The sequence below is a fragment of the Cupressus sempervirens genome, chromosome 3, assembly GCF_028749045.1.
Source record: "Cupressus sempervirens isolate cs-2001-9-10 chromosome 3, ASM2874904v1, whole genome shotgun sequence".
Lineage (NCBI taxonomy): Eukaryota > Viridiplantae > Streptophyta > Pinopsida > Cupressales > Cupressaceae > Cupressus > Cupressus sempervirens.
Window position 1 is genome coordinate 678,300,168 of NC_143120.1, and position 72,089 is coordinate 678,372,256.

The 72,089-nt window shown below is 34.5% G+C and overlaps 1 protein-coding gene and 1 pseudogene across 1 annotated transcript; both read left to right on the forward strand.

The window, feature by feature from the left end:
• Window positions 1-14,427: 14,427 nt before the first annotated feature.
• On the forward strand, window positions 14,428-44,580 carry LOC149568544 (dynamin-related protein 5A-like). Its single transcript, XM_089821446.1, has 16 exons — window positions 14,428-14,809; window positions 15,313-15,376; window positions 15,527-15,634; window positions 22,893-22,994; window positions 23,811-23,861; window positions 23,990-24,051; window positions 28,973-29,063; window positions 35,010-35,074; window positions 36,899-37,093; window positions 37,226-37,345; window positions 39,550-39,620; window positions 39,960-40,185; window positions 41,251-41,301; window positions 41,459-41,687; window positions 41,797-41,936; window positions 44,187-44,580. Exons 1-16 carry the CDS (start codon window positions 14,681-14,683, stop codon window positions 44,307-44,309), a joined length of 1,827 nt encoding a protein of 608 aa, XP_089677572.1. The 5' UTR covers window positions 14,428-14,680; the 3' UTR covers window positions 44,310-44,580.
• Window positions 44,581-68,247: 23,667 nt separating this feature from the next.
• Window positions 68,248-71,014, forward strand: LOC149568545 (GDSL esterase/lipase At2g36325-like; annotated as a pseudogene).
• The last annotated feature ends 1,075 nt before the right edge of the window (window positions 71,015-72,089 follow it).

A 72,089-nucleotide genomic window follows, 5' to 3' on the forward strand; every position in this document is an offset into this window, starting at 1 on the left:
TTCTCTATCCTCTACATGAGGTTGCATTGCTTATGTAATAGCATGACCTTTCACATTCCCAAAGAGCTCATCCAAGATGGTTGACCTTCCATCTTCTAAAAACTGTCATGTTGCAAAATGTTGTCAACAACATAGCAACATTTTACACTTTTTTGGCATTTTATGCTACTACATACCTACTTGGCACCTTAAATAGGTCCAAAGGCATATAATGAACATTTTAACACTACATTTTACTCCATATATGGCCTTGCATGGATTTTTCCACTTGTAGGATCTTCAACTTACTTTAACCAACATTGACTAAAACATAACCTTGGTCTACATGACCCTAATTGAACACATACTTACATAAAATTGAAATAACTAATTCACTAACCTAACTTGACTCAAAATGTACTAACTATGATCCAAAATTCAATGGAGATGGTCAGGGTTCTCCTACACCATAATAAGTTTGTGGAATACTAATTCACCCCCCCACCACCCCACCACCCCCCTCCCCCCCCCCCCCCCAAGTATTTCCTATTTCTAATAATTGGTATCAGATCACAATTACTTAGAAGAGGCCTAACAAGTCAAGTAAGATCTATATGGATATGGATCAATTATAGAAGAACCTAGAAGAAACTCTTAAATAGTTTGATGTACTTACAAAAGAAATAGATACTCTGAAGGATATGTATGAAGATGTTAAAGACTACATTGAGAAACTAAAGGACAAGTTAGAACATATCAGATATAAGAAAGACTCTAAAGATCAAATCAAGGACTGCAATGAAGTTTCAAGGCTTAAGAAAGAAAATGAGATTATGAAGCATGATCTAAAGATTATAAATCTAAATTTGAGTTTGAAGGATGATGTGAAGGAAATTGAATCAGATCCAAGATTAGAGAATGCAAATTTGAAATCAAAACTTGCAAAGATGACATCTAAACTTGAATTGTCAAACTTGTAATATGCACAACTTGAGAAGAACAATGTGACTGTAAAAGGAGAACTTACCTAGTCTAAGCTACATCTTAAGAAGTAGTATTCTAGAAGTAAAAAATTGATGAACATATCTATATGCATATACCTTCTTATGACAAAACTAGTCTTGGATACTTTGAAGAAGAATCATCTAAGAAATATGAGGTTATAAAGGATTCATTTATTGTGACCCAACAAGAAAAAGAAGATCCTAAAAAGGTTGACTCAAAGCAATCTGAAGATGTATCTAAGCAACCTAATCAAGTTGAATCACCTAAAGAAGCAAGGAACCAATTTAGAGGAAGATTTTATGCATGTAATGAATTTGGTCACATGAAGAAGGATTGTACATGTAAGTATTTTAAACCTATCTCAGGTTATTATTATAATTATCATGGTTTTGATCATAAAGCTATTGAATGTAAGAAACCTAAATTTAATAGTGAAAATAATAGAATGTTTAGAGGTACTAACCCTATAGCTAGTAGACCTATTGGAGGAACCAATGTCGTAAGGAATGGTATCATGTGTTATAAGTGCAACAAATTTGGACATATTTGAAGGATTTGAGCAATACAAATCCACAAAGCCCGAAGAATACCTTCATGCAAGAACTTGTCACATAGAAGAAAAAACAAAGAACAGGAAAGGGTTTTGCTCTAAGAATATGGAAATTGTATTATCAATCTGAAATATTAAGAGATATTTACAAAAGATCAATCCTTATAGAAGGAGATCAAAAAACTTAAAAAGGAAACCCTAAGAGGTAAATGCCATTTAATAAATACTAATTAATTATTAAATGGAAATGCAAGGTGCATAAAGGAAAATCTTAAGAAGGGAGTAAAGGTAATTTAATAAATTAAATTAAATTAACACTTTACTCTAACACCCCACTTAAGATGAGCAACAATGTAGCTACAAACAATGCAGAAAAAGCAAGGGAACTACAATGCAATGCTGAAATCAAACTTGGGTCTTGACAACAAGGCCTGATGAGGTACCCAATCACAACCAAATCTCTATGAAATAGAGAAATAGGGAAAACCATATGGGAAAAAACCTACTCCAAAAAGAGGTAGCAAGAAAAGAAGGAAGGAAGGACTCATCACTGAGACCCCCCAAGGACAACTTCCTTCACCCCAAGCATAGAATGTAGTTGAAGATAAAGTAGGGATGCAAAAGGTTTAGTGAAGATGTTTGCAACCTGCTCAGTAGTGGAAATGTACTCCAAGCTCAAAATGCCATCCTAAATTAGATGCCTAATGAAGTGCATACGAAGCTCAATGTGCTTGGTTTGTTGATGCTCAATTGGGTTGTGGGAAATGTGTAGAGAACTCGGATTGTCACACCACATAAAGATGGGACTATCAGGAGCAAATCCAAAATTTGTCATCAACTGTCAAAGCCACAAAATCTCCTAACTACCTAGCATAGCTACCCTATACTATGCTTTTGTAGATGATAATGCATGAGCATGCTACTTCTTGCAAGACCATGTGATAGGACCAAAACCAATACATAAAAAAAATCTAGAAGTAGACTTGCGATCATCAATATCACTAGCCCAATTTAAGTCTGTGTAACCAATGATGTGAGGATCCCTTGAGGTGTAGTGAATTCCATAACATGCAGTACCCCGAATGTACCTCAAGATACATTTGGAAGCTTGTCAATGCCTCTCATGTGGATCATGTGAGATTGAGAGACATGCACAACTACAAAGGAAATATTAGGACATGTGTGTGTGTGTCAGGTACAAAAAACTACCCACAAGTTGTCTGTATAAAGTAGAATCCACTGTAGGAGTACTGCAAGTGGTAGATAAAACAACACTTGACTGAAAAGGTGTGGGAGAAGGCTTGCAATCAAGAATGTTGAATCTTTGAAGCATATTAAGAGCATACTTCTATTGGAGTATGGCTATCCCATCCGAAGATTGAACAACCCGTAGGACCAAAAATTAGTGCAGAAGTCCAAGGTTTGTCATGTCAAACTACTCTCTTGAGACTTTTTGAACACTTTGTATCATGGAGGGTGAGCTACCTGTAATGATGAGATCATCTACATAAAGAAAAAGTATCAATAAATCAGCCCCATAATGCTAAATGTAAAATGTAGAATCAGAATGACACCAAGTGAATTGTAAAGCAAGCAAGAAGGAATCCATCTTCTCATACCAAGCTTGAGGGCCTTGTTTGAGACCATATAAAGACCTATGAAGCATGCATACCAATGAAGAGTCCTACACAAAACCATGAGGCTGCTCCATATAGATCTCCTCATGAAGGTCTCCATGCAAAAAGACACTCTTTACATCCATCTAAAAATCTGTCCATCCCTGTGAAGCTGCAAGAGAGAGTACAAGGTGAATAGAATTAATCTTGGTAATAGGAGAAAAGGTCTCAAAGTAATCAATACCCTCAACCTACGAAAAGCCCTTTGCAACAAGACATGCCTTGTATCTGTCAATAGAACCATTTACAACATACTTGGTACGGTACACCCACCAGTATTGAACCAACTCTCTTCCTTTCAAAAGAGGACAAAGATCCCATGTGTGGTTCTTCATCAAAGAAGAGTACTCCTCATCTATAGCCCTATCCCACTCTAACTGTCTTGTCGCTTGTGAAAAAAATCTATGGATCATTTGAAATGACATGACTCAAGAGTCCAGTACTAGAAGTCTGAGCACGAGTACGATGAAAATTTGTAGGATCACCTGCCATAGGTCCTGCTACATCAAAAGTAGCATGAGCCCACTTGGGCCCTCTATGTTAAGTATAGGTCATTCCTCTAAACATTGTGTCTTATCCAACTCCTAAGCAAGATCAAGTTATTTCCTCCACCATTTCAAACGTGCCTATTGAAAACCAAGAGAAAATTAACCTCTCTACCTCCATCTACATATACTCTCTTACCATTTCCATCTCCATTCCCACCCCATCTAATAATATTCTTCTATATAAAGATCAAGGTATTCCATTATACTTTTGCCATGATCCTTCAAGTATGCCTAAAGCAATAATCTTCCCCCCGAATCCTTATCATGAGAATATATCCTCTCAAGCCTTAGTTTCTCCTATCAAAATTTCTCTATCAAAGTTACTAATGAGTCTATTGAGATAAAGATAAATTTTGACGATAAGTGCCTTGACAATAAAAATCACTCCAAAGATGTTGATACCCCTTGTATACCTTATTTCCCTCCATTCAAACTTAAGCATACACCTTCACCATCTTCAAAATCCATCCTCGGTCCCTATATACAAAAGTTGAAACTTTTAGATCTTCCATCTATATTTGGTCCTTATATCCTCCATTCATAATGCCTACCACTCTTATCTTACTCTACACTTATCTTATCTCCTATCAAGATCAACAAATACATGCATCCTTGGACCATACGTATCAACCCATCCATATGAACCCACCATATGAACCTCTTCATCCATAATTCCTAAGTATTTTGGAAGCAATTTGGATGTGCAATACAAGAATCAATTTTTATATGAAAATCATTATGTCCAATCTAAGAAACATGTGAATACAAAGGAAAAAGAGATATCAAAGAGACCATAAAGGTCTTCCAAGCAAAGAGTAAAATCAAACAAAATATGGGTTCTTGAATCACTCATGAAGGAAGCACATTCTAAAACATAAAAAAGAAAAAAAGTATCAAAAGAGGTGTAGATTCCTAAGTCATTCTTAAAAGACTTGAATACAAAAGAAAAATTAGAGTTAACATCCAAAATTCCAAAATATTATTCTTCCATCTCATTTTAAAGGCCTTCTACCAAATCCTATTTCAAGGTTTCCAACTATTCCATCAATTTTTCTTCCATCATTATTCCACCCTTCAAGATAAGTGTTAATTTTGATCTCGCTAATTCTTCTTATCCTTCTATTCATTACCCTTACATCTCCCTTATTCATTACACCTCTCATCCTCATATTCCTTATATGTCCATTTCCCTTATCCAATGCATCACATAAATCCTTATCTACCATCTACTGTATCCACCATATCACCATTACCATTACCCTATTGATATCTTTAGGCACAACTTCTAATAATCTTGGCCCATTATAGAATATCCTTCTAAAGAGTATTATTCAAAGAGAAAGAGGCTTGAGTTCCTCAAAATGTCAAAAATAAAAATAAAAATAAATTGATAAAGAGAAAAGGGCCTTGGTGAAAACCTAGTGAATAGGTGCCTTGGTAACAAAAAAAAGAGAAAAAAATTGAAAAAATAAAAGGAAAGTAAAGAAAAATAATTCATCCTTTGGTGAAACTACTTCTTGTGGCACCTTGGGCAAGTACCATGATGAAAACTTGGCAAACATGCATTGTGTGTAGGTCACCCTCTTGCATCAACACCTTGGAGAAAGTTCCATCCATGCTATATTGTCTACTATAACTTCCATCTTCTATCATGTCCTATATATTTCATATCCTACCATTTATCCCTTTTGTATCCATATTTCCTCTGTCATCTTTGGTCTTGATGAGGTTTAGCTATCCATGACCATTATGTATCCTAAGATCCAATATCCTTTCTAGCATCTTATTCAATTCCTTCCATCCATATTGCCCTCTCCTGATCTTGCCTATCCCAAATAGACCTTCCTTATCCCTAATGAGCCAAAACCATCCATGCCTAATCTCCATCATCCTCATCATGTTTGTGATATCTTATCCATATCCTCTCTGAATTGACCCCTCGATCTTGATCACAATAAAATTTTGTTTTTGTTGTCAAGAGTCTCTTGAAATGCCCATTATTTTGGACTACATATACCTTTTATGACATTAGGTCATTATCCTTTATGTTATTTGACACCTCACCATGAGCCTACATTGTTACATCACTTTTCAAACACTTTAAGAAGAGTGTGAGCGAGACACTTTTGATCCTAAGACCAAAAATATTTGACTTATTTTGTAGGATAAAAAATTCAAACAAAGTTCAAAAGGATGAAATCTTGTTACATTGTAGATTAATAAGCACAAGTAATAAAGTGTTACTTGATTTTTGAGTCGTGTCTTTTTAGCACATTGATGATGTCTTTGACTAGAAGAGCAAGGATGAGAGCATGCCATTTTCTTTATTTATGCCTAAAGTGGTTTATACGATGATCCTAAGATTTCATATGAAATGGGTGTCCATCGTATGTTCCTCCATCACGATCTAATGACCACATATACCTCAACCTGATTTATATGGAATCGACAGTGAGGTTGATACATATGAATTCTGTAGAAGTGTCTAAGGATATGATCATAAATAATCAACAAACACTTATATATACATGAAATAATAATAATTATTTTTTATGAAAAAATGATACATTGGCCATTTATATCTTCAACATCTTAATGCCAAAATCTAGTTACAATATTGAATCCGACAGAAGCAGTTTTTAGACCACCATGGTTATGCAAATATGACCAGTAAGGGTTGTACCAAATTTTCAAATGGTAAATATGAAGGAAAATGTATTTATATCACAATGGTTGAACCAATGGTGATTGTACTAATTCCATATTTCAATGTCTCAATGATGAAAATAAGCACAAATAATTTGAAAAGTGACAATTAGTTCACATTCATGTAGATTAATGTTGCATATCATTTTATTATTCATAGATTTATCTTAATCAAGGGGTGGAGTTGGAATCAAGGTTAATAATATTCACATCTCCCTTTGATGGAATATATTATACTTTTAACAAAAGTTATGTGTCATGTCCCCTTTTCAAATAATTAAAAATAATAATCTTTGCTAAGGCAGGCAGGCCCAAAAAGGTGAAGTTTCAGAAAAAGGGGATAATCTTTGGAAGCTAATGGAATAATAAATGAAAATTATTATTAAAATATGTTTTATTAACCCCTCTTGGATGTGAGTTAGGGTTATGCCCTCTTTTAAGGGGTTTGGAGGCATTTTGGGCAGATTCCAGAACTTGATTTTGCTCATTTCTTTGTTGTTCTTCAGAGGCTGCCAAACCTGTGGAGAAGGAGATCCAAGAACGGGAGTTTGCAGGTTTCCAGGAAGGTTAAGGATGGGAGTTTGAAGCCATTCCATGTGCATGCTCATACAGAGTTTGCCTTTGTGCTGAACAGTGTAGATTTGTGGGTTTTCGGGTGTGTTTTTTGTAAGAGTTTGGTGTTTCCAGTTGAGTATTTCATATCAGTTTGGGTTGCTGCTGTATTTCAGACTTTTAGATGTTAAAATAGAGCTGGATATATGTATTTGGTCGTGATTATACTTCTGTGATAGATTATTAGTGTTTTTGTGGTGTTTCCGGGCTATTCTATGTTGTTTTCGGGAGCCCAATGAGCATTGTTTTTATCCTCCGTTTGGGAGCTGTTGTGTAAATGTTATACAGATCTGAAAATGTCATTTTATAGACTGTTATGCTGCTGAAATTTCTATAAAAATTTCCACTTTCAGATTTACTAATAATATGTGAAGCTGTGAAGTTTTTGGCACTATTTTCGGCATACCCGATTTGGGGTTTATTGAGAAATTTGGTGGATCTTTGTAATATTGGTTGTTTGATTTTGAAAATATGATTAGAGGCTTGAAATATGATGTAAAATCAGAGAAAGGGACATTTCAGTGGTATCAGAGCTATGATCTTGCCAGCCTGAGGGTTTGTAGAAGTTTGCATGTCAGTTTTGACAACTACCCAAATCTTGCATGTCAAAATTTGCTACTTCTAATAATTTGCATGTTAGTTCTTGGTGAATTTGGTGGTTGCATGTTGCTTCTAATCAGCTGCAAGTCAAAATCTATGGTTGCATGCTACTTCTAATCATTTGCATGTTAGTTCTTGGTGAATTTGGTGGTTGCATGTTGCTTCTAATCAATTGCATGTCAAAATCTATGGTTGCATGCTACTTCTAATCATTTGCATGTTAGTTCTTGGTGTTTGAAGAATTTATAGCCTATTAGGGTTACACTCTACTTTATCTAGAATGGACAGGTATAGCACGGAGTCTCAGAGGACATGATCTTGGACAATTGATATCCAGAGTCAGAACAGTAAGAAGGATGGTTATTTAGACATTCGAGATAAACTTAGGAAAATAAGCCATGACATATCTGAACAGTTGGTTGAGCACCACCATATGATGAATGACATGTGGTCTGACCCAGCTAAGGTGGATAAGTTGACTGGATTTCTATTTGGCAAATTTTCTCACAGTGCAGATGACACAATTACCAAGAACTTGCATGAGGAGTTTGAGAAACTAGCTTATAGCCAAGTAGAGGTCTCAGATTCTACTCTGCCACAGGAGGTAGTGAGAAAGGATATTATGCAGATTGATAGTAATGGTCAACTTGATACTCAAATTGAGACAATTGTATACAGGTCGTTAAAGGGTGATATCACAGGTATTCAGGATTGTATAGTTACAACAAGTAGTGACTACAGCGTAGTGGGTTCAGATGATGATTATGAGGATGTTGTTGTGCATGATGGTAAGATACATGGTAGAGATGAGAAAATATTGAGCATTCATGACTTTGCTGAGAAAGAGTACCAGGCACAGTTAGATGCTTCGTCACATAAGGTTGAGGTTGGTAGTACTTCACACAATTTGTCCAGCCAGCTGAAAGTGAACAAAGACAGTATTGTGACTTCATTATCTCATCATCACAGGTATGTGGAGTTAGTTGGTATTGGTCATATTACTCAAGTGAGGATTTTTCTTGAGTTACCAGCTGATTCTAGTTTACAGATATGGACTCGAGATTGTTATATTGGCATTTGGGATTTAGTTGACTGGAGATCTTTAACACTTTTTGGTAGCAGTGTTTGTTTGGGTGCTATCATGGATTTGATTAGCAGATTGCACGATGTTGTCTTTTCTTGTGCTAGCAGCTTGTCCGATGTTGGTATTAGTTTTTATACACTGGTGTTGGGCTTTGTTCATATATCTAGTCAACCATACTTGCTGGAAAATGTTGATGATCTTTCATATTTGGCAGTGTGTACAGATGAGTCCTAGAATCATATTGGCATTAATGACATCCAGGAGGATGCAGTGGGTAGTTTTGAAGACTTAGTTTCCTTGGTAGTTTCTTTTGGTATAGAGGAGTTAGACATCAGTGCTACATTTTTTGATACTCCATATGTTGATATGAGCTTTGGAGTTGATTCACAGGATATGGATGGTAATACTCTAGAGACTAGTAACTTTGAGGATACTCCTTTAGACAGTGCATCTGAGGAGGTTTGTAGGAGACAGTCTAGCCAGTGCCATCATGTGTCTAATCAGTTGAGAGTTAGTGAGCGAGACATTGTTATCGCTTGCCAACATTTTGATGCTACTCATCAGTTGTTAGCCATTTATGGATGGAGTTCTCCTACTAGTGATGAGCAGGGAGGTAGTTATCTTTCCTTGACAGAGTTCCACTCTTTATGGGAGGCTATCCAGATTATGAGACAAGATTATATGCAGTTGGTAGCTGATAGAGATTATCTTATGGAGTGGGGCAGTACAACGTACGATGCATTGTTGGCCAAGGAAGATGAGGCGAGTGAGCTTACTCAGCAGCTTGAGGTGACTTCTGAGATTCTTGAGAGTACACAGTTGGCTTTCAAGGAGTCACAATTTCATTTGGCTAAGGTGACCATGGAGTTAGAGCAACTACAGTCTTTACTAGATTCTATACAGTCACAAGCTATGGTGTCTGGTGATCCAAGGATGTCCATGGTCGAGATTGTCAAAGACAGTGGAGATGGGGATGCATCCATCCTTGATACTAACATTGGCATATCGGGTTTGTCCCCACTAGAGTTAGGTTTAGTTGAGTTGGGTGGTGCAACAGATTGTTGTGGTATGCCTGACATGGTGGTGACCTCTAGTACTAATGACACGAAGACTAGAGATGATGTATCAAAGACCATGTGTGATGTTGGTGAGCCAATAGTTGGCATGGTTCCTGCTAGTAATACTACTCCCTTGGCGATGTCTTCAGAGGTAGTAGTCAGTTCCAACTTGGTTAGTGATCAATTGCAGTTAGTTACATCTGGATTGCAGTCTGAGCCATTGACTGAGATTGGCGCATTCTATCGACATTACATTGTGAGGTATGCTCATCAATTCACCTTTGATGACTATGTTGATGAGATGATGATACAGAGATGTACTTTGGTTCCTAGTGCTTATCATCAGTTATGGGATAGTTTGATGCCTTGGGATGAGAGTTGTGATGGGCACGACATGGCGATAGGTCCTGCAGTTGACAACTTGATAATACATGACTTAGGGCAGGAGTTTTGGAGTGATGCTTCAGCGGGTGTTGTTATTGATTCTACTCCTTTAGCTATGACATCTCCTGACTTAGCTGGTGATTAGTCACACTGGGTTGTATCACTTGTTCATGGTGAGCTGTTGACTGAGGTTGGTTTTTTTTATCAACATTATATTGCAGGGTATGTACATTAGTTAGCATTTGATCCTTGTGCTGAGGAGTTGATGGCAGACAAACTTGGTTTGGGTTCCATTTCTTGTTGTTTATCTTGTGATGGCTTTTCACCATCAGGGGTGCATGGGAGTTATGGTTATGAGACAGTGGTTGGTGATCTGCAGAGTTGTGTTGACTACAGGAGTTGTATAGTGTGTGGATTCTCCATACTTGGTACAGTTTCATTCGGGAGCATTCACCATTGTTGCAGAGTTGGATTGTACATTCCATATAGGGCAGTGGGATGCGTTGATGGTATTTACTATGTTGACAATTTGATTTGTCCACTTTACTTGAGTTTTGATGTTCTAAGAGTTTGTGTCTCGTGGGTTTCTAATTGTGGAAGTTGTGACTTTGGAGTTTGGTTAGCAGTAATTGTCAGTTTGATTATGGATTCCTCTTGGTTATATTGCAGAGGATATTGCAGGAGCCTATGTTAATTGACAATAGTATAGTTCATGACTACATTTGGGATCCAGGTGGATTGATTGGTCTATTGTTTAGCCATTGCTTGAGGACAAGCAATATTTGGAAGGGGAGGACTTTTCATGTCCCCTTTTCAAATAATTAAAAATAATAATCTTTTCTAGGGTAGGTAGGCCCAAAAAGGTGAAGTTTCGGAAAAAGGGGATAATCTTTGGAAGCTAATGGACTAATAAATAAAAATTATTATTAAAATATGTTTTATTAACCCCTCTTGGACGTGAGTTAGGGTTATGCCCTCTTTTAAGGGGTTTGGAGGCATTTTGGGCAGATTCCAGAACTTGATTTTGCTCATTTCTTTGTTGTTCTTCAGAGGCTGCCAAACCTGTGGAGAAGGAGACCCAAGAATGGGAGTTTGCAGGTTTCCAAGAAGGCTAAGGATGGGAGTTTGAAGCCATTCCATGTGCATGCTCATACAAAGTTTGCCTTTGTGTTGAACAGTGCAAATTTGTGGGTTTTTGGGTGTGTTTTTTGTAAGAGTTTGGTGTTTCCAATTGAGTATTTCATATCAGTTTGGGTTGCTGTTGTATTTCAGACTTTTAGATGTTAAAATAGAGCTAGATATATGTATTTGGTCATGATTATACTTCTATGATAGATTATTAGTATTTTTGTGGTGTTTCCGGGCTATTCTATGTTATTTTCGGGAGCCCGATGAGCATTGTTTTTATCCTCCGTTTGGGAGTTGTTGTGTAAATGTTATACAGATCTGAAAATGTCATTTTGTAGGCTGTTATGCTGCTGAAATTTCTATAAAAATGTCCACTTTCAGATTTACTAATAATATGTGAAGCTGTGAAGTTTTTGGCACTATTTCTGGCATACTCGATTTGGGGTTATTGAGAAATTTGGTGGATCTTTGTGATATTGGTTGTTTGATTTTGAAAATCTGATTAGAGGCTTGAAATATGATGTAAAATCAGAGAAAGGGACATTTCATTATGCGTATCATTTTATCTAGGGGCATATTATTTACATATCAAGACCATTTCATTATTCATTAGATCAATTTCATATCTTCACACATCACATTTGTTGCATACTAGGGGCATTCTATCAAGACATGACATTATAACATCATTGTATCATTGCATCATAACATGCACATAAACATTGTGTGAACACTAATCATACATCTATGCATCCTTACATAAACATCAAAGTCACACAAGTGCATCTATACATACTACCATCACAATGCAAAATCATGGAATCAATTCACTTAGAGCAGTTTTTCAAAATATGGACATCATACATAAATTTTTTGGAATCATCGCCAAGGCACTTTTATCATTCTAATCAGTCAATTAGGTATTACATCAACACTAGATCATCAAATCATAAAAAATCAGTGAATCAATCATCAAAATTTCAATTAGAAATCAAGAGATCGTACATCTAAATATTCTTTGAACTAATGTGCTTCACACATCAATTCAAATAGGGGCATTCATAAACAACACAAAACTAGCAGAAGAATAAAATCATGGCAATATCAAATAACAAATGATTAAATCAAACCAAGGTAAATTAAATCAAAGTGATTGAATCAATTAAATATTAAATCATTATGAGCAAAAGTAAATTTATTAACCATTAAGGCAAAATGAATTAAACCAAATCAAATTAATTAAGTAATCATGTAATTGATTTTAACTAATTACATAGTTCACTTAACTAGTTAAACATTAGGTCCAAACCATTCCATGTGTACACTTGTCTAAAATAAATCAATTATATAATTTAATTAATATTAATTTATCTCATTCGCCACATGAGACAAAATTGGATCAACCAATGGTAATTGAGGACATGACTCACATAGATCATTTAAATCTTTACAATCTTGACCACTCAAATCGACTTTGCAATCTTATCACTCATTCTAAATGGTTTTCCCCTCATTTGAAACCATTTAAATGAAAGTTACTCAACCATGATCAATTGATTTAACCTTGACTCTACCCCTAAGCCTTGAGAAAATCTAGAAATAGTAAGCCATTTTGCAAAAAATCATCCATTATCTTTGCATCATCACTATAGTCAAATTTGCTCATATTCAAGCTTTCAACTATTCATTTCATAGCTTAAATAGATCATCTCAACTCATTCTTGCATCATGAATCATGATAGTCCTTAATTTTCCATTCTAGAAGTTGTCACTATTGTACTTAATCGAGAGCATTTTTAGTCATTCTAGTTATGAAGACATGATATGCTTTTGATAGCTTAATTTGATAGTTGTTGATATTGTGTTCTTTATTTTTGTCATTAAATTGAGTTTCAAATTGACGTTTCATAAATATAAATTTAAGTGTATACAATATTCTTTGTAAATTTTGCTTTGTGAAATATAAAAATGTTGTCATATGATTATAATGCGATAATGTGCCATTTGTAGACTTGTTTTTGTATAATGGACAATCTAATGGAAGAGACCCAAAACATACAGAACACAAGCATGCCAATGTACTTTTTACCATTAATATTATAGTACATGATTATCACAAACGAGTCATTCATTTTGGCTTTCACATCCATTATTTTTAGAGTCATTAATGTCAATAAAAATTCACAAAATTTAAATTAGTTTTTGAATGGTTTAATGATAAAATAAAATGAAACACCAATTAAAATATTTCTCTTATACAAGCCATGTGAATTTCCTTCAATCTTAATGATAGTAGATTTTCACAATTCAGATTTTAGATCATTATTATAAATTGGATATAAAAAGCTTTCACACAATTTAAACTATAAACAACAATGGCGTATCTCTCGACTTTTCAATTATAAAATTGAAGTTTTATAATTTTGATGAAACAAATACTCCAGAGCATTTCCACAAAATTCAAAACACGATAATATCTAACAAAAACAAACACCCATAATTGAGCATATTGTAATAGCTGATACAACAATTGCTTATTCATGTCAATGATTTTAACAATATTTGCATCAATAACATTAACTTGAAAGTTAGTGTCTATATCTCAACAAATCATAGTTAGTGTTTAAAGCACTAAAACATGACTTAATGGACAATTATAAATATCTTTTTAGACTATTTTTGAATGTATTGACATAAAATATATACCTAAATGTGGCATCATATTTCATGATCCAAACACTTAACTTTAATTAAGAAAAAAAAATAAAATTAGAATAATTTGAAATTTCTATATAACATTTTGTAAAACGCGAAGTAAGAATTTGACAAAATAAAATTATATATATATAGATTTTTTTAATAAAAAAAAGTCTGCTTCCTAATAATCTAACGTGTAATCATGTACCGGAACCACTTAAAATGACGCGTAGACTCGGACCAAACGAAGAAAAATTAACGATAGAGAAAGAAGCTTAAAAAAAAACCGTCAACTCTAGGTGTAGAGAGGAGGACAGCTTAACTCCTACTCGGAGCAAAATAATCTCGAACGGTTGGACCCAGCAAACTTTACATTAGTGAAATCTGCCATTTATTTGACATACAACCAAATTTGGCTCTTCCTCTCGGATCTCGTCTCTGTAAAAATAATAATTTCAGAGTGGGAGAGAGGCGGTTGCCGGCCTATATCACAGAGTTCGATCAATCGTGTTTAAGACTTGCAATTAGGGCTTGTGTTACAGGTTTGGTGTTCCATGATCAGGAGATCGGCGTAGGCGACAATTGCAGACCGGTTATTCTCAAGTTTTTTCTATAGCTAAAACTAAGGAAGGGCGAGCTCGGCTGCGGCTCACATGGATAACTTAATCACGCTGGTGAATAAGATCCAGAGAGCCTGCACGGCGCTGGGCGATTATGGAGAGGATAGCGCTCTGCCCACTCTCTGGGATGCCCTCCCATCCATTGCTGTTGTTGGTGGACAGGTAATCACAATCGTTCTTCTTATTTGCATTTCTTATTGCTGCGAGCTTCTTTTCATGTCCACACATGGCAAAAATACGGAAATGTAGGCAGAGTTCCTTAAATTATAAGGTTAGCGCTTTTCGGGTTTTCAATTGCCTGTAAATCTGGAGACTTCTTCTGAATTGTAATGCTTATGCATTTATTAGTGCGTTATTTGTATCGATCTAAATAGATCTGATGAATGTTGGGATAATTTCTGGAGTTTGTTCTTTTTCCGTTTTTATTAGCGGATATTTGAATTTTCCTTTCAGGATTGTTTTTAAATTTTAGTTTTTATGAAATTCAGATTAAGGTCTTTGTATTTGTAAAATTTGAGCCACGTCTTAAGCTTTAGGAAGTGTTTTCATAAAATGTCTGTTGACAAGGAATTATTTCTGGAAAATTCTGTAAACGTTTGTTGAATTCGCGATGGTTAAGCTGCGTCTTGGAATTTTATTTTTATTTACATTTTTCTTATTCACAGAGCTCTGGCAAATCTTCGGTTCTGGAGAGCATCGTGGGAAGAGATTTTTTGCCTCGTGGATCAGGTTAATTTTGGCTTTGGATTGTTTAGTCTAATTGTTGCCCGTAGATTTAGCTTCCTGGCTCTGTTTTTTGTTTTTGAGTATCTTTGACTGTGGTAGCACTTGGTTAATTAAACCACATAAACCGACTTTACTTGTGTGTGCAATGAACAGGTATTGTGACAAGGCGTCCACTCGTTCTGCAGTTGCACAAGATTGATGAAGGCAGCAGGGATTATGCTGAGTTCATGCACCTTCCTAGGAAGAAATTCACTGATTTTGGTAAAAGTCTTGTTTCACTAAATCAATTAGACAGTGAGAATTTCTTTGAACAAATGTTATCATATACGTCTGCCCATCTGCGCTCTTCGTTCAAGGCTTTTTTTATTAGATGCTGGGCTTGTTTAATCACAAGCTCGATATGCCTGCTCTGAATAATGTTTAGAATATCATGCAATTTTTGTTTGTTTACAAAACTTGAAGAAAATAATTTGATTTAATTTCGTGTTCAAGGCACCAGTATTATGCTCCATCACATACAAGAGTTTGACTAGTCACTCTGCCATTTTTGAATCAGTTTCTGATGGATGTATTGTTTGAATTTTAGTGAGCTTAAATACCGAAGTATGCTGCATTAAGTGATTTGTAGTAATTTAAGCCAATTCCATTTAAATGATATGGCGAGCCCAAGGTTTGAAAGCTTATTAGCATGCAGAATAGTATGAGAGCTACCTTCTGTAGAGAGAACTTGAAGAGATATTTTCCTATTGCAATACGTGCAACATATTCAGGGACAGGAGCTAGGAGCTTTTTTGGCCCTGCAGGTGAAATTTATTAACAGTTGCAAATGCATGGAAGCATGAAAATCCTCAAAGGTCATCTCTGAAAGCTGCAAAGAAATAGAAATTTTTGGGAATTCACTCGTAAGCAGAGGAGATATTCTTCATGAAAAGCTCAATTACCTCGGTGGAATTTGCATCTTTTAAGAATCTCTGCTGATGCAAATTTATTCCAGTTTTAAAAAATTGACCATCTGAAAGAAAATCAATAAATGTGCTTGCAGGAAATTATTAGTGGGGTGAGAAGGTTATTTGGGTATTTATCCTGAGCATTTGCCAATAAATGGTTTTATTTTAATTATTAGGCCTTGTCCAAGCCAACTTGTCTGGCAATAAACAAGTTTTTTAGTTTTGATATAATGATATCAACCTTCTCATAACAGCTTCTTTCTTGAAAAATGCCTCTATGCGATGTTAAGGTCAAGAATCTTTGTATAGTAAAATTCCTACTTCAGCTTTTATGCCTTTTGCATGGGGACTATTAGGTACTAGAAGTACATGCGGCTGACATGAGCCGAAAGTATAAATGATCATCAACAAGTTACAGTTCAAACACACAGACCATCTTAAAATTTTTGCATTTTGGAATAGATTGACCCCTTTTTTGTGGTAAGACATCATTTTTAGTAATTCCATATTTCACGCTTCTACGGTGGATCTTCTCATATGATTGGTCTAGCATGCTTTTATTATGAAGATTCAATACCTTACAAAAGGCTTCTGCGTATGTAAGAAGTGGCTATAGCTTGGTCTCCCTGTCCTTTGATAATGGTGAAAACCTTTTTCAGTAATTTTGTTATTTCTCTTGGCATCTATCTTTGTAGGTACACCATTCAATTAAGGTTGTTAAGTATCTTTGTCCAGTTCTCCTGTATTAAATTTTAAATAAGTCGACCATCCTGCTGTCATCCTGCAGTCATCCTGCAGTGAATAATTTTTTTTTATAGATATGTTTTGAAGATCTCTCCGCTGGTTGAGACACACATCTAAGTTTTGCCCATGGATCCAAAGCTTTCAGAGTCTAGACTGACCAGTACTCTCTAGTAGTTTTCCACAGCTGAAAAACTTGCCCATTTACTCATTGGCCTGGCAAGTTTTATAGAGCCATTTGCAGTGAGCACTTGGCAATTCTGTGGGAGAAACTTGCATGCCAATTTTTCACAGAGTTTTTTTTCTAGTTTTTGCTTCATTTTTCCTGAAATTTAAGTATTCATATGTTCCTGTGTTTGCTAAGTGGGCAAGTCCGAAGCAAAGGGTTTGCCATGTTTTTGCTGAGAATTGGTTTTTGAACTATGGTTCTGCCTTCCAATCATCCTGACCTGCCTCTGCATAGCACGAAGGTATCACAATCAACAACTCTTATGCTCCAACTCTTATTCCAATAACTGTGAAAGCTCTTTCCAATAACGCTATTCAATTTTAGGTTGCAAAGTTTCTTTGTCCAGTTCTCCAGCATATAATCTTGAAGCAGTCAATCATCTCATTGTCATCCTGCAGCAGAGAAATTATTTTATATATACATTTTGTAGATCTCTCCACTGGTTGAGACAAATATTAAGTTCTGCTTGTAGATTCAAAACTTTCAGAGTCTAAACCTTCCATTGCTCTCAAGTATTATAACACAGCTGAAAAACTGGAACGTTTACTCATGGGCAAGTTATAGCAAGTTTTATAGAGCCATTTGTAGTGAGTATGGCAATTCTGTGGGAGAAATTGGCGTGCTAATTTTTTGCAGAGTTGTTTTAGATATTGCAGTATTTTTCCTAAGTTTTGAAATCTTACTTTTAAGTAATTATAAGTTCGCGTGTTTTCTAAGTGGCCAAGCCTGAGTCAAATTTGGGTTTGCCAAGTTTTTGTCAATAATTGGTTTTTGAAATTGTGGTTGTCTTCCAATCATTGTGACATGCTTCTGCATAGCAGGAAGGTATTGCAATCAACAACTGTTATGCTCAAAGCTGTTTAACGCACGTAGTGTTTGCAAATATTGGAGTTATGTAAAATCTTCATCACCAGTTCATTTGAAACTTGCCAGTGTACGTTTGTAACATCTTATCACAGTTGAAAGAATCCAATTCTGTTTTGAATATCTTTTTCTCACTATTTGTTTTCTCATTCTCTCACCATGTGGGTTGTGGTATGGGATGTTGGGTATAGGAAATGGATTATGATCTAGTGGTAGTGATTAGAATTCTTATCAGCATAGTTGGAAAACTTGAACTCAGCAACAACTTGCCAAGCCCCCCAAAAGTTTAATCAGGAAACAATTGGCCATTTAAAAAAGAAAACTCGGGAAAACTCGGGAACCTAAAAAACTGCTGAAATTTAATTAAAAATACATTTTTTTTGCAAAATTCAATGAGAAGATGCATCTAATAAGTTAATTAAAGAGAACACAAAGGAAACAAGCAGAGTTTAGATATATATAAATGCATAGTGGGTGCAAAATCGCATTCTCATGCGGAATGCTGATGGCGGGAAGCAAAATAGTAAATAGTTTCAATTTGCCAAACTAGAAGTAAATACTAAATACATCAATAGTATCACATCTTCCTCTTTCCACTTGTACTAGCAGGAAAGAGAGAGGGTCTAGTCCTTGAAGAGGTGCCCTGAACTGGGATTGGGCGTTAGCTGCGTGACTATGAAGTCTATGGCTGTGCCTTCTCACTTGACGTCCCTACTGACTGGCTTGGTGTCTTAGAAGTGGATGTATCTCCTCCTATATGTGGCACTGGTAATGCCTCCTCTGAGCTTGAATCATCAACCTCGTCCTCAATGTCATCCATTGTGACATGAAAATCTGTTCCAGCACCCCCCCATTGCTTGCCTCTCCAAATCAGCTATCTCATCCACTGAAAACAATGGACTTGACTCCTATGCCGTCCAAGAATAAGGATCCATCTCTTCCAGATCAAGTGGGCCAGGTAGTGCTGAACTCTGTGCCGTATTTATGCACAACTTAAGATTGTAGTGCACATAAACAAGTTCATTAAGTCGACTTTGAGTCATTCTATTTCTTTTCTTTGTGTGGATGGACTCAAATAAGCTCCAATTGCGCTCACATGGGATGCGCTACAAGGTTGGCATAGGACTCTGAGAGCAAAATTCTTTAAATTGGGGGTATTGGCACCCCAACTTGCCCACCAACCATCTGCAAAACAAGATATAATAAGGCAATGAAAAAGGATAATCAGAAAACGCAACTTACCAATTTGCAAAAGTTTTAAAGTTTGATGATTTATCTAGGGCTTGAGTAGCTCTTGCTCTCTTTGCTAGCATAAAAGAGAACAAATTACCCCTCGATTCCACATAGACTTGTTGTTCAGTCACAAGAAGGTCTCTCTTTGCTTCATTGGATATCATTCTCTCAATGCATTTAGAGAGACCTCTCATGACCTCTATGTTAGGATCTGAGTAGGAATCATCACCCTTAAAACAAATAGAAAATGAAAGTAAGTCTTACTACACAACCTTAAAAAATAAAGTAAAATGAAGTCTTTATAAAATCTCAAGGAGAATGTTGAGGAAGTAGCCTGCTGCATGAATGGGTTGGTGGAGCATATTGTTACGTCATTATCAATTATTTCCCAAATGGGGTCAAATTTGAGTTTGTCCACATGGTAGTAATCTCTAACAGCCTATTTGGCCTCATCCATGGCCTCATAAAGACCTCTCATTGGGGATTGTTGCGCATCACATATGCGCATGACTCTAACCAGGGGCATAGACATCTACATTTGAAATTTGAAAAATACAAATTAGTTACTAACATAGTAAAATACGAATTAATAATGAAACTTAAATCAACTAAAAGAATGATGTTTTGATTCTTGAAGTTACCTCCACAACCTCCTTAGCCTTTGCAAAAAAATTATCATTCAAGACTACCTGTGCCACAGCCTCTCCTTCGGGCTTCTTTGAGTAAGGTGGAGCAACCCAATCGACACAAACAAACATTTGTTTTAGAGCCAATATTTGCTCAAGAATGCTTTGCAACGTCAAGAACATCTTTGCAAACCTTGTCATAGTGGGTCTCACCAAATCTTTGCCTTTAGTGGTCTTTCTTATCAAACTGAAAACCCACAGGTGATTATAGATATATTTGGTGACTCGTCTAGCATCTTCCACAACTGAACTCACCCAATCAAGTTTTCCTATGTCTTCCAAAAGAAGGTCAAGGACATATGCTGCACAAGGTGACAAAAAATGTGTGGGATGCCTCTCTTGGAGGATTCTACCTAAAATGTTAGTAAAAAAATCAATAATTAGTTACAAACTGTCCATATTTATATCAAATCTAAATTGAATAATACCATAGCATTACATTCATGATTCATATTGAACATAAAAAATTAAATTTACTTGCTGCCACATATGCTGTTGCATTATTTGTGGTGATTTGCACCACATTCTCTACTCTCACCTCCATGACAACATTCTCCAACATTGAGCCAATGTGTGTGCATTTTTCACTTTGTTGGAGGCATCAACAGATTTCCAAAACACCACATCATCTTTGCAAGCAACCAATAAATTAATAATGGTTCTACTTCTTCCATCTCTCCACCCATTCGATAAAATGGTGCAGCCATATTTCTTCCACTCTTTTTTTTGGTCTTCTATCAATACTCTTGCCCTATCAATTGCATTGTCAAGCAACCTACAAAATTTAGGTGTAATAAAGTGTTAGTAAAAAAATAGGAAATAACAATTAATAATTAAAATATAACAATGAATTGAAGTGAATCTCAATTATTTACAGTTACTAAATAGTAAAATACTAACCTTTCACTCAAATCCTTGTGAGAAGGCAGCTTGTACCCTTTGCCCAATATTGGAATTGCGTTCACCAAATTCAACCAATAGGGACTATTAGCCACATTCATTGAGAGATTGTTGAAAAACAAAAAATCAGCTTTTCCAATATCAGTTTGCTTATGCACATCCTTGTGCCATCCAGTGTCCTCTAATGATGGCTGTGATCTAGCTGTGTTCCTGGACACAAAACAACTCCCTATCCCTTATGTGGATGGTGATGAAGAACTAGGAAATGTAGAAGAAGTGGAACTGGCAAAAGAGGCACTTTGTTTGCAGATCCGCGGGCCACGAAGAGATCTTGGTATGTTCTCAAGTGCTTCTTCTTCTTGTATATCAAAAGGAGCTCCTTGAGATTCAGCTATGGCTGCCCTCATAGCTAATTTTGCCCTCTCCCTATTCAATTTTGTCTCTTTAGCAGTTGCAAGTAGGGCATCGATGAATCTTTTTTCTTCTTCGGTTACTTTGAGACAAGGATTTGAATCATGTTTCTTTATGCCTGCAAGGTGGTATTTGAAGCAGTTTATGCCTCCAGAAATAACTTTTTCATATGGAATGCATATAACCTTCCCAACATCATTTGGAGCTTCATAGGCAAACCACCATGCCTTATTCTTGCATTTCTAGGTTGAGTGCCTATATATCCAGATGGGCATGGTGTTTGTGGCCACTCTTCCTGCGGATCTATCATGCTTTTTTAATGCTTAACCGCTGCCCTCCACATAAATTTATAGAAAAATGAATAAACAAAGTTAGAAGTTAGAAGTTAGAAGTTAGGTCTATGAGTATGAACTTTTAGAACCTAGAAGTTAGATCTATGAGTATGAAATAAACAAACTAAACGAACAGCTAGGGTTTGTTTTTAAAAAATCTTACATATTCTTTAATTTTTTTTTGTCAAACATAGAGCTGAATGGCTTTCAAATGATTCAAACATAGAGTTAAAATGCTTTTAAATGATTTGAATTCATTTACAAGCAACAAGAAAACAATAGAACATTTTTTAAAACTATAAAAACAATCTCAGCAAACCTACTTGGGAAAGAGATTTTTCTTTTAAAACCGGTTAGAATCCTTGACAAATCCACTCAAATCCACTTTGAATCGCTTGCAATCACTTAGAATGCCTCCAAGCCTTCTTCTCTCCACACCTCAAGCCTCTAGAATGCACAAATGCAACTGGCGTTGCAAAAAAACAATTCTTTTGCCCTATATTGCTGGGCCAGCATGCGGGCAGCTGTTTTATGCTGTTCTGCGAGTTTTAAAAAAAAACTCACCGTTTACTCGTCAATTACTCGGTGATTTTTTGCCTCCCACCGAGTCAAGGATTCCTGCCTGTTGAGCTCAAAAACTTGGCGAGTGTTGGAAACTTGCCGATTAGACAACGATTGTTCCAACTATGCTTATGAGTTCTCATATTTGGTGTCCACCTAGCACAGGTCTAAAGTTGTTGAATTTAATCTCTTCTACTAAATTATATTTTTTAAGATCTTCTGATTCTGTTGAGCATTGACACACAATTTTTTTTCTATTCCATGCATTCATCTTTGTTCATCATTTTGGTTGTTAATGCCCAAATATCTACCTTCTTGTGCCTGTTTTATCCCTCTATGCCATGGCTTCAGACCTTTTAGATTTTGTGCATATTTTTCTTTATGTATTATTACTTTTTGCTATGGTTAATATCATTTGCATATTTTGATTCAATTGTTTTTCCATAAAAGAATTGAATGATTAGTAATCAGGTTTTGTTTGAAACCTTAAAAAAACACCACATTTCAATTAAACATGTTTTAAATTTTTTTCATGTTGATAGAGCTCCAGGAATTGGCATCTGTTACAATTTGTTTAACTTATTTTTCTCCATTGTACTACTTTTGTTTTAACAGCAATGGTAAGGAAGGAAATTGCCGATGAGACTGACCGAGTCACTGGCCGTACAAAGCAAATATCAACTGTACCGATTCATCTCAGTATTTTCTCGCCTAATGGTATGAAGTTATGAACTATACATTGCATTTGCATTTTCCTTTTTGAAAGTATGATAATGTTGTAGCAGTACTTGAGCAGTATCATTGAACTACATAAACCAAAAAGATGGAAGAATAGAAATCATATAATTGCCTCAGAAAGATGCAGAATAGAACACATATAATTGGTTCAAAAAGATTAACATTTTTTTCATTGAAAATAGGACTGGATTTTAACGTTTGAACTTTATGTGCCTTCGAAATGTTTATTTTCATATTTGTTATAGGAACAAAAAAAATGTTCATTGAATGGGATTTTTTTGCTCGTTCATTTCTCATTCCAAACTTTTGTGACAAAACTCTCATAATGGCTTATATCTCCCTTACAGTTATTAAGTTTGGAAGATTTCAGTAGCATTTTGACTCTGGGATTAGCTCTTAAATTATGATCACGATGTAGTTTTTTGCCTTTGCGTATTAGTCAGTACTTACAGTTAGAATTTTCTATAAGCTTTTTGCACTGCTATTTCTATTGCTTTGAGATTCAGGTAATCTTGTTCTTTTTTGATCTAGAGGAATAAAACTTGTAATAAGTATTATTAGCTTTCTTGTGTGTATTATGCTTTTGTAAGTTTTCTTTAATGACATCAATAATGGTATTGCATCAGAACTCGACATGCATATAATCTTTGTTTTTATTTTTTCTTTGTTACAAGGAAACGCATTCCACTAAAGCCAAATTTCTAGTCTCAATGTAAAACAGATTTTGTCTGAAAGATATTATAACAATTATTTGAACTTGCTAATTCTTTGCTGGTTGGCTTTGGATTCTTTCAGTTGTAAACTTGACTCTGATTGATCTCCCTGGATTAACAAAAGTGGCTGTTGGTGAGCACTAGATTATAAGACTTTTCCTTTAGTTCACTTGTTTTTCTGGATTTAATTTGGAAATCACCTTTTTGATTCTCTTATCCAGTTATTAATATTTTTATATTCATTGAGTTGATAATGTTCAGAAGGGCAACCTGAGAGCATTGTGGCTGACATTGAGAACATGGTTCGGTCTTATATTGAGAAGGTATTGAAATTTACATCGTGCATCTGATTCAATTTTGTGGAATAAGTTGAATTATAAAGGTTGTTTTAACAAATATTGAATTATCATATGCGCCATTAGTTCATTGCAATAATTAATTCTAGAAAGATGAGAATGTTAAAATGCAGAATTAAGTAACAAGGATGCATAAATGTCAGACTGTAATGCATAGCACACTCCATTGAACAACTCCTTGATTCTCTGAGTTTGATGAATGGAATTTATGCAGAACACCTTGATGATAAACCTACTCGAAAGTTTAGGGACCTAATATTGTTGAATGTTGTTGCTTCTATACCCACCGATTTATAATTAAACATGAAGACAAAGATTTTGAAACTGTTGAAGGTGAGATATTGGGTAACTGTTTCTTAAAAGCACGGCTTACATATTTCTACTATTTTGTGATCATGAAATAATAATATCTTTAAATGACTGGATAATTGGACCTATATAAGATATGAAGAATACAATCATGAGATAGTTGTCAATTTGCAGCAGGAAATTCCCTTATCGATTGCCAACATATAATGATATTAACAAAAATGTACAAGCCCATGGAATAGAAAGACATTGCATTGTAACAAAGATGCTTCATGTTTATGTGTATTTTTACATGATTACGAATTAGACTTGACTGGATACCTCCCATAAGTGGAAAGAGGCAAATTTGTGTGAAAGCATATTGTTATACAATCTTTTAACCCATAGCTTGCTCAATAATCCATCCTATTTAAGGCTATGAATGAGGTATAATTTATCAAAGCTGGATCAAAAACAACAATAGCCCAAATTAAGGATCCAAGGCTTAAACAAAACCATCTGTATTAACTATTACAGACACCAAGATGATCTACATTGTTGCTGATGCATGCAGCAAGGACTTTTGTATCTCAGAGAGACCCGTTTGTTTGCAAGAGAATCTATGAATACGTATACTTTCTCCAGTATAATTCTGAAGTAGATGTCTTTGTGTAACATTATGACACTTTTGTTTTGCTGTAGTATTACTTTGATCCATTGGGAACAGACTATCAGTGAATTAGCCTCAAATTCTATCATCCTGTTTCTGTTTGGTTTTACTAAGTTGAGATACATTATTACTGGCTTTAAGGGTAGTCTGGATGCAAGAAACATAATTACTTGACTATTTCTGATGATTCCTCTGCGTCTAACAAGATCTGTATCACATTTCTAGACCTCTAAAAGTCTAACCCACTCCTGGATGACTTTATGCATTTATAAGGTGTTAACCTTTTTAGCAAGGAAGTACACACTGGATTAACCCTTTTAACGATGAACGACTTTCTGGATTAATTTAATATCTCCCACAGCCGACAATATAAATATTGTCGTTGAATTATTTGTGCAGTTATTCTGGTTGCTTGTCTAGCTTGTTTGGTAATAGATCAGCCATTCAGTGGGGAAGGGTATGGAGTATGAGAGTAACCTATAATGTAATTGGCACAATTTGAATTAAGCTTAAGGTAAACTAAAATTGACAAGCCCTGAGGGCCTGAACGTCCTTTTAAAATTCATCTCAAGTGGATAGCTCTAATTCAGAGAGATTGGAAAAGAATAAAGAGAAGGCCTATATAACCGTGATTAGGATCTTATGAGTTATGAGGCACAAAACTAACCTCCTTCAATGGTTGAACAAGAGGCAGACAGTTGCAGATAAGAAAATGTGTTATCAAAGGATGCACCAATTGATTTAGAATGTGCATCCTTGTCTAAAGGCTTGGGGTATATTTGATGTGACATCAAGGGCTAGTGGTTAATATGATGATCGCGAAAGGTTGGCATTATGGGTTGGGATCCACGACTTGAAAACTGATATCTACCAAATCTGGAAGTCTGAAGGTCTATGGACAAGAAAAAGTTGGAGGTCAGGGACCATCTAGGCCAAGGACGATGTAATAACCCTTTGCAAGTCGTCTAGATATATCTGAATAAGTCTACTATAATTGTATTCTATTTAGCTTGATAACATAATCAGATCAAGAATGATCTATTTGTGAGTTAGGAAATTCATGCTATTTCGATTATAACTCTGATTTAGAAGGAATGCAGAGGTACGGTAGGTCGCTTTGAGACCAAACTCAACGGTCTTCCTCAAGGTTTTTGGGAGTCCAAGCCTGCAAAGCTACTCTTGGACATGTCCTCAAGGCATTTTTGGGGACGCTGCTCCTTGTCCAATTACATGCCAAAAAATCACTTTTTTAAACCTTTACCTTTTTTTGTTTTAAGTTCCAAAACTTTGGCGACTTACGACCGTCCCCAGGACGACGAGGGGACGTCACAGACATCCCTCGACCATCTTGAGGACGGCCTTCCATCCCCAAAGTTTTGCAACCTAAAACAAAAAAAAGGAAAGGTTAAAAGAATTTTTTTTTGGCATGTAATTGGGGTCCACGGGGCCCCGCTTCCCATACCCTACTTCACATGGCAGCCTTTGCTAAATCCCAAATGGTATGCAGAGTTGAATGGAAGGGGCCCTCCCATGTGATGATCTTGACGTATTAGATGGCATCACAAAAGCCATTGATATGATGTATACAGCTCAAGAGGCCTCTACTCTCCGTGCACAATTCCTTGTTTTCACCAACCTTCGTGGCCCAAACTTGAGTAAGCCACAAGCAAGGTTGGATAGAGTGGCTTTGGCATAGAGAGATCCTATTGGATTGCGGACCTGGCAGGGGAGAGATACATCAGAGTTGAAAATACTTCCCACTCACCTTCTTGTACAGGGTGCTAGTTCCTTAGTTGCAAAGAGGAATTGGTCGACATATTCATTTATCCACTCCATCAAGAGGAATAGCCTTACCTCTAATCAGGCAGAGAAGCTAGTGGCAATCATTAGACTGCAGAGTATAGGCAAAATCCAACTGTGGTGGGATGTAGATCCTGAGGATGTGGCCCAAATAGATGAGGATGAGACCACTAGGATTGGTTGGGGTTCCATTGGATGAGACTACACTTATTGTAGAGCATGACAGTGAGGATGAGGACTCCGATTTTGATGCCATGGTGCAGAAGCATAATAAGAGCAGCAGTCTGCTTCATTTTTCTATATTATGTTTTTTTATGTTGAATTGGAACATGATGATGAAACTTTATTGCAGCCCTCTAGCCTTTGGACATATTTAGATTTACAGATTTCTATGATATTCTTCATTGCTAAACTTATATTTTTGTTAACATATTGAATATGGATATCGACAAATGAGTACTGAATCGGTTATTACTTCCTAGATGACATTCTAATGGTATATGTTAAGGTTCTATAAGGTTTAAATGACATGCTTTGCGCTTAGTTTCATATGAATGACATGTATATTTGCCAATTTTAGTTTATATTTCAAAATTGTTCTTTCTTTATATAGCCGTCCCTGTCCCCACCACCCGGTCCCCAAAATTGGCAAATTTTTTTGCTGTCCCGGAAACCTGTCCTGCTGTCCCCTGCCTGATCCTCGTCCCGGAAACTCAGGGGAAAATTGATTTTTATAATTTCATCCTGTTGCACATAAAATCAAGGAAGATATACTTGAAGAATAATAACTAATATTGTGGCTCAAATAGTTGTTCTCTTCTTTTGTGCTAGCAAGTCTTTTCTGTCTGATGGAAAATTGTATAACACTTCCTTCACTGTTTTACAAATCTGCTAAAATGGTTAATTAATGCGAACATTTTAATATCATTTCTGGTATTTTTAGATGTAATGTCTGTTTCAAAAGTATTTTGCAAATAATAATTAATTCTCCTGCACTCCCTTAATGTAGTTCTCTTTCACATTGTTTTAGAAATTGCAAGTACTATTAAATCATATATATGAATAGTTAAATACTGTTTTGTAATTAAATGATGTCTGCTCAACAAAGGAATTTTTTTCTTTTCAATGACCTTCTCAAGCTTCCATGATTTTGAGATTCTGGAGGCCAATTTGGATAGTCATGAGGTTGAACGACTTAGTGGAGGCATTGAGCTAGGAGCTTTGTCGTCAGGTTTAGCAGATCTCTAGCATAGCTCTATTTGAAGTAGCAATAGTCATTAGCTACAATGATTTTTGGGAACTTTAGTTTATAGGTTGATTTTTATACAAATCATATTGAAAGTGATATTTTGTCTATAGTAACCATCTAGTTATTATTTATGCACTATGAAGTATACTTTACATGGTGCATTATATTTAGCAATACGAGTATTAATAAAAAAATTATTTTGCTATAATTCAAAATCGATGTTTTATTTTCTGTCTATATCTCTGTGCTATATAAATGCCATTAAATTTCACAAATATGCATTTTTTGTGTTTTTTCTCTACAAATTTTTACCTTTTTTTAAAGACTTTTTTTCCTTTTTTTTCTTCAAAAGATCTATACTTTTAGTTTGCCGTATTTTTACCAAACAAATTTTGCTGCTGGGGGACTCGTTGTGAACCACTCTTATGTGATATATGAGTTGAAGAGTTTGACTAAAAAATAATGCCATTGATTTCTGATATAAATATCATAATTTGAACATTGCAGAATATACCTCCTTGCCAAAGCCCTTATTGTTATGTATAGCTTTTCTTTATCTTTTTGCACTATAGGGTTGGATCTTGATCAACTTTGCATTATGCATCTTTGGTTTCATACTTTCACCTTTTACCTTAAGCATGTATACACACCATATGGAAAGTGGCCATTTGATAAATTATTGGCTTGATTTACATATTTTGTACAATTTCTTTCAACTCAACATTTTGACATATAGGAGGGCATGAGTTATTAATTTTTGTTTATATATGGTGCAAAAAGTTGTTTTATATTTGGCTAATATGTCTAAGCAAACATAATATATTTTAACAAGCGAAAAGTTTCTATTTTGACGATGATGTATATTTTTGTTTTTTGTGCAGCCAAATTCGATAATCTTAGCTATCTCTCCTGCAAACCAAGATCTTGCCACATCGGATGCTATTAAGATATCTCGTGAAGTAGATCCTAAAGGTACGGGCTAGTATGAATCTTGCATCTGCTTGGCAACTTTTATGTTTATGTTTTTCATCCATTTTCAATTTTTTTCATGTTTATTTATTCATTTTAATTACTTTAATCATAGTATTTTGGTTGGGTCTTTCCAAATATGTATAGAAGGTAGTGTTTAGAGTATTCAAATTTCATTGGCTACATAAATTCAAGACAAAGATTAATATTAATTTTTTAATGTGGTAGGGCATGTAAATATGTAAATTTATTTAGTATAAAGTGCGTAGGGCATCATTCCTTAGAGTGCGTATCTGTTGATTATTCTCTTATTTATAATATATTATTCTCATTTTGTTATTCCTTTATTGTGAAAGAACAAATCATAATTATTAGTGTGATGTTTTTTACATGCCAAACAGTTACATTAATAATAAAGGACCTTTTCAAGTGCAATATAAATAATATAAATGGCATCATCAAGGATTGCTCAGGTTTTTACCTTGGAATATTGCCTTTGCTTCGGAGAATATTCAGTGTGACTTAACATTTGACAAAATGAATTCTATTCTGAAAAAATCAGGTTAAGGGGGCCATTTATGTTGGATGAAGAGTTGTTTTCTATCAAAAGTTCAAACTAGGCAATGAGATTCTTTATCCTTTTAAGTAATGAAAGGAAGACAGATTTTCAAGTGACAGAGTGATTGGATTTGTAGTTTGAAATCTTAAGATGCAAAATGGATTATGAAAGAGCATTAGAGCAAATTTTTTTGATTGTTTGATGGTTAACTACATATATTATCAAGGAGACAAGGTTAGGCTCAGTTGCACCAATATTTAATGATTTTTTTGGAAATCAACTATATTGGAGTATATACATCTCTTTGATTTAGTCTGTTTGCTGTATTCTCAAATATTTAACCACTAGTGAAATGTTTGATGTTCTTTTGGATTGGTGTTAGTGTCATAACTATTCATATTCGTTATTCAGGCAATGGCTGTCCTTGTCACACATCTTTTCTAATTTTCTGGTTTACTCTTTGTTTCATACGTAGCTTTTTTTCCTTTTCTTTAATTGTCAGGAGTAACAAAAACAGAAAATATACCATTTTATAGTTGTGGCAAGATTATGGGATTCCAGGAATGAAATAAGCTTGTGTTTCTCTCTTACATTACCATGCCAGACTTTATTTTTCTCTAGATGTTTTACAGTCACAGTCCTTTGCTGTTGAAAACTTCAATCTGTTCTCTGATCTCCATTTGTGTTGTGAAACTTCCTCATATTTAAATCATTATTGTTTGATCGGTAATATTGATATAAGAGAGAACTAAATCTCAGGTGTTACATTCCTTACTCCAACACCTGGTATAGTCCATTTGCAAAACTAAAGACTGAACCATCTTAACTGGATTTAACTATATAGGCAGCAGCATAGACATTACTTTTTACAAAGAAGAGCATTGCTCATTCCAGACCTTGTTAATCCACTATATAGACACCATTGCACCATAGACTTTAAGACCATAACATAATCACAGACATTGGTATATGCTAAAACCCGAGGCAGCTACACAATATTGACATAGCAACCAGACTTTAATCAAAGCAGCAAAACTGCACCTTTCATCAGGTGACCACACATCATTGTTAGATCCCTTTCTGGTTTCGACTTCTCCCACCACAAACTCTTATCCTAACCTGGGTTCTGGCTCTTGTTGGCACTTCCGTGGGAATCGTCCTCACAGCTGCCGCCTCCTCAGCTAAAAAGTTACTTATTTCCACCTTCAACTCCTCCCAACACAAATGCCTTTGCTATTTATATTCCTCTTTATTTACCTTTTCGATCCACATAATGAAGGGAATCAGTCCACGTTCACAAGCCTCCTCATCCTCAATGCACTCTGAAATATCCTTTCTAACTGCCGAAATGGCCAATTCCAAGAATGAATCCAGCCTCACAAGCAATTTCTCATCAAAGAGAAAATGGGCATCTCATCTCACAACACTAGTGTCCTCACCAAGTTCCAGGCCCCAAGCAATCACCATGGATATGATGTCCAAATTCACCCTCCAACTACGCAGGCTTTCCTGGATTTTAGGTTGCAAAACCCCAATCACCAACTGCACCATCTTATCTAACTTCAATTTTAGCAGCCCCGCACCTGTCCATCACTTTCAGGCCCTTCAAAACCTTTCTTATGCTTCTTTTGGTTGTGACTGTGAAGTCCGCCTCCATCTGCAGAATGCACAGCCTGGATGCCGCCAAGAACTCAACTCACAACAGTACAAGCTGGGATATTTACCAGCCAAATCGATCTGTCTTTAAATAAAAAATTACTCATACCAAATCGTCCTTACATAATCACCTTTCATGCATTTTCAGACACACATTTCTTCGTTTACACCTCGCCACCCTTTCTGCATTTACCATGAAAAAGCATGACTATACATGGTCTTTCACACACTTCACACTGCTTGATCTCTGCTTGTGTTTCTCAACATCATTTAATCATTAACATCAACGACAATTCTCTTTTCATTATGAGCTTTCTCCCATCACCTTTACATTTGCAAATCAATAATACTTTATCTATTCACAAAGTTCAAAACCCAACCTAATTTATAATAATGATGTCTCCATTACAAACTTTCAATTCATTATCCATTAATCCCACGACCATCAACTAAGCCAGGATAACCATCCAATTGGTCCCTGTCAACAGTCCTGAAGTCTTCCATGTACCCAAAATTCACTGCTTGCTTAGAAAGCTCATCAGCCTCAACCTTTCTTATTCTTCTTTTATGATTTACCTTGAAATCTTTGAATGTGGATAGAATGGCCTTGATTTCTGATATGAAAATCTGCAAATGCGAGGATTGTGACGCACCCATTTTGATTGCATTCACAAATATCTATGCATCACCTTTTAGATGAATGCAATCTGCTCTTAAAAGCTTGCCCAATTGGACAGCTAGAAGAGCAGCCATAGCTTCAACTTCATTATTAGTTGCATTCTTCACTTTTTTAGCTGCCATAGCCAAAGTATTACCATTCCAGTCTTGAGCTATGACCCCTAATACCAAGGGTTCAAGATTGCCTTATGATGCACCATCAAAATTGATTTTTATCCAATCTGACTCGGGATATCTCCACATTTCCTGCAAACTTATTTCCTTCTTTGACATTCCCTTCCCATCAACATGGCTCCTGCAGATTTTTATGCCTGGCTATTCTTCCTGAATCCTCATATCGTCCACGGAGAAGACCACATCCTTTTTACCATGGTTAATTGCAGCATTTATAACTTCCACAATAGCCCGATTTATCCTGTGTTTGACTCTTTCCAAGGATTCCATTTTTCCTGGAAAAATGCACGTATTTTTCTCTTTGCACAATTCCCAAATAACTAAAAAAGGACAAATGCACCAAACCTTGGAAAAGGAAGATCTATTCTGCTTATTAGGCCAACTCATAAGAAGCTCTCTCAAACAATTCATCATAGGTCCAACAAGGTTTAGTTTTGCTCTGACCGTATCTCAACATTCTTGTGCAAAGGGGCATTGTAAAAGCAAATGATCAATGCCATCAGACACATCATTACACAAGACATTGTTCAAGATAAATGACCGATTTGAGAATAGGTTTCAGTCTATTGGCTATACCTTAGCAATAATTTCATAAGATGTATTGCAAAGAGTGGGAGGTCTGAAATCGTCAAAGGATGTCCTATTTGACTTCTTCGGGATTAAGGCAATAAAGGTGTGTTTGAAGTTCTTCTTAACAAAGCCACCCCTCTTGAATTATTCCACAACCTCCCATATATCGCTTCCCAAAATCTCCCAAGTTTTTTGAAAAAACAAAGCTGGGAAGCCATCAAGCCCTGGCGCTTTATCGCCTCCTAGATAAAAAAGAGCCCTGTTTATTGATTTATGGAAGAACTTTGTATACCTGTCACCCTCCCGCAACTAAGTCTCTCTTGGTTTGTGCCTCCAAACAAACCTCTTCTCTAGAGAGAATCTCTGACTACCGTTTTGTTAAAAGATTTTCTTGCTCAAAGCTGTGCTCACTCATCCCATTTGTTATGATTCTAGAATTCAAGTCTGCAAGATGAGTCTCTAGATTGAACTCATTCACAAAAATATTTCTGGAACCTCTCCATTCCACAACTTTAGTTGATCTTTTAGGAATTGCATTTTGAAAAAAAAATGAAGGCTTTATGACCTTTCCTAGCAGGGGCATTATTCCATAAGTAAGCAATCAATTCCAAGAAGTGGTCGTCTTTGAACCACATTGCCTCAAACTCGAAGGGTGGCTTTTTAGCTGTAGCATCCTCTGGGACTTTGAAACATATCAGATAATGATCTGATCCTGTGATGGGTAAGATCTGAGCACTATTATCCCAATCCCTCACATCCCACTTCCCTGCCAATAAAAACCTATCTAACTTGTCTGCGATGTTGAGGAAACTGCTCCTTCTATTAGTCCATGTAAAGTCACCATTCCTCAGCTCCAGATCAACTAAACCATTCTTGGCGACAAAATCATTCCAAGTCCCGTTGTCTCTGTCCAGTCCAATCAAGTTCTCCTTTTTTTTCTTTGGACTTAAGATGGCATTAAAGTCTCCACCCAAAAGAAAAAGATCACAATCTCTTGCAACAGTAATATTTTCTTCCATGGATTGTTCAGGCCATAGACATTGATTACAAAGAAAGTCAGATCTAGTTGTTTTGATCGAACCTCAATCCATTACTCGTTTCTGGTTTGCCTAATCAGAGTTACCTCCAAGCATTCTCATCCCATATTACCCCCAAACCTCCAAAGGCACCATCAACTCCCACACATAGCATTTTCCATCTTGAAAAATGCTTTTTAAAGAATCTACATCCTCTGCTGTTATTTTAGTTTCCTGAAGCAACACCATCTCTGGTCACACCTGATCAAGACTTCTCTTGACCAAGTGAAGTTTGTCAGGGGCATTATAGCCCCTGACATTCCATGATAGGAACCTCATTGTTGCTGGGCTGATCTCAGCAATTTTGTCTGGTTTGCTTCACTACCAGCTTGTTCCAACTTCATCTTGATTGTTTTAGGTCCTCCTTTCTTTCAGCCCATTATTCACGTGGTAAGTTGTGCATTCGGAACCAGATAGGATGCACCTTTACTTTTTCCTTTTTTGGGTCAAAGTTCGGTTCCCAGTCTTTATCACATTTTTCCACCAGTCATATAATGACAGTTCTGAAGGGTCCATTCCTTATCCTCTTTGCTGTCAAATATCACCAGAAGAAACCCATTTGCTAAAGTTTTGAAGGAACTAAATCCACTACTGTTTTCAAGGAGCTAAACTTTTAGAGAGGCCAATGAATCTCCTTTCCCAAATTTGGGCCTTCCCCCATCCTTGAAAGTCATCCATGTTCTCCCCCTTTACATCATTGAAACTCTCTGGAACTATGGTGTTTTTGTTTCTGGAAGCATATGTGGCATGGTGTCCCTATGCTAGTTTTCTGCAAGACAACTATGATGATCCAGCTTGTTACATTGGTTTCCGCATTGTTATTTTTCTGATTCCCACTGTACATATGTTGGCCCTAGTTTTCTTTATTTATTTTACATTCTTTGGGGCTATTAAAACCTACATTGAGAAATGTGCAGAAGACAACACAATTTTAAGACTTGGATATGTTTATGAGGCAATATAATGTAATCATAATGAATATTTATCAGAATGATGCTAAAATTATTTTTGAGTACAAAGAAGAAACAAAAAACAAAAAAGTACCAACAAGGAAACATAAAATACATAAGGATCAATTTATGATAGTATAATAATAATGATGAATAGAAATAATTTAATAAATACACTAAAGCCCAATGGAATTGATTTTTGGTGTTTATTTTAATTGATATTTCAGAAATCATTGCAAAATGTTTAGGACTGTAAAAAACATTTAATCAAATTTTTTATTTGCAGGAGAAAGAACTCTTGGAGTCTTAACGAAGATAGATCTGATGGATAAGGGAACCAATGCTGTTGATGTAAGTTGCTTGGCAAAATATTTTCTGTCTGATTTGCAATTATTTGCTTGCATTTAGTCCTTTGTAACACTACATAATTAATTTTGTTTCACACTTGTCTTAATTGAGTGTTAGCCATATATTGCATTGACATTGTTGTTTGAGTTCTGTGAGATTGGCTTTGTGGTATCTCTTTATATTCCTTGTAAGGCTATATCATGCGCTTGCACTTATAGACACAATAAGCTACCTTTCCTTATGTAATGAGGGCAAAATATGGCAGAAAACCCGGGGCCTTGATCAATTGGCAAATGGAACACAATGATTGGGATCACCTGCATGCCTAGGTTACATGCATTAGAAATGCAAGATGGTGGATTCTTTAATAGATAAATGATTAGTGGGAGCTTAATAAATGTAGGCAAATCAACAAAGAGCAGTGAAATTACACATTATTTATACAAGCAAGCATTGTGAATCCTCTACTTCCATGAATATTAATATGATAGTTTTCTGCTCTTTCCTGAAGTATGGATGGGTTGTACACGAGTCAATCTTCACAATTCTTGAAATGTATTTTTCAATTTTTGTAATAATTCAGATCCTTGACCTTGCTAAAAAAATATGAGTTCTTATGCAATAAGTTCATTACATAGCTTTTATTTGCCAAAAAATGTCAATTTTAGGCCTACGAAAACTTAGTATCGTACATTTAATTATTTCAAACTATATAAACCAACATAAGGTATATTATTTCCAATTCAGTTTAGCTAAAAATTATCTAATCTTGTAAATTTCCATGTCACTGAAAATTCAGGGAGAAGCTGAAGCATAGGAAAAAAAGGTAGAAGATATAACCACAATAGGTCAATTACACTAAACAAATTTGAAATATGAGATTGTAGAGTTTGCATGTATGGACTGTATAAGACCTTCGTACATGCATATTTCAACAAGGTTAATTAGTAGAGGTACTTCCATTGTTTGAAATATAGAAATTGCTACAAGAAATGTTGAATTGAAGATAAGTGCCTCATTGAAGGAGGTTGGAATATCTGAATGCAGGCAAGATTTCCTGTAGAGATGAGTTCATTAGTGTGTAGAAATCACTTCTTTGGCTGTTGAATGCATTTGTCTGTGAGGTATAATAAAATGATAAATAAAGATGGTGAAAATGAGGCTTGTTGTCTTTGGAATTAATTAATAAAGGTTTCCATGTTTGCACAAGAGTAATTCATGTTCTCTTTCAATACATTTAGCTTCAAGGTCAATTTATAAGGCTTATTTGACTAATTTAGTATGGAAATATTGTGTTTTGAAAAGAACCTCAGTTTAATGAAAATAAATATGATCTTTTGGTTAGATTGTAATGGTAGTGGCCTGCCAAAGTGTATTGAACATGATTAACTTTTGCAATCTCCCATGAAGTGAGGGAAAAGAAAGTGACATGCCCTTTCATATGCAAATGTTACACCATAAATTCCATAAAGAAGCTACTCCATTTTTGGGACATGGAGCTATCTACTTCAAAAAACTATCTTCTATATAACGGTAACCACTAGTAATCATAGGTCATCCTTTACATTATGTCTGTGTATAGGAACTATGGCAATTGTTTGGACCATGATAATTCTCATCAATGCATCATAAGAAATGTGATAATTGCTTCACAGGAGGGGTTCATAATCTCTCTCATTACCTCTTCCACCGCAGTTAAAATATTGCATATTATTTCACTCTATTGTGTTCACATATCGTTCCAACTTTAGAATCAGATGACATGTTTTCCCTTACTTTTGTTCAATCTTGACTAAAACTTGTTATTGGATGTCTTTTTATTTTCAGATTTTGGAAGGAAAGCAATACCGATTGCAGTTTCCTTGGGTTGGTGTTGTGAATCGTTCTCAAGCTGATATTAACAAAAGTGTTGACATGGTAGCTGCACGGAGAAGAGAACGGGAATATTTTGCAAACAACCCAGAGTACAAGCATTTGGCACACAGAATGGGATCTGAACATCTTGGAAAAGTGCTTTCAAAGGTATGCTGTCAATTTGGCTTTTAGATTATCTTTTTAATTGTTTCAAGTAGATTGAAAGTTTGATATTAATAGTCACATTATTTTGTGAATATAATTGTTTAACAATCATTTGTAATCGGTTTCTTACTGCAGCATCTTGAAACTGTAATAAAATCACGCATCCCGAGTCTTCAGTCACTAATCAACAAAACTATCATGGAAATCGAGTCAGAGTTAAATCGTCTTGGGAAGCCGATTGCTGCAGATGATGGAGTAAGATTTTTTTCTGTCTTCTCTTTGTCAGGATTTTCTCTTTTCATTGTCAATACAAACCTTGCATTCAAGTTAGAGTTCGGGAAATATATTTTATATTTAGCTCTTTGTGAAGTTAGAATACAATGCAACCTGATTGTAGAATGATTGTAGAATGCGTTCAAGTATTGATATTGATAATGAAAATTGTTTCCTACTAACATTTTTTTGAGTAAAATGCATGGCAGTTTATTGTTTCATCAGGTCTGTTTTGTTTATTTCAGCTTGACCCTGTTTTGAAGGTGAAGGCAAACTAATTATTTAATTTTATATGTATCGAAATTCCCCATTACCAAAATGTTAAGTCTCACTTGTTAAAGCACTGCAAACAAGACACAAGAATTTGTAGGAGAGCCATCACTGCTATTACATGCTATACATTACAATTGGAATCTCATGTAATTATGCACAACATACGATCTGGCTAATGTTTATTTAGAATTTTAGAGTCACCAATATAATTTTGACTGTGCTGCTTTGCACACTGGGGCTGATCTCAGTCTTGTGTTGCATGCTGCAGAGCAGCTGTGCCTGGTGTTTGAGTTGGCATTCCACAGGCTCACCATTTTTTCAGCTCAAGTGCATCTTTAGCACACTGATTGAAAACCTAAATGTAATGTCCCCTACTGTGACACTTACCTGTTTCCCAATAATTAACTTACATCATTAAACATGATTATATCTTTAATTAAGTTATTGAGATTACAAAACATTTAATTTCTCATAATGGAATAAATAATCAATTATATTTAGGATTTGTCCTCACTATTTCCCTAACCCTAATGGAGGACAGTGAATTTACTATGCTAGTGTGCTTGGAAAACATCTGTAAACATGCTTATGCCTCTAACTAAGTTATTGAGATGACAAAACATCTAATCTTTCACAATGTAATAAATAACCAATTATATTTAGTGTTTTTCCTCACTACTTCCCTAACCCTAATGGAGGACAGTGGATTTACTATGCCAGTGTGCTTGGAAACCATCTACAAGCAGGCTCCCTCAATATTTTGGGAATACTTGTTCATACCCATCTTGGGACTTCTCCCTTAAAGCTTAAAAAGTACATGTCCTTACCCCTATCTTGGGAATTACCTGTCTTATGAAGACAATTAAAGATGATGTTTATGTTATGATTATCATGTCAATGATATTATTATGTATATTTATTTGAAAATAACTTTTGCCTTAATGCCAACACTATCATTTTCATTGGAAAGAAGTTGAGAACAATAAATAATAAATTAAAACTTTCACATATTTCCGAAGTAGCCACAGATCAAGTGTAAGTAAAAAATAGTAACTGCTGAGAATACAACATAATGTATGGGTCAAACGCAATGAAAATAATTAATATTCAGAGGTGCGATGGCAAAAGTGTAGATCTGAAAGATGATGCCCAGAGATATAACTACCAAGTTGTCAATATCGAATTAATCACATATGCCAAATAGGCAGGTTAATGTTTATCTGTCAGCATCTGTTAGATAGATGCTGTTAGATAGATGCTAAGTGACAGAATATGCCGAATTTCATCTACGAAGTTTAAATTTCAGCAAATTTTTGCCTTTTCCGAATTTCATCTGAATTTTTTCATATTTAATATAATATTGTTATTTATAATAATAATGTATTTTAAAATAATATTGAGTTATTGAATTTAATTATTGAGCAATGTCAAACTATTTTGACAGTTTTATGGATATAATACTTATATTTAATAATAAATAAATTTATAATTTCAATTTAATGTCTTTTTTTCCAAATTTTTACCCTTGCCAAATTTCATCTGAATTTTATGATCGACAAACTTGAATTTTAGTTTGAACCTTGTGACTTATGATAGATGTATTTATGATATCTATGCTAGTCTGTTATCTATACGCATATAATCACATGCACACAAATAGTTTCTTTATAGCCTATATGGTTAAGTTTTTAAATTACCCTTACGAATGCCAATGGATTTGTTATTTATATTTTGCTAGCTTGTCTGTTTATGTAAGATAGCAATATATAATTGCTATTTCATGTTTTTTATTTTCCTTGTAAATATAAATATAAATTTCTTGTCCAGTTTTCTGAATAGTTGCTTTTGTATTGTATGATTTTTCTCATTATGTATAAAAAGATGTATATGATATTTATTCTGTTGCATTGCAGGGGAAATTATATGCAATTATGGAGATTTGTCGGGCCTTCGAGCAGATATTCAGAGAGCATCTTGACGGAGTGTAAGCTGCATTATATCTCTGTCAGCCACGCTTTAAAAAAAAGATGGTTCTTATTTCCTGTATTTCCACTAGTTTAACATATTTCTTCTGTATATTGGATTGGTATATCTCGAAAGCATGCTTCTTAGTTCTTATCATACACCAAAATAAATTTTTAGATTGACCATTGTATTTCATTTTTTTGTCATGACTGATTTCTCCTTTCTGAAAGGAAATTCTTAAGATCAAACTTGATCATTGTTAGAATGGAAAGCTTAGTTGCATATATAGGTCTTAGAACTAATCTGAAGCGCACTAGGTCTTAGAACTAATCTGAAGCACATCGCAAATATTTTGCAGGCGTCCAGGTGGTGACAAAATTTACAATGTCTTTGATAATCAGCTTCCTGCGGCCCTCAAAAGGCTATCATTCGAGAAACACCTTTCGATGGAAAATGTAAGAAAACGTATTACAGAGGCCGATGGCTATCAACCTCATTTGATAGCCCCTGAACAAGGATACCGACATCTAATTGAGACTTCCTTGCGCACAATTACAGGTCCTGCCGAGGCTACTGTTGATGCGGTATGATTTAAAGTTACAAATATAATAGCACACTTTTATCATTATTGATCTTAAAATGATTACCCTGCATTTTAATAACTAAAAGCATTTTACTTTATATATCATCATTTTGTAAAAAGTAAATTGAAATTTTCTGTTGTATATTGATTTTTTAGAAGGGTTGAAAGTTATTTTCTCACTCTTTAAGCTCTAGATTAACATACAGTGACCCTGTTTTATGTGTGCCTTTTTCCAAGTCAGTAGCTAGCTGTTTTGAATCTTGATAGTTAAATTTTTCCCATGTGATATGTAAATTATCAATTGTGGTGTTTTAGCTTTAGTTCCTATGGTAGTTTCTAGAACTGATTTTAAGAGTTTACATAATATTTTTAGGAAATTAGATGACCTTCCTGTTAGCACATTTTAAATTTCCAACAATTTTCTCTTCCCACATCATAACTTGTCTTGTTATATTTGCAGAGGCTCCTTTTGCCTTCATATTTAAATTTGGTTTTTTGAAAACTATTTGAATTTATCTATAGATATAATGCAAAATTGTAAAACAGAAAGAGGCAATTTTTTCTGCTATAATTTTATGACTGACATTTTACATGCCTGTTTGAGACTTGTACCCTTTGTTTAGAATAGAAGCGTGAAGTTTGTGTGTGCTTGCCTGTATTTGCATGCATGTACACACTTGTGCTTGCCTTTGTCTGCATGCATGTATGCATGTGCCTGTGTGCTTGCCTGTTTCTGTGACTGTTGAGACAAAACTCATGCACATTATATGTATGTTATAACTTCTTTTGTACATGTTTGCATTAACGGGTTTGTTTGTATGTGTGTGTGTCTTAATGTGTGACATGGACATTGTGTGTGCAGCTGTGACTGCATAAACCCTTATTTATCTCTAATGCATGCATGTGTGTTTGTGTGTGTGCTTTTGCCTCCATGTGCATCTGGTTTCTCTTTAGGTGTGTCTGTTTTTGCATGTGTGCACATTTACATTTCTTTGTGTTTGACATTTGAATTGAAAGTGTGAAGGAAACAGAGATAATTGTACTCTAATTATCATTTTGATATCAGGTGCATTATGTTCTGAAGGAACTTGTTCAGAAGGCAGTAAATGAGACACTGGTATGCTTTCTTCCTATGTCAGAGTTCCATTTCGTCTCTTTGACACTTTTCACTGCTTCATTGGGACAGTTCATATTATCACAATTCCTTACTTTATGATCTTAACTTTTAACTTAGATAAGTAGTGACAAATATGATCATTTATGGTGGTGATTAGGAACTCAAGCAATATCCTACCCTTCGGAATGAGGTCAGAATTGCAGCTGTTGAGGCCCTTGAAAAGCTGCGAGACGAGAGTCGGAAATCAGCACTAAAACTAGTGGACATGGAATCTAGCTACTTGACTGTTGATTTTTTTCGAAAGCTTCCTCAAGATTTAGAGAAGGGTGGAAATCCATCACAATCAGTTTTTGATCGATATAATGACCCTTACCTTAGAAGAATTGGTGAGCCATGCTTATTATTTCAATATTTATTTGAGGACACTCGTTTCACAAGTTTAGATATTCCTAGACAGCTGAAATCTCATTGCTAATATATACTTTTTTTTCTCAGGAAGCAATGTTCTGTCATACGTAAACATGGTTTGTGGCTACCTGAGGAATTCTATTCCAAAGTCTGTTGTTCATTGTCAAGTAAGAGAGGCCAAGATGTCTTTGCTTAGCCATTTCTTCACCGAACTTGGTAAAAAGGAGGTATGCTGCAAAATTTCAGGATATCAGTGTACATGATGGAAGCAGATAAAATTCTCAACTAAATGAAGTTTACTGTTATACAGGAAGTGGTGTCTGAAGCTCATTTTACACTAACTGCATTTATATAATGATGGTAGTACTGTACTTTCTGCTTGATATGTATATAAATATTACACTTTCTTCAAGCAATAGCTGACAAAGATTTGGAGAAAATGGACAGGATCTGCTTCCAAAACAAGATCATTGCTCCTAGCCCATTTTTCTTTTTTCAATTAATGAAGCCATTTCTAAAATATTTTCACATCACAAAAAGGGTTTGTGGAAGTTTCAAAGAAGACAGGTAAGAGAGTAGGAATTATATATAGCTTTGTTGAAACTAAATTGATTATGTAATGGGCAATCATTCTTGGATCTCAGAAGATATCCCCAGAAGATTACTGTTGGGTAATCTGCTAATGGGTGCATGACAAGTTGCATGGATGACGGGCTATATACTATTCAAATCTTTCCAATGAATGCAGGGGACAGAAAACTGCACTGTGGGTGGGAGAGCTCATAAATATCTATGGTAGTTGCAATTGCCTTGCATCACTGAAGGCATTCTTCTTGGAGCTTTCTATGCCCCAGAATAGTCTGCAGATAAAGCCCTTTTCTAATGACTTCTGGACCACCATAAGGCAGTAGGGTGTGTGGTACTATAAATAAATGTCTTGACCTGACCATAGCAGATTGAGATACAGAACTCATTCAAGAGCAAGATCGATAGTCAGCTACTGAGCAAGTAGTAACATGCCTCCTGATTGAGGAGCCAGAACTTGTTAACACAATGGCCCATAGAATTGTAGGGCCCCCTCCCCACAAGAACTATTATGGTTGGAGGAAATAGTATAGTTCTAGAGGAGATAAGGTTGTAAACTATAAATAGTTCTGGGCCACCAATATAGAAAGCTGGTTCTAGTGTTAAACAAAAATTGCTCCCCCGCAATCCCAAAAATTGGGTATCTTCTTGTTAACCTGTATATTATTGCTGATCCTGGAGTAGAGGAAACCCGATCAACAGGATCCAGGTTTTTAAGGAGAATGAACTTTTCTCTCCAGCTGAAGCCCCTCCCCAGACATTTACAGAAGCAGTTAAGGCAGACCTCTAAATTCTCATAGGGACTTCCCAGAATTACTTCTAGGGCCTGTCTATTTATTTTTGTAGATTCTTCATTTCTTCAATTCGAAGCAAAGAGAATATTTATTATACTCAATTTAGCTATAAACTACCTCCTTTAGGCTTTAAAAATTAAAACCTAATATGTATTAATTTAAATTATATGTTTATTCAATAGATGCCACTCGCTTAGGATCATAAATACTCAGTGAGACTAGAACGTATGTACAGATGCATTGCCCATATAAATGGTAGTTGCACACCCCAATATATTAGCAATATTTGCAGAGTTGTTAATCTGAATATATTACTCAGAAAATAATCAAGTTTAAAGTACATTACCAGTTTTACTTACATGGCAATTATGGAGTTGGGTGAAGAGAGATACTTTTGGACATATACTAGTGTCTTAACAAAGTCCTGTGATGGTGCTTGTTGTCTGAATGATGTCCCAAATAGGGATGGAGCATTTACTTTTCTTTGAATTTAGCACGCTGTATCAATATGTTAGTGAACATCTTTGTAAGTGTCTCTGTCAGCATTGTGTTTTCAAGTTTTGTGGACTGCCTTTGGGCACTTAGTAGATTTAAGTAAATTATATATTTTAAAATTCAAATTTCCCATTCCCTATTTCCCTGCCATCTGAGAGCTGTATAACTTTTGTTTGCCTTTTTCAATGCACCTATTTATATCCTTTGCCAGGCTGATTTCTGAAGATAGTTTAGAAGTTCTATGTTTGATTTTGCACTCTGTAGCTTTTATTGTTACAGTTCCACTGCCTACTATCTTCTTACCGGATCTTTTATTATCTTCTTTTTCCTCGACTATCCACTTTTCTTGTGCTTTTCAATGGGATTGTTCCCGGATCCATCTGAAGTAAAAGTATTTTTTCTCTGTGTGATCTGAAGTCACATTCTTGTGAAGCTGTCTTTTATGATAACCTCAAAATAAAAACTGTTTAACAAAGATTGTATGAAAAACCATAATTTTGTTTTGCCTTAGATCAGTTGCCATGACATTGAACTGGGAAATTTAAGTTCTTAATTGCATCTTACATATTTGGATTAAATTTGTTGAATTTTTGTCTCTTACAGCCTAAGCAGTTGTCTTCAATGCTAGACGAAGATCCAGCTGTGATGGAACGAAGGGCAGGCTTGAATAAAAGGTTAGAATTGTACAGGAGTGCACAGACGGAAATAGAAGGTGTAGCTTTCTAAGGTTTGGATTCAATTTGTAATGGTGATTCACTAAGCATAACATTTGAATTGTTACGGAATTCATGTTTTGCAGTCAAAAGCTGCATGAACTGATTATATATACATCTACACGTGATATGATCAGATGTTTTTGCATATTCAGATTATTATTTGCTTTAAGCATTATTACTATTTGGTCTAGATTTAGGGGTACAACCTATCTTTTGTAAATCTTATGAGAACTCTGGGACAGTTGCTAATTTATATACCTGAAGATAAGGAGTTTTCAATCTTTTGAAGTTTTCCTTTCTATTTGAAAGCCTGATAGCAGTTTCAGCGTATCTCAAATTGCTTAAAGCATTTTTATTTTTTATCCATATTCTTGGATTACATCCCATTTTTTGTATCCTATTTTTAGTTTGGCATATTCAGTAATTTAAAAAATTACGACAGTGGCCTACATGCCTATTTTTGAAGTTCAGTTTTGCATTTGAAAGCTTTGATAACCATTCAAACGAGTTGGGGTAACCATTTGAGGAAAGCATGCTTATTGTTTTCTCTCAAATGGCATGACAGCATGTTAGTGATTACCTCAAGCATCTCTACAAAGTCGATAGATTAATATTACAATGAATAAATATCTGACTCAGGAACTCTCATAATATATATCTATGAAAAAATCTAATGAACTCACTCTGCCAATAGTGGCATGTTGTGATGGTTAAGTTGTTAAAGTTGTTATCCTTGCCATCAAGGTTCAAATCCAATGGGGATGAGGTCCCCTGTTTGTGGCCTCACTGGTTCATAGCTCCAGGTCAAAGCGTTTACCCCTTCAAAAAAAAAAAACTCACTCTCAAAATAAATAGTTTCATCATTCATACATTAATAAGGGATCTAGTTTCTGAAAGCTGTTGAGAACTAAACCAATTGGTGATTAAGGAAGGTCAGAAGAATGGGATTGTGCAAACAGTGTTTTGTTGATATGTTCTTTAATCTTTACAAAAGAATGCTATCTTGGCCGAACTGTATTTTGAATATTTTCACGAGTTCTTGTTGATGCCTCACCAAATTGGGAACTAAAGAAAGGATGATCCCAATTTGCATGGAGCGACACTGCCACAAAATTAGATAGTTGATAAAGTGGGAAAAATAGCCAAATTTTTGTCTAGCAATAGTAGGTTAGTTGTGAAGTTTCAGATATAGAGTACAATCTATTAACTGTTGTTATGCTTCATGGGCAGTTCAACAATTATTATCGACGACGAATAAGTTGATCAGCATAATGCAAGTCGATATTCATAATGTAGGTGCATATATTGATAACTATTATAGATTACATAATCGATACATAAAACAATTTCTAAACTCAGATTTGTCGATACTCATATCGACACATTGCATGATTGATAATTGTACAAGTATCTAACTTGATAATTATTAATCATATAATATATTTATCATTTATTTTGACCAGAGTAGAATAGATAAGGATACAATCAATTTCTCAAGATCGTTAGATCAAATGTGTATATGTTTTCATCGATTGGACTAATCCGAAGGCAGCTGCATATTATTACCTCTCTTAGTAGGGAATGATGATTACTATCGAGATCTAAATATAATGGATTCACTCAATAGCTTGAGCAATGACATTTCAATAGAAGGAGTTATACCTTATCCACATATATCATGTCTCGTGATATCCACCATAAAAGATATTATCTCACAATGACATCGAGAGTAATGACATGTCCATGAATATCATGTCACATTATATTCACCATACTCACAATATCCTTTATGGTATGTGCACAGTCCATAAATTGCGTATCTATATTTACATATAGCTTGCTGATCTTGAAAAGAAATATGAAGAAAAACTAAATACCACCTACGTTCAAACCATATTAGAATAAGAAAATGCAACTTGGTCTGTCTTGCACAAGTCTTGGCTTTGGAGGAGAGGAGAAGCATTGTCAGAGGCTTAACCTGCCATCGAGCATCCTAGTGCTAGAGTGTCAACTTTACAATCGCTAGATTGTGGAGTCCTTCCCATCAACCTATCCGTCTGACCGCAAGCTATCCTGACCTCTAGTGATCACATCAACAACATTGGCCACTAGCTTACCCTGGCCAGGGATTTATGTGGGCACTTTGTACCCGATCACCCCCAGCTCAACTTGACAAACAAGACTACCCTATTGCCCACCATGAATTGACTCAATTTACAATTAAATTTCTTAAGTTTCTTTTAATGCTTCGTTTATTACTAATTTCACTTCTTGACTTGCAAGGATTTTTCACAATCCTTTGTTATTGGCCAACACCTTTCATCTCAACCATGCTTGGTTATCCTGAGTGTGACTATCCATATTTCTTGAATATTTCAGACTATCACCAGTCATAAGTTCTTTGCCCAACCCGGGTCCTACATTGATTTAAAGAAATAACATGGCATACAAGGAAGTCACTATCCTTGTGTAATGATACTTTATCTTATCTTATAAAGTCATTCCACCGGTTAAAGAGAATACAACTTATGTCGTCCTCAAATTGTTTAAATTAAAAAAAAGAGAAAAACAATAAGCGTTTCTATTCTATATCGTACAAATTCACTGATTCGATTATGATTGCAAGAGATTTCAATTGCCATTTAAATAATTATTAATCCAAATTGGCTCGATAGTAGAGGTTAATAAGCAAGAGATTGGAATAGAAAAGAAGTAATATAGCGTACGACTTTGCAATACTGGTGCAAAGAAATGTCTGCCAATCCCTAAAGGTAGGCTTCAAATGTCTGATGTTGGCTTGGGATGGCACCTCTTAGAATGTGATGCACGTTGATTTACTGTCATTGCTAAATCAAATAGCAAGGAAGGAAAGTTGAGAACCTTTGCTCGGTTATGAATATGTTTCCTCATTTTTAAATTGTGATGCCATCCAAAAGGAGCTACATGCAAGGGGTGACTTGGACGGTGGCAACATGAGTATATGTATTTTTACGTAAACATTATATTCTAAATATATGTATACATACATGTTATTTGAAGAATTGAACTTGCGAAGTTGGAAAAATAAATAAAATACTTTTCATGTTTTACTATAAAGGTACTTTTATTATTTACATATATTTGTATGTATTATTTACACACATACAAATTATATTTCAATTGTTCATAAAAATACGTATGCATTATATTTTAAATATATGTATACATACATATACGTTATATTTGAATATTCGTATATGTACATCTATATGTATGTAAAATGTAAATGTGTGTAAATACCATGGGTATCAATATAACAAATCATGTCTAAGTAATAAGAAGGGTTGCACAGTCTTCCAATACACCATCAAGGTAACAATTGTTTTTAATTCGCTTTAATGTTCAAGTGAATATTTATATATTGTATTAAACTTGTTGACCTAGTTAGGTCATGGTGTAAACTTGGTATACCCTTTCTTGCTAGCCGGTTTTTTTTTCCATGACCATGGTGCTTAGATTTCGTACCTATTGGCTCAGTGGTAAGTTGGTGCCCTCGTGCCCTATTACCTCTATGAAAATGGTTCCCCCTCTTCATCGTGTTTCTGTAAGAAGAATTAACATAATGAAAGCTTACATCGTTCAACGAAAATCCAATTGACATAGCTAATAACCAAATTTGATTAAGTGTTTCAAATCATGAAATAACATAATGACTAACCTACATTCTTCATTTCACATGAACATAACCAATATTCCCATTCATATGTAATCAAAATGAGTAACTAATTTAACCACCCTTTTTGGATAAGCTCAAAACATTAACGATTAAATATCCTTTTTTTTTTGAAAATCACAAAATAGGGGATGTAACAACATCTAAGTAAAATAACTCATAGTAGCTATCCATAATTACCAATTCTCATAATATTCACCACTTTGTTAATTTATGAGATATCAATTATCGGGAGATATCCATAGATATTAGTTTACATGATACTCATCATGGTAGTGAGATTTGGTTATTGTAAAGTTGTTAGCTTACAATACCAATAAATGTATAAGTGTTCATTATTGAAAAGTTGTCACCTTTCAACGATATTCACTAGGTGCACATTGAGTCTAACCACACACATGACAAAAGAGTTTACACATTAAACATCTTTAGAATAATTAATATTGCTAAAACTCAATTTCAAATAAGATTACATTTCTATACAAGCTTACCTCTAAGGTGTTCCACCTTTGTTTTAGGGAGAGGCTTGGTGAGAATGTTTGTTGTTTTTTTCATATCTTCTAATTATCTCAAATCAATAACATTTCTCTACACTATTTTACTGAGAGTTTTGTATAGCTTTGGTTATCACAGTGAATGAATGTGAGGGAAAGGAATGTCCAAACATTCCTACAAGAAGTTTTCTTAATCGTATAGTCTCTCAAAATTCCATATACAATAATATATTCGACTTGTGTAGAACTATGTGATATTGAAGATTGCTTTCTACTACACTAGGAGATCATGAATGATCCTAAACAATATCCAAAGGTGCTTTTACGATCAACTTTTCTTTATGCCAAATTCATGTTAGTTTATCCATGTAGATTCAAGTCTTCATTATCATATCTTAAGCCATATCCAATTGTGTCATGCAGGTTTCTTAGGATGTGTTTTAGTGTAACTAGGTGCAACTGTCTTGGTTCACCCATGAGTTGATCGAGTGCATTTGTTGCATAACAAATGTCTAGTTTGGTCTTGACCAGTTACATCAAAGACCCAATTGTTTGTTGAAAGAGATTAAGTTTGTTAATTTCGAGTGAGTTGTTGCTTCTTTTAACTTATGTAAATTTGTCTCTATATGTGTAGGCACTAGTTTGCAATCTATTGTTTCGAACCTTTTCAAAATATCAATAGTGTATTTTCATTGATTTAGGGTAATGCCATTAGCACGCTGCCATACTTCCAAACCAAGAAAATAATATAGAAAACCTAAGTCCTTCATGTCAAATTAAGATGCTGGATCTTGTTTACACTAGGCGATGAGGTGGTCTTCTCATGTAATTAGTAAGCTGTCAATATATGGAATGAGCATCATCACATCACCATTTATTATCTTGAAGTAAAGGTTCAAATTTGTGTCATTGTTGGAGAACTCTAGTCCTGAAAGATGGCTATCTATTCTTTCATACTAGGCCCAGAGAGCTTGTTTAAGTCCATATAAGGCCGCCTTGAATCTTAAAAAATAAGACCTATTATAATTGATAAAAATCCTTTAGGTTGCTCTAGGTAGACTTCTTTTCTTAATTAAGAAGTCTTCACATCCATTTGATGAATCTTTCATCCCTTTGATGCAACATTAACAATTACAACCCTATCAGAGGTATACCAAGCAAATGAAGCAAAAGTTTCTTCATAATTAACACCTTCCTTTTAAGAAAGATGTTTGACAACAAATCTTGCTTTATATTTTTCAATATTGCCATCTGCAACATGTTGTTTTGAAATCCAAGTATTCTAAGTCCATTTTTAGGATCAAAATTGAAATCCAACCTCAAATTTCAAGTCGAATGCTTTAGTCAAACTTTGAATAAGCACAATTTCCCACTAGTGCAATCAAACTCATTAATGCAAAACTAGTTGTGAATCTATTCAAATCAATTTGGCATGATCATACCATAGTTAAACTAAGTCAAAGCTAGTAAAAAATGTGTCAAACTCGGTCAAAGTGACCGAGATGAAGTCTAAATTCTATCTCAATCATCTATAACCTAATCAAAATCAAATCAAATCAACATCATTTACAATTAAAATATAACAATTTTCGTCATCTCAATAGGACAAAATCAATTTGGTACCTTCCCATATTTCAATTGAAACAATTGGACTTAACCATCAAATCAAGTAAGAGGTTCTTCAATGTTTCTAGGCAAGTGATTTCATCACTTCACATCAAATTACTCAGACAACCATAATTTTTTTCACCTAAGTTTAATCTCTAGAGCTATATCAATTTCATCAATCTACTTTAATCTAGTAGTGCCTTCCCAATCAAGTAATTAGCTTCATCAAGATCCATATCAATTTGATTACCCTAATTTCTCTCTTAATGATAGTCATTTTCATTATAATTCACCAAGTTGGTTGTTCTTTAGTCAAACCAACTTTATGGTTTAAGAGTCTTTCAGACAATGACCAATTTCTTTGCTTTGCATTAAATTGGTTAGTTGTAATAATCCTCTTTCAATCAAGTTCATAGATGATATGATTGATCTTTGTTTAATCAGGCACGTAAAGTATATTCAAATCTTTAATAAATCTTTGTTCAATCAAGTTTGGAATCAATTTCTAATCAAGAATAGTCTCATCACTTAATATCAAACTATTCACTACTTTGCTATCAAATGTTCTTTAAATCAACACATTGGTTCAAACAAGGAAAAATGTAATCACCTAAAATTGGTCTAGTGAACCAAGAGCCCTAATCTTGAATAGTTAATGCTAGATCGTAATAAAATAGGATAATCAATCATCAATTATTTGCCCATCTAGCATCAAGACTATTTAACCATTAAATCAAGCCATTTAATTAAAGGTCCTAGAATATTTAACTAAATGTACCCATTTGCTAGACTTTCTAATTAAAAAGGGAATTAAAAGAAAAGAAGCTATTTTTTCTCATCCTATAACTAACAAAGAAAGAAAAAATAGAACCAATCAAAGCAAATTACATGGATTGACTCACATGGATTAAGTAAGGCAAAATCCCAAACCTTTACGAAGTTTGGATGCAAACCCCACGATCCCACAAAAAAACTATAAAATCAAGCCTCTCCTAAGCTCAAATAATCTAGAGTTAGCTAATTTTCATAGTAGCGTTATAATGGAAAAATTATTCTAGAGTTAATTGTACATCTTAGAAGCTTGAGTTGCATATTATTTTCTTTCTTAGATCAAAATCATCTTAAATAGAATTATGGAGCTTAAATAATAGTTTCTTTTGTAGCTTAGATTTTTCATTTATAGCTTAATATGCATGAATTTTTATCAAGATCTTGAGTAAAGTATGCATGATCGTGCTCATTTGAATCTTCCATGTTAAGGAGATTATATTGTTCACATCCATTTTGCCTTTGACTTTTGCCTACCAACATTAGTGTATTGTTAGAACAATTTTTAATCTCCCCTAATAAAATAAATTGATGGGATAAGTTTTGATCTTTAGACCACCTAAATCTCTATTCCCTTTCATTTTAGTTGGATCCACATCAATGTACCTTTATTAACTTCACACCCAAGTACAATTTCTTTAGTTCTTTCTATATCAACATTTTGAATGATCCTTTGGATATGTTTCCACTTGGAAAGGTTATCTGTCAGAAAATCACTTCATTTCAATCAAATTTTACACTTTAATATTTCATTTAATTATTTGAAAAGTGTACTGTTAATACAACAATAATTGATGAAACTCATCCTTCTATAGTCATGTTGACCTAGAAATCGTTCAATGATCCAACAAGGGTGACTTCCTCTCACTACAGTGACCTCTATGACCTTGTTGGATCATTGAACGATTTCTAGGTTTTGTAGATGTTTCTATTTTCGACCTTGATAATAGGAATCGACTATTTTGGAGCTCATTTGACAACATGTTTTTAGGTCCGTACTTCATGAGGAATATCAATTTCTCCTTTTTTATTTTAATTCATTTCATCTTTTTACTATCTCCTCATATTTCAGCTTTATATTCCATATTCCTTTGCTTAAACCTTCTAAGGTGGAGGTGAGAGGGAAATAAATTCAAGTTATTCACTCCTTTCACATTAAGTTACGCATTGATACTTCCTTTTGTGTCAATCAAACCTAATTAAAGGGGTGGATCTTGGTGTTCCCCCTTCGTTTGAGTATAGGGTGAATCACTTCCATTTTCCTCCCATACATTAATTGGTGAACTCAACTTGTGTCCTTTTCTTATTGAAGTTAGATTATTTTCATTAGATGATCACCTCTTTTGGTGATCTCAAAGTTTTACACTTTCATTTTTTTGATATTGGAGTTAGAATATTGTGTGCACTTGGTTATCTTACTTCCTTCACTATCAATATATTTTGGTATATGGCTATCTTTTTTAATATTCTCCTTATTGCATCTCTTTATAAAAACTTACAGTGTTTATGAGAGTCTCATGCATTTCATGGTATTTATAACTCTTCATACCCTTCTTTCTTATGCTATTATGAGGACAACGAATACACCTTTTCCTTCTTTTAAGTTCATGTTTAGATCTTAATGTGGTTGGATTATTTCTTCTTTAGATAATGTGAGAACCTCAGTTGATGATTCTCCTAATCATCCTCTTAATCCTCCTCATCATTTTTCTAACCCTCCTAACCCTCCTAACCCTCATTCTTTATCTCTTATGAACTCTCAAACATATGTTCAAGCTCAAACCTTAGATCATGATGAGGATGTCACAATATTCCTTGGTGAACCTTTTCCTCTTCCTACTCATGATGATATTTAGGGGAAACAAATAGATCCTTTTATTTCTCCTCCTATTATTATTCCTTACACTACCTTTTCTCATGACCCTAGTGAAAAGTATGCTTCTGTTGAAGATTTGAAGAATAACTATACTAGAGGATATTACATGATTGATAAACAAGGTTATAGTGGCTCAAGACTTGCTATTAAAAATCCTGCTAAGATATATCCTAAAATAAACAAACATGGTCTTGGTTATTCTCCTTCTGAGAAATTGCAAAAATGTCATATACAACCTCCTCTTCATCTTTTCTAACCTATTCCTGATATTGATTATCTTGATGCTCGTCAAGATTCAACATTGAAAGTATATATTCAAGAAATTGTTGCCAAATTGAATGTTTCTAGCATTCCTCTTGAAGAAAATATTTTCAAAATTTCATGTCCTTGTAATTATGATGATTCTCACATTCTTGCCAATAATATCATTATTTGTTTGTATGTTAAGGAAAATGCTTCTTTAGGGATTATTCCTTATACACGTGAGGTGTTAAAATTTCTTCATAATTCCACATAATATTTCTTCTCATCTCTTGGAGTGTATTCCCCATTATTATATAATGAGCATTAGGAATCTCTCAATAGGTTTCCTTTCCTTCTCCCTTTACCAGGGTGGGGATTCTTTCTTCTATTTTTATTTTTAGAAATCTCTTCTTCTTTTTATATATAGGCATTTTATGAAATCCTATGTGAGAGAAAAAGTTTGTTATCCCTTCCTCTCTTAGGAATTGTATTCCCTTCTTGTATTGTCTTCTTGCAATTTTGTGTTCTTGACAATATTTCCTTGTTGCATGATGATTTTCTTCTTTTCCTATTTGGATGTATTATCTCTATATTCTATATATCTTTGCATTACACGTGTGTTGATTTACTTTCTTCACTATGATGCTTACATTTATAAGCTTTTCTTTAGATTCTATAATGACATCCTTTCATTTTCTTATTTCATCTCTCTATAGATTTGTATTGTTTTATGGAACATTCTTATTTATGGGTATGTATTTCATTGTTACATTCATGACCGTGCATTTTTGCCTAGAAAATGTCTTTCATAATTTAGTCCTTAATGCTTCTCATTTAATGATCATCTATATCCTGCTTCATATGTGATATCATTTCTTATATTTTTTATTACCCTATAATGATTCTTACTTTTATTCTCTATGGTGTAGCATTATTAATTTTTCTTGTTTGATATGGCGTGTTGGCATTTTGGGCACGATTGCCAATTTTTTCTTACAACTTATCCTTATATCTTTCAAAATTTTGTTATATAATCCATCAAGGGTTTCATTTTATTATCTCATGCTTGGGGGTAAAGAATCCTTGTATATTCTTTATTTCTTTTCTCTAAGGCTAAACTTTTTTTAGGCTTAAGTGGAACTTGTTTATTATGTGACATTGTCCTTTCTTTATGAAGCATTGTGTCTAGAATATGATTCTCTCTTTTGCAAGAGGTGTATGTTTAAAGTAATCACCTCATCTTGATCAATGACATCTATGTCCATTATATACACTTTCCCTTTCTTGGAGATTGTTATCCTTCATCAAAGGATTTCTATTTCACCTATATACAAGGGGTTGAATAGGTGCATTCTTGTTCTTCTTCCCTCTTCTAGGAGATGTTATCTTCATCAAGTAATCCTCTTAGGTAGATGTATTGTCATTAAGATTTATCTATTTTGAGGACCCTCTTTCCGTAAGCAATATATCCTTTTGATAATTGGATTACATTCTTCGATGGTAAGGGTGAAGGCCCTTCGCTATGAATATATTCTGCATTGTTGCTTTAAGAATATCTCCTTGCTATGTATAATAGGTATCCTCTTTCTCTTCCTTCTCATGCCTAGTATATAGACATGATAACAAGGGGGGCATACATACACCCTCCTTGTACATAATTTCAGCTCATAATTATGGGGTAGAAAATATGAATTATGAGCCTGGCTTAGAATAATTTAGCCCTGGATGCTTGGTATTTTTCTAAGTTATTTTCCAATCTATGCATTTCTATTAGGATTAACCACAAACATAAATAACAATTACATACAAATATAAACAATAAAAAAAAAAGATCGCACAGAAGAGAACATAAAACACAAATATTTAACATGGGTCACCCAATCCCGAGGCTATGTCCACCAACCATATAATCATACATTATGAAATCCCTAACCCTAAGCCATTTTAGACAAGCTTTTTGCCACTTACAAAATTAGGGCTAGTATAATTCGTCCAATAGTAAAATAGCACTTGACAATATTTACAATAGTAGAGTCATTTATTGCTTCAGGGGCCCTACGCCCGAAAATCCCCATGAGGGTGTTGTCACTCAACCCCACCATGTACTATAATAAGGAGCACACTTGGGGCATTTCTCTAGGACCCTGCAGGGGACACTTCCCCTTGATCCCATCTCGGGGGGATGCCCCTAAACCCTCATATAAATAATCTAGGGGGAAATTGTGCCGAATAAACCTTTGAGTCTGATTAGGCCCCACATCACAACAATCTCCCACTTGGAGATTGATTAGACTCCACAACAATAACACTTGTTACTTCATCTATCTTTTGAATGCATAAAAGCATGTTAAATCTCATAATGAGTAACATAGACAAATTGGCTAACTCTCATTCATGGGTAACACATTGAGATACATGCTTAATCTTGTATGTGGGTAACACATAAGAACTTGCTATGTCCCATATACAAGTAACACATTCTAGGCACACATGCTAAATCTTATATATGGGTAACACGTAAGGATTTTCTAAACTCATACATAGGTAAAATGTTCAAGCACATCATGGAAAGTCCCATATACAGATAACACATTGGTACAAGACCATTCCATGGTGATACAAAGGATGTTAATCTATAGATAGAACTTCAATGGGTTGAATAGCAGGCTACCAACCCGTTAGACTTTTGAACTCCATCTTTTGCAGAAAAATCAAGGTTAATTCCTAAATTGGGACAATAAGAAGTCACCCTTTAGTTACCAGATCTCTCTTTAGTTGCTAGGTCTATCTTTAATTAGTATATCTCTTTGTAGTTACCACCCCATTTAACTACTACTATTTTCTAGCATTCCATTTCTATTTTAATTCAAGGTTAATTCCTAAACTAGGGTGAGAGGAAGTCACCCTTCCCAGACTACCGAATGATTTCTAGGTTTTGTGGATCTTGTTGTTTTCAAGCTAGAGCAAGAGAATCAACAATTTTGGAGCTCATTTGATAGCCCCTTTTTACGTATGTACTTCATAAGGTATATCATTTTCCCCATTTCAATTTCATCATCCTTTTTTTAAAGGCAAATCACTACCATGGGATATAACCCTTTATATTAAAACAATCAAAGAATAGTTACAAAAGACCCCTTTAAAGGAAGATATATTAGGATGAAGAGGACTTAGAAGCCTCAACACAGATAATGAGGTCCAATTCAGGCCAAATAGGAGAGTACGGGAAAATCATTCTAGAAGAGGCACCAAAGCCAATCTATGAAAGGAAATCAGTAGCCATGTTTCATCTACGACAATTGTGTGAAATGGAGAACACCATTGAAGAGAGAAAATGTTTGATAGTTGTAATCTAGGGAAAAAGTTTCAATGTTAGCAAGAGTTAGAAATGCAAAAATCTACGACCAACTTTGAGTCACCCTCAATCTCTAGCTATGTAAAACCAAGCTTGTGTCATAAGCAAAGGCCTTCATGCAAAGTGTAAAGTTCAAAATCATTGTTGGAACCTTGATTTAGATAGAACACTCCCATCCACACAACCTTCATGTGATCATTTTTGACAATGAAGCCACAACTAGAGCGTCTAGCATGTGGGAAGAATCCCCATCAAAACTCAAATTGAGCTAGCTAAATGCCAAAGGGTGCCACTTGATACTAGAGCAATCTTTTGTGGGTTTGATGTAGTCACTTTTGTAAACCTCAACTGACATTGTAATAGATTGTTAAGTGATGATGCTATGAATGTATGTAAAAAAGTCATATCAGTTGTTATATTGTCATTGATGTCAAAGTTTTAATTAGCTAGACATTATGCTAACTCAAAAAAGTACCATATCATTTGATTGATGAGGAGGATTTGAAGAAAGTATGATGAATTCAGAGTTGATATTGTAAGGTATTCAATGTGTACTTGAATGAACTTAACAATGATTTTGTAATATTGGATTGATTGTTTTACAAACATGCATTGTTACAATGTACTGAAGATCACACACTTAACAGAGTCACAAGGTTACTGAAGGGAGATTGTATTCACCAAATGACTACAATATTTCTCGAGTGATTACAAAGAGGACTATTAATCGAGCTATACGTTGCCCAAGAGATTTAGTATCAATTGAGCTATATGTTGCTCAAGTAAATGTATTGTTTACCAACTGAAAGCCAGTAGAACAAGATTGATAAATTAGAATATGAGGCCAACTTTTGATGGAAGTTTGGAAAGTTCGAGAAGATCTATTGCTGGAGTGAACTTTTTTTGCAAGATTAATGATGGAGAAAAATCAAGAAGGATTTGACAAAGGAAATTGAAGAAGGATAAGGATGGATACAAAGTTCTATGTAAAGTTTTTTTTTCCATGTGTCTAAATTCATTCTATGAAGGAATTTTGTTGTAAACCTAAGATCGACCATTCTAATTAAGCGACAAAAGATGGAAGGATATGGAAGCATTGAGAAATATATTAAGGAGGATAAAATGACAATTTAGGCTATTGATCTATTGAGTTGGTTCGAAGTGGGTGATGATTTCATCGTGATGTTGTTAAAGAGTTGATGAAGCTGAAAGAGATATGATTGAAGGTTGTTGTGGAATGCAAATTTGTTAAAGACAAAGAAGAAATAGTAACCATGAGTGAGTCAAGAAGGATATAGTGAAGAAGAAGAGTTTGTGGATGATAGAATCAATTGAGTGAGTAAAAGACAGAGAAAGAGTAAGAAATGAGATTTGATTAAGAAAAGGTAGTTGTTATTCTTATAAATCATTTTATACTATTACTATTTAACCATTGTAGTAGAAAATATCAAAAGAACCATGTGGACCTAAAAAGTATATAAAATCCTATATGGTAACATTGATTAGTTGTGTTTGTAAGTCCTTTAAATCAGGCCACTCTTTTTAGTCCTATACAAGGAGTGATAAGGTCTAGATGATCTTTGGTGAAATCCTCTAACAAGGTCACTTTAACAAAGTGTATGTAATCATTAACAAGGTAGTCTTCTAACAAATATCACTTCAGAAGAGTGAATTTTCTAGTTTGCCAGCCCCAGGTGGTTTTTCCCTTACAATTTGTTATAAATTGATGAAATAAACAAACACAATCAAATCCAGAAAACTTAGTACTTTACAAATGGATTGTGGAAATCTGTTACTGTTAACTAAATTATCATTAGGTAATAACTAAAAATTTATCGACAAGTCAATAATGCAAGGAATAGTTTGATAATAGTTTGGAAAGAAGTTGATGTATGAGTTAAGTTTTATGTTGGATATGTCTACCAATTGATTAGATGTATTAAAGTTATTGTTGTTTATGTTTATGTTTCTTTGATGGTGATAAAATATTTGGAGGGACATGACATAACTAGAAATAACTGATTCACCCCCCCTCATTTATCTAACAACTTTTGGGAGGAATAAGGTGCATCCAAACTTTTGACATTCTATCGTCTCAAGTAAAGAAGAATTTATAGTGTTTAATTCTAAAAACCAAATTTAGATATTCAAAAATGCCAATCTCCATCTTTTTCATGACATTTTCATCATAGGAGCCACATACCACATACCACATACCACATTATAAAGAACTGCTACCAAGAATTGGCCAACAACATAAAAGATTATCCACATTATTGGGAAGAGCACCGATCAACCAAGTTTTTATAGAAAAAAATTAGATTTGGAAAGCGAAGTTGCACAAAAAGAACACATGGTCCAAAGTCTCATTGTTGTATAAACATATGGCACAATGAATGGCCCAAATAAGCTCAATCTCTCTAAACGATCCCTAGTAAGAGCCTTTTTTCTTAACACTAGCTAGGAAAAAGCACCAACTTTGGGGAGAATGAATTTGTTCCAAACAAATTTGATTGGCCAATCACATCATTCATGGTCCATCTTAGATATTTGATAACCTAATTTGGCCAAATACTCCCTAGAATTGGCGGATCACCAGATGATTTCATTTTCCTAATTGGCGAGGACAATGTTTTGACTCTATAGAATTACCTGAATTTGTTCCTACCTGTGCCTCAAAGATAAGAGAGGTGACATCGGCTCCAGCATGGGCTTGCCTCATCCTCAACCATTACCATGCAGTCTTTGAGATTCAAACCATATTGGGTACTCACCATGTATCTGTAATCATTAGTACCAACCAAGGAGGATAAAGATGGATGCTTGTTCCATGAGTTGTCTTAGTAGTCAATTCTTAGACCAATACCAACCTACCATGATAAATGCTTTGTGATTATGGGTTTGCACATACACATAAAGTTCCATATAGACAAACCTTTGGGGGGAATAACAATGGTGAGAATTTTTTCCTAAGCGATGTAATATAGATACTTGAAATGTAGGAGTTTTCTTCACAAAACTCTAGGAGATTTGTACATACACTAGATTAATTTTCTCCCTAGGCCCTTGTTTTGGATGACAATGTCCTTGATAGCTAAACCGCCCTTCTCATAACCTTGAGTGAGTATGTCTCAAGCAACTAGTGAGATACCTTTAGTGTCATTAGCCCCCTCCAAGAGGACCCGACGTTGTAAGGCAATGAGTTGTTTTCCCATTCCTACAATGATCTCAATACATGAGAGCATGTAGATATGAATAGAAACAAGGGCAGATTTAAAAATTGTGATGTAGCTAGAAAGAGATAACCAACAACCCTTCAAACATTCTAACTTCTTAACACATTTCTCAATCAAATCCTTCCACAAATAGTAACAGGTGGAGCCATTGAACATAGGAATGCCAAGATTAGTGGTAGGATTTTTCTCAACTCCAAAGTTTAGAGTATTCACAATTTGACACTAAACAACTCTACTAGTGTTAAAGAAGTAGATTCAAGATTTGTTTGCATTCACTAGTTGACCATAGACAGCCACATACTCATCCAATACCTTTCTGATGGAATGTCATCAGCCACAGTAAACATTCCCATAAGCAACATGTCATCCAAAAAGAGTTAGTGTGCGAAGGGATGAAGATCATTACTAATTCTAATACCAGTCCACTGATCATGTGCAACTACTACATTATAGAATGACTTAGACCATTTTCCATGATAAAAAATAGGAAAGGTGACAATGGATCACCTTGCCTAATGCCATTGGAGCCTTCAAAGAAACTGCATTGGGTACCACTTATGACAATTGAATACCTAACTGTAGAGATACATGTGAATGCCCAATCCAACCATTCTTTAGAGAAGCCCATTCACTTCATCACTTTCAGCATGAAATACCACCCAACTTGATCATAGGATTCGCTGATGTCCAACTTCACAAGCATGCTGTGAAGACCCAAATTTTTTATGGAATGAAGTACCTCATGTGTGATGATAACCCATTCAGATATATTATGCTCAGGAAAAAATGTAAACTACTCTTGATTGATCACATATGCAAGGACCAACTTAAGGTAATTTTCCATAACCTTGGACATCGATTTTAGATTGTGCTACATAATTTTTTGCGATGAGGACAATATTGTGTTGTTTAATTCACACAACATTCTCTTCTTGTGTTGAGATTCCTCCACCAACTTAATGATATATTCCTTCACGAAGTCCCAATAAACTTGAAAAATTAGGGTCGTAAATTGCTTGATCCCAGAGCCTTATCAAGAGGCATTTAAAAAAGAGCATCTTAACCTCCTCAAAGATCTTTACATACTATAAATAATTATTTTTCTTAGTAATGATAGTGGGAATGTGACTCAAGTAGTTCCCATGGAGGATTTCTTCCTTGCAAGCACTAGCTAACATATTTTAAAAATACACCACTTCAATATTTTGAACCTCCACATGACCTAAGGCTCAAGATCTATCATTGAATTTCATTTGAGATATCTTAATCTAAGCCTTCTTAAGCTTAGACATTATGAAAAATGGAGGTATTGTGATTTCCTTCTTGAAACCAAATCTTCTGAGATTTGGTGCCCTAGCACACTTCCTTCTGAGAAAGGAGCTCATCATATTTAACCAAGAGAATATTTTTAGTCATAAAGTACTTAGAATTCATACCCAATTGAATAAAATTCTCACTCAATTCTTCCGGTGTGGCTTCCACATGATCCTTTTCAGTGAAGATGTTTTGAAAAGTAGACTTGTTCCATTATTTGAAAAGAACCTTAATTGATTAGAGCCACTTTTACAATCTAAAAATTTTCAAGCCCTCAAAAACATATGGGTCCAACCACCAAGAATTAATTAAGCCTTGGATGTCCTTATCCTTTAGCCACATTCTCTCAAAATAGAATTACGATCGACGATAAGCATGGTCTTCCTCAATTGCTAGCTCCACAGGGAAGTGATTTGAAATGAGATAGGGAATGATACATGACATGAGGGCTGAGAGATAATTGCATCATGTATTTGAAATAAAAATGGATCCAACATTTACAATATTGGTGAAGCCCACCTTGTGATTAGTCCATGTGAAAGAGGCTTGAGGGGGATCAATTTCAACCAGCCCAATTGATTGTTAGAAATAAGGTGTTTGAACCTTGGATAATTCCTATTCTTATTATTTGTTTTAACTAAATGTATTTTTTGCAAATAATGTAATCAAGTGTGAGTGCACATGTCTAGTTGGCATGTTGATGTGTCACTCCACTTGCATGTGTCGACATCTTGAATTATGATAGATTCTATGACATGTAAGAGCTATCTTTGGAATATTTAATTGTGTGTAAGGAGATCATGAATAAAAATGGTTATGACAGATTCCTATGACACATAAGAACTATTTTTGGAAGATTTAATTGTGTGTAAGGAAATCATGACTGAAACAGTTATGACGGATTCCTATGACGTGTAAGAGCTATCTTGGAAGATGCCCTAAAAATGGAAAGCACATTATATAAGAACTTTAAGGGTTGTAGATAGTGTGAGGAGAGTGAGAGTGAGTAGTGAATTGTTGGTTGCTACGAGATAAGTCTTGCATGTCCTGAAAGAGCTTGCATTGTAAGTGTGTTGTAACCTTTGAGTTGAAGATAATACATTGTGCAGGTTTTGGAGGAGTGGGGTTATTTTATTGAAAGGTTTTTCCCCATCGGCATATCTTTGCGTTTATGTATTATTATTTCTCTATCTTTTTTTGTATTCATGGTTGATTGCAATATTATTGTTTACATAATATTGAATTTGAAATTGTAAGGATTTTAAAAGAATTTGCACAATACTTTCCTTAAGAGATTAGTGTAGGAAGTTGTTTCCACACTTGAGTTTCCTTACAAGTGGTATCAGAGCTTGATCAAATTTTGATCCTAGTTGTTGGGTAGGGTTTTTTGAGCTAATCTCAAGTTTGAGTGGTAGTTTTGTGCAGAGCATTCTAAATCTTATTTGCAGATTGAGATGGCTAGTTCATCATACAGAAAAATGGAGGTGGGGAAATTTAATGGTAGTAATTTTGAGTTGTGGAAACTCAAGATGAAAGAATTGCTTGAAGATCGTGATCTATGGGAGGAAACTTAACTTGATGTGAGACCTGTAATCACTAGTAAATTTAGGCCTAAATTTTGATGCGAAAAGGTCAAAATTTTGACAAGAGTAGGTCAATAAGGTGACCAAGCTTGCTGTCGGTCTTTTTTGGTTGATTTTTTGCCACATACATTTTGCGTTGAAATTTTGACTTCACAAAGGTGGACTTACCGATACGAATTTCATCGATTTCCCTAGTCCAACCTGAACTATTATTTCCTCATTTGCGGGCACCGCTGGTCAAAATTTTGACTTAAAGCTACACCAATTTGGCGTCTAAATTGCAATGAAAATTCTTTACTTTTCTACGTCAGTGCCATACAAGTGACATCAAAGGTGACCAGTTTGGTGTCAAAATTGTGACCAAAAAACCTTCCCTTTTTGCACATTTTCATCGAAATTGAGACCAAGCTATGTAGAAATTTTGACGAGCTATCCTAGTTATTGTAAAAGCTTTGCTCTCATAGGAGCCTTCTAAACTGTACAAAACTTGATTCTAAAGTGTAATTGCTCAGTGCATGAGGGTCAAGGTATCATGCACATTTCTACCTCTACACCATTGTTTCATTTGTCACATGATTTATTTCATACAAAACAATGGGAAGGAGGAAGAAATGTGCACAATATCCTGAGTCTCCACAGAGCAATTATGCTTTACAACTCAAATTTTGTGTAGTTTAAAAGGCTCCTATGAGAGCAAAGCATTTGCAATAATTGGCACAACGCATCTAAATTTTGGTTTCTGCAGGGAAGAATAAAATTAGGAAAGAATTATTTATCAGGAATGAAAGCCAATAATTTCATCTATTTTTCAAAAAAATAAACGTTGCAAAACAACTTACAGTCCCAATCACATCATCATAAGAGTGCATATATAACTATAACTATAACTATGTCTAAAACCAACATAATTTACAAATATCCACAATTCAAATATTATCCCTTGATGTTTTCTTTAATGCAAAGTTTTAAGTCAACTATGTTATCACCCTGGATGTAATACCAAACTATCATTAGGCTAAAGACTGCAACAAGATTTACGATTTACAAATGCAAGGAGAACTACCCAACCAAAGTAGTAAATGACATGAAAAGTTAACAATCTAGATGAAATATTTCTAGCAATTGAATTGTACATTATAGAAACAAAAAATTCCCTTAAAATTGACACCTCACTAGTTGTTCATTTGCATCTGTAATGGCTTCATAAAAGTTGAAATCTTACAATTTGTCAAGAACACAAAAGGCACTCGTAGTTCAGCTGCATCAATAAAACTAAAGTAGTCAACTATCATTTTACTTAGATCCCTATGAAAATGTAGCACTAAAATACAATATACATTGGAGTTAGGGATTTGGTTGACAACCAAAATCAATTGAATTGAAATAAGAAACTTCACCAAACAATCAACTAAATATGTATCTTTAAGCATATTTTGCTACTCAAAATGTTACGACTTCTTCCTTGTTGACCTTAAACTCGTGACATTTTCTAGTTTTATGGGGGGAAACATGATCTTTCCAATTGTTAGTTCTAAATGGCTTCCACCTAAGGCTCATAGAGTCTTTGAACTAGATAGATAAAATACACAACCATGCTGAAGACCATGGAAATAGAGGATAACATGGAAAATACCAAACAACAAGTTGGATGATGATGAAGACTACAGTGAAGGTAGAAGATCCCAGAAATCATCAATTAATACCAAACTACCAAATGGAGTACATAAACTTGAAAAGATAAGACACACCTTACAACTAAATGAAAATCTAGAAGCTACCATCAAATGGCATGACATTGAATCATTACCAATAAATGAATACAACATAGAGAAGCTACTAGATATGATATTTTTATTCATTTTTCAAATGAAAGAGTGCAGTAGCTATGCAACCACGACTAAGGAAAGTGCAATTTCACACAATTTGCCATGTTCTAATATGATGATAATAGATACCCAATACCCTAATCTACCAGTATTGTATTGTCACCCAAAATAGAAAAGTAAATGATAACAGATGCCTAATACCCTCTTTCAATTTGTGCTCTTCCCTTAGATCAATATTTAATTCCAGCAATCTATCATAGGAAAATGTTTTTTTTGTTATTGAAATTTGTTGGTCATTAACTCCCGCCATGGTATATGCTTTAGAAATTGCACCTGCACATGCAATCCTTATATGTGTCTAATTTCTTACAAACAAAAACCATTTGTTATATTTTTTGATGTTATCTTTATTATGTAAGACTTTCATTAAGCACAAGTGCTTCCCTGGAAAAACAATTATACAAGGCTTTCTACATTCAAGAATCAAAACAATAAAAGAACTTGAAAGCATGATTTTATTAGGAATTTAGCCACTTATTCATCAATGAACTAGTAGAAATATAAAAGAAAGTAGCTTTGGCTTCTCCTGCCATAGCTTATCCAATCATCATTTTCCCAGTACCCTAAGAGCAAATTAAATGTACTTTATTGTAAACAAAAATGAATTTCCAACATATAAAGAACATAGAATAAATCAAACTGACTTATAGGAGGGCCAAATAAGAGGAGCCCTTTGCCCGGAGAGTGACAGCCTTGAAAGATGTTAGGTCACAATAGAGGTCATATGACCATTTCCATCACACACTTTTTGGCATGCTCTAGCCCAGCTTTAGTATAATTTTGGAAAAATAAATATTAATGTTAATGGGTACGTAGAAATAAACATGAATAATATTATCATCAATTCATTCAGCCATATTAAATTTACCAATATCATCCCACTGAACATTGGGATCCTGGTCCATTATCTCATTGCTAACATGCTCTATTAGATGTGGTTCCAAGTTACATAGCTTATTAGGAAGCTCACCATTAGGACCAACAAGCATTTCTAAACTGAAAATATAGGATAGAAAAGAAACAACCGTTAGCATGCTTCAGACGAAAACTGCTAGAGATGGTTATTTATTTAGTTAAAATCAAAATCAACTAATCCTATTCAAAAACAATAGCTACGAGTTATTGTCAAACTACCTTCAAATTTGCAATACTTATCTTGGCACAAGATATTTTTATAACCAAACAGTTTGAAGGATCGTGACTAGAGCAAAAAGCCCAAGAAACCAAGGTTACCGAAGACAAGCAAAGGTAGTCTGCTATGGAATATGCATGTGGATAGAGTATTTCCCAATCTGTCTGAACATTTGAGCTACAAAAGGATGTTGATTATATACTTTACACTACAAAAAATCAGTATACACAAACAAGGTTGAATAGGCACTATAGCAACATATTTAGAACTAGTTAAACATCCAAATCACCATTAAAGAAAGGAATCATACATGAATAACTCAGCTGCCATCTTAAGATGAAACATAGTTGTCTCATGTTTTGGCTTAGAAGAATCTCTATCATTGCCTAACCACAAAATTATTTTAGTATTCAACTATGTTCTTCATAGCCTATAAAAGCTGACTAAGGTTCTAACGTTTATAATGACTATAGACAAAAATATAAATTAAAACAAGCAATATTATCATCAATGTTTTTAAATGTAGAATGAAATGGTTGTAAGTATGCATTTATACCACATGCAAATGATGTTGAGATACAGACTTGTGCAATCCAATCTCCCAAGGAATAGACAACAACACTTATCGCCATCTTTGCCAAAACAGGATTTGTCATAAAGCGATGTTAGAATAGTTACTAAAATGGTCATAAATTATGTTGTTATAGTAAACGAATACTTTAACTTAAGAAAAAAAACTATACAATATTAAAACATGACATCGTGCTTCAAAAACTAAAAAGGTACCTGTAACGAAGAACTTCATATCGACTTGCTAATTGGTTGTCACTATTAACTATAAGCTTATCTTTAAAGTTTGAGCTTCACTTGGTTTCAAGAATAGTTAAATATTCTCTACTTAACAGGGCCAACCACGTGAAGGTGGAAGCTCATTTGGCCCATCCCCCCCCCCAACATCACTCTAAATTCCCCATTAACATTTAATAACATTCAATTCATCAATTTTTGAAATATAACATTCAATCATTATAATCACATGATAACATTCATTAACAAATAAAATTCATAAACACACAACATTCATGAATAATTCATTAACACAAAATTCATTAACACGCAACATTCAAGAGTAAGTCATTCATGAATAATTCATTAACACAATATTCATTAGCAACCAACATTAATGAATAATATTCATTAACAATATTCAAGAGTAAGTCATTCATGAATAATCATATCTTTTTTGCTTTCTTGCCGTTTCCTTTTTTTATAAAATTTCTAAGAGGAATATCAATGTCCTTTTCATCCCCCTCCTCTACTGGTTCTAACATGTGTCTCCTCCTCATCCATTTAGGAACATCATGAGGCCGTTGCACCAAAGGGGGGGTCTGCTGCAATAACAAGTGCTTCATGAGTTAAATTCGCACCATTTTATATTAGTGAATTATGAGTTTTTATTTAAGAAAAGAACTATAAATCAAAAAATTAATTTAAAAGAACAAAACATAGATTTTCTTTACCTGAATGTGCGACATGATCTACCTGCTGATCAATCTGAACATCCTCTGGCACTCGTTCAACACGACATGATTCTATATCCTCAACACAAAAAGGTTACACCAAGTTTAATTAAAGATGTTAAATTGTATTAATAATTACATAATTAGTTTTAAATAACAAATGAGCACCTCCATCGATAGTATGATGTATATCAGGGGCTTCATGATGCTGCGTATGATCTGTGTCATGATTAACAGGCTGCATTGCAATGTCATGCACATTATTATCAAATAAATTGTTGCTCAAGTATTCAATTTCCAATATATTTTTTGGCATATTTACCTGTGCACATGATGTAGGAGACTATTTGGTTGGGGCAATGGAAGCTTGCCATAGGCATTCAGCCACGCTGCATAGCCTTGCTTGAATGCAATTTTTTTGTGTTCTTCTGTGGCCTCCAGATTAAAATCAGCACCCTGCATTTTTTTATTAATTAAAAAAAATATTTGCATTTTATAAATAATTTTTCTTTGCAATTCATTTATTGCTACTTACAATGCATGCTTTGATTTTTGAATATCCTCGAGAGCGAAGTCTGTGCTGCCCAACCTTTTCCAGCCTTGCCTTTGTTGCCTTTGATGTGTCTTGCAACCTATAAAAAGTTTGAAATATGTTAGATGATATAGATATAAAGATCAGTACTAATTAGTTGATTATTATATATTGGTATGAAGGCTTTAGCATAAAGTAGCATGTTCCACCAAAAATACGAAAAAAGGGAAGAAATTATAGCATCATACCTTTAATTGACATGTGTAATCATGCTATTGATCCATGATAGATCTAGAAGGTCATCAAATATGGTTGCCCACATGTCATCAATATTCTTGGTACTCTTTGTAATTGGTAATGACTAAGAATTGCTGATCATATTAAGATTTTTGGATGTAATTTCAGTGTGGTTACTAATTGGAAGAAGTTTTTTTTTACTCAGCACAACATCTCTCTACTTTTCTTGAGATTTTAATGTAAACTTAGTCTTCAAGCTTCTAATTTTGAACTCCTCTAGAAGGTCTTTGAAAACTTTGTAGACATTGGTCTTGACCAAACAAGTCAGATGATTTTTCCATATAAACCAAACAATCAACTTTGCTAATCGTAGATGTAGAAGGTCATGAAAAATGATTGCCAAAATGTCATCAGTCCTATTGGTGTTTCTGCTAGTTTTAATGGGTAATGATTGATAATTGCTTTTCTTATTGCAAAATTTGTATATAATTTTAGTGTGGTCATTGATTGAAGCGTTGTTTTTGTAAGAATATGTAGTGGAGATGAAACAAAAGCTCTTTCTATTTTTGGAGATTCATATGTAGACACTAGAAATTACTATCCTGGTATGAAAAATAGCATAGTTTCAGCATGGAAATATCCATATGGTATCACTTGGCCTGGGCACCCATAAGGCAAGGTATCATCTGGCAGAATTCTTACTGATTATTTAGGTAATCTTTCTCAAAATCAATTTCTAATGATCTCAAAGGTCCATATCAGAAACTGTTGTTCATATCAGGAATTGTTGTTGCATATTTTAGCCCAAAATATTTGGATAGGCAATATAAATAGAAGTCAATTTGCCTTAAACTTTTCCATTGCTATGTACTAGGGTTTCCAAGTGCTTTACACCATCAAATAATATAGGTATATGTTTGACTTCTCTCTAATTATATAATGATTATAGATCATGGTATTGACTTCTGATTTTCTAAGTATAATAATGCTTAAGGGTCTTGTCTGCAATTTTGTATATTTATATTTTGCACAGTGAACCTAGAAATTCCCCCAAATTTTATAAGATATACCAATCCTATCAAAAAAATCTTATTGAAATTGCATTTGGAAGGGAAGCCAAAACTTTTCAAAGTAATCATATGCAACAAAAAAACTGTGACTCTTTAGGATTACTATAGAATCCTTTGAAAATCATTTTTCAATCCATCCATATAACTCCTCATAATTGATGCCCTCTTCAAGATATAATTATATTAAAATTGAACAAGCAATTTTCAATTTTAAAGTCTTGATAACTATGACAAGTTCTCTCCAGTAGTGCTTCTCTTGTATACTCTGAGCCATGGACTGGAACAATCCTATTTCCTTAATCTATTAACATTAAGATGCTTATCTACAAGAGCTTCTGGATTTGATTGTGTATAGTTTTTTAAGCATGGATGTTTCAAATCAAACTCCGTGCTCTATGATTGTGTATCTTTTTTCTTGTGGCCTCTTATGCTTGGTTTCATCTCTCTTATGCTTGATTTCATCCTGATGATGGTTCAAAATGTCGATGCTAAAAAAAAAATACAAAATCAAATGTAGAAGCTCTTGCAAATAATTGTCATAGATTGTAAAAATCTGTTCTCATTGATTAAAATACTTCTTTTCTTTATGATTATATTGCCATGGTTTTAAATATATAGATCAATGCATTTACGAGAGTTTGTGTTTTTTTAAAAAATTTATGCAGCCCAAATCTTAGGTCTTCCATCTCCAATGACCTACAGGGTTCTGAAAAGTTCAATCCATCATATACAAGCAAGGAAAGGCATAAAATTTTCAATAGCATACAATGGGGTATTTGATACTTTTGGAGTTCCAAAGCCGAGTGTCCAAGTTGGGAATTTCAAGGATTCCATTATATCTCAAAAATATGGTTCTCATCATCTGAAGCACTCAATAGCACTTCTCACTCTGAATGGAAATGATTATGCTGCTACAAATGTTACCATAGTGGTAAGAATAAATATCACCAAACTTGCTATGTTCTAATGATTTTTTTTGTTTCTAGATTTAATTGTGGAAGTTTTTTTAGTATCAACATTTCGGATTCACTCTGTGATCTATCATCAGGATGAAAGAATTATCTTACATCCTTCTCTCATTTTGACGACGGATCATATCTTACATCCTTCTCTCATTCTGATGATGGATCACACAGTGCGATCCATTGATACTAAAAAAACTTACACAATCAAATCTAGAAACAAAAAAGATTTTTTTGAAATAGATTGTGAAAATATGATATTATTAATTGTCATGTTGTACTGGAATGATTCAAATGTGGTTTAAAAAAATATGTGACTGATGGTTATGTTTTTAGGGAACAGAGAAGTTTGTGAAGAGTGTTGTAGAAGAGATGAAACTGCAACTCAAAGAGCTATATAATCTTGGGCTAAGGAATTTTTTGGTATAAAATAACATGCCATTTGACTGCCAACCAGGTTACTTACAGTCTGGAGTAGTTTGTTTGAACACAACAATGGACTTAGTTTCCACCCACAACAAATATCTATCGCAAGCCATTTCAGAGCTGAGGGAGCTTGAAGATGCCAACTTCCTCATCCTTGATTTCTTTGTAGCCTTCTCTCATATTATCTTCAACCAATTTGCAAATGGTAAAGACATTGATTATAGTGTAGTTAATAATTTCAAGATTATCTTTTTCAGGTTTTCCTTCTAAATAGTGTATCTATTTAAGAGCCATAATTATAGGATTACATAAATACATGAGGATACTGATTGACTTATTTTTATATTGTGTATTGAGTAGGAATCCATGAGATGAGTAGATCATGCTATTCTAGAGATGGAAACATGAGCAACTCCATTGTTGGGTATGCTGATTATGATGAACAAGGAAGAGCTCTTTTTCATCTGCGCATGTCTCGAGAAGAATTTTTCTTTTTTGATTAGTACCATCCTACTTAGAAGGGATGGAAAGTGATGATAAATCTTCACTACTCTCATTGTGGATTTTTTCAAGATGGCTCTTCTTCTCCTCTTCAATCACTAGCAGAATGGCTTTCTAAGAGGCTGGGATTGGACTCTTATCCTCCCAAATTTTCACAGAAAGGAAAACATGGAAAAGTGAATAATAACACTAAAATTTAGATAACGAATGGTCCCTTATTCTCAATTCTTGTTTGAATTGGGGTTGGATTGATGGGATTTCAGTTTAGGGTGTAATTTTGGGGGTTGGATTGATGGGGTTTGATTTTAGGGTGTAATTTTGGATCTATTCATTTTTAGTTATTTTTTTAAATTAATAAAATATTTATTTGTAGTTTTCAATTTAAAAAGTTAAAAATATATTAATAATAATATTATATAAATTAGATAAAACATTACTATATTAAGCTTTAAGTCTTAAAATATTAGAGTTACATTTTTTATTATCATACATTTATTATTAAGTTGTGAAAATATTGGAATGTTCATAGTTTTACTCTAGATTTTTAAATATATTCAATTGGATTGGGTGTATTATTTTACACATTTAGTTTAGTTTATTTAGTTAGAGAGAACGAGTCATTCTATAACTAAATAACATGTTGCAATGCATGAGAGTATTGTTATCTATGTTTAGAAAATTGAAGTTGCTTTTTGTTGGAGCTTGTTTAGTTTTGAGTGAGATATTCAATGAGTGGATAACATCTCCCATGTATGCAACACTATTTATCTACAATATAGATATTGGACAAACAAAGTGGTATGCTCATGAAAGATCGAGTTTGTGACATATAGGGGATAATTTTTGGAACAATCTATAATAAACAAATTAAAAAAACTGATCCAATCTCTTGCAATTGCATGACTTGTAGATTATGGAAAGTGAACCACTACAAAGGATAAGTATCTTTTGAGAGCTCAAATCCTACAATACACTCAGAAACATAATCATTGGATTTCAATTAATTATAAGATTGTGGTTTAATTTAGGAAGTCTTGGAGGTTTCTATTTGTATTGTGATGATTGAATATGATCTTGCCATAGTCAAATCACCACTTTGGTGTTCCCACCTCCATGGACAACGAAGATAGATGGAGATACCAAATAAAAGGCAAGGTATTATCACCTAAGAAAGCTTCAAATGTGAAAATTACTAATCCTTTAGAAGAGGAAGACCAAGTGTCCAAGGACAGATTTTCCTTCACAGAAATGCTACAAGAAAGAAAGGGCGATCTC

Coding starts and splice junctions, on each gene's coding strand:
- LOC149568544 (XM_089821446.1), top strand. CDS start 14,681: ATGGATAACTTAATCACGCTGGTGAATAAGATCCAGAGAGCCTGCACG. Junction 29,064..35,009: donor TCGTGAAGTAGATCCTAAAG/GTACGGGCTAGT, acceptor TTTTATTTGCAG/GAGAAAGAACTCTTGGAGTC. Junction 37,094..37,225: donor TTGGAAAAGTGCTTTCAAAG/GTATGCTGTCAA, acceptor TTCTTACTGCAG/CATCTTGAAACTGTAATAAA.